This window comes from Pongo abelii, chromosome 16 (assembly GCF_028885655.2).
Source record: "Pongo abelii isolate AG06213 chromosome 16, NHGRI_mPonAbe1-v2.0_pri, whole genome shotgun sequence".
NCBI lineage: Eukaryota > Metazoa > Chordata > Mammalia > Primates > Hominidae > Pongo > Pongo abelii.
Window position 1 is genome coordinate 39,223,433 of NC_072001.2, and position 72,089 is coordinate 39,295,521.

At 35.4% G+C, this 72,089-nt stretch overlaps 1 long non-coding RNA gene across 1 annotated transcript; it reads right to left on the minus strand.

The window, feature by feature from the left end:
- Window positions 1–13,582: 13,582 nt before the first annotated feature.
- On the minus strand, window positions 13,583–54,061 carry LOC129050072 (uncharacterized). Its single transcript, XR_008513504.2, has 3 exons — window positions 53,805–54,061; window positions 14,763–14,814; window positions 13,583–14,580 (listed from the first exon to the last, which is right to left on the minus strand). It is a non-coding gene; the product is annotated as an uncharacterized LOC129050072 (long non-coding RNA).
- Between the last annotated feature and the right edge of the window lie 18,028 nt (window positions 54,062–72,089).

A 72,089-nucleotide genomic window follows, 5' to 3' on the forward strand; every position in this document is an offset into this window, starting at 1 on the left:
TATTGTAAATTCCAGATCTTGTGATTATCTCTGACTCAACTTCTGGGGTTTTATCTGGAATTCCTGTGAAGGGTCAACAAGTGTATTACTGCCTGTCTTCACCTTCTTGTGACCCTGATTTTAAGACGGAACCTTATAGGATTCAGAAAGTAGATTATAGTGCTGCATTTCAGCAGACTAATTTTAGAATGGGGTGTGTCTAAAAATATATCATTAGCTCAAGCAACCACAAATATACAACTTTTGATGTATTTATGTCTATCTACTTTAGTTTACATGTAATTGTGGAACTTAAAGGAAAAAACCTAGTAACTTTTCGACTTCAATAATTCTCCAGAGTCAAATGTTCCATTGCACTATTTCTTTTTGGGTAAAACCTGTTTTTGTAGTATTGCTGTAGTTAAATAAACTCAAGTATGAATAACTAGATGTAGATGTGTCTATAGTTAAATAAATACACCTTAATAGATAAAAGCATAGCGGAGATTCATATTAAAATTTTGGGAAAATAAACAAATGTGTATTCAGCAACACATTCTTACAATATAACTCATCTGTATATGTTAGAAAAATAAAAAGAGCAATTTCTGAATAAATTTTAAGTATAAATTTGATAAGATCAATGGCCCCTAACCTCTAGTTATTGCTCCACAGTCCTTGAACACTGGTTAAGAATAACAGGACAATTACTGTCATAGGATGGTGGAAATTGGTTTGATAAAAAGAACACTTGTTAAGTGGATACACGAAAAGAAATTAAAGAAGAATATTTAGAAAATATTCTGGAAGGAGGGACTATAGTGTAATGTTTACAGAAAGATGTGATTTCGATGTTCTATAACATGTTTCAGACAACTCACTAAATGTGTGGTCTTACATTATTTAACCTCTGTAACACCATTTTTTTCCGTCAGTAGAAAGAGTATATAATTGTGCCTATCTCATAGGTCTGATGTGAGAATTAAAAGTTAAATGCTTGACATAATAGCTGGCATAGCAGAGATTGTTGTGGTGGTTGTTGTTATTGTGTTCTGAAAATATCCATTGTAAATTTAACAAACATAATAATTGAATGATAACAAATGTAAAAATTAGATGATAGGAAAATATAATCATTGGATGATAAAACTTTCCAAATAATATAGATTATTGAAAATGTTACTATAGCCTAAAATATTGAGACCCAATTAATCTCAAATGCAGTGTGGCATAAAATTAAATTCTAATTATGAGAAAAGGAAAAAAATTTCAATAAAGAACCCAGCCATGAATTTGGTTCATTGTCTGAAGCAGAATAATACATGGAAATTCATAAGCTGTGGGTGCAACCGTCTTTTGTGTCATACTTTATTCCTTTGACATTGTTGAAGACGTATGACAAACCGAAAGTGGAGAACATTTGAAAATTAAAAGCACACACACACAAAAAAATGCCTCTAAGAGTAATGACTATGTGAGATAAAGAAATCTAACATATTTATATTTTTGCCAACAATTTCATCAACAATTTTCACTGTTCCTCTTAATTTCAGAAAAATTTCTGCAATGTTAAATATATTTTTGCAAACAAATAGAATCCTCATAGTCATTTAAAGACATAGAAGACCGAGACATAAAAATCTATGAGACAATTTCCAGTCATTATCACATCTGATGGAAGCTTTTCCTTTATATCAAGTGTTGATGGCAAATTTTGTCAAGCTTCAACTAAATATCCCATCATGATTCTAATTGTGCCTTCACACATACCTTTCCAGTCATTTTGTTAAAAATGCTTGTTAATGCCCTTGTAGTTTAAAAAAGATCAGTGTAATCAGTAGCTTTATGATTAAAAAGACTCATAAAGAGCTGACGTTTACATACATTTGACAGAGCAAGTTTGTCACTTGGTCAGTTCTGCTTGGTCTGAAATTAATTTTTTTTACCTATTTTTGTGATCTCGCTTACATTGTTGCCTAAAACTATTTATTATCTTAACATTGATATTTTATATGTTTAATTCATCTTTCAAATATTTATCACCAGATCTTTTGCAGGTATCTTGATGAAGTAACCTAATTATCTACTTATCAGACAAAATTATGAGTAATCAGAAATGTTTACATGAGATCTTTGATTCATTATGTACTACTGATATTAAATATACTGCCCTATCAACATAAAAGAGAATCTTGATTATCACTTAATTAAGGCATTTTTCTATGTCAACTAGGCCTCAACTAAGCTTAATATCTTCATTTTCTTTGCCTGTTCCTGTTTCATTGATTAGTTCATTTAATGCACCTTAATGTTGAACAAGAACATTGTTAAAGGCCAGACGTGGTGGCTCATGCCTGTAATCCCGGCACTTTGGGAAGCTGAGGCAGGAGGATCACTTGATCCCAGGAGTTCAAGACCAGCCTGGGCTACATAGTGAGACCACATCTCTACTAAAACATTTTAAAATGAGCTGGGTGTGGTGGTCCCAACTACTCGGGAGGCTAAACTGAGAAGACCGCTTGAGCCCTGGAGGTCAAGGCTGCAGTGAGCCATGACTGTGCCACTGCACTCCAGCCAGGGGGACAGAGCAAGGCTTTATCTCAAAAAAAAAAAAAGAACATTGTACATAGATCTCAAAACGTTGCATAGATTACAATTTATATATTTCTTTTATTTATGTTAACCAAACTTTGTTATTACATACTCATAAAGAAGGGTATATGCAACATGCATGAATAGTTTATAAAATAATAATAAAATGAATATCAGTGTTCTCCCCACTTGACTTATGTAACTGGAACCTTATGAATATCTCTGAAGCTTCCCATTTGTCATCCTTGCTTGGAAGTCCTATCTTCCTACCAGACATACCAATAAATTTTATATTATTCATTCTTTTCTTTATGGGTTTTGCTGTTCATAACTGTTCTTAACTTTTTCACACCTTTTTTTCTGGCTTGTTGGGTTATTTGTCTATTTAATTTTGATTCACAGGAATATGTATACTATATGTGACATGTTATATGTGATACAAATAATACATATGACTAATAATATTTTATAAGTTGATTCTATTTTAATTGTATTATAGTTACATTATCTTATTATATAATGTATTATATATAGCATAATTATATAATATGTAATATATAATTATATATAAACTATATGACACTAATCCTGTTTTTTGTCTTTTCACTTTTTTAATAAATAGAAGTTAATTTTAATGTAGGTTTTTTGATATTAAATAATCATCTACTCCAATTTCATGAAGATTTTTTTAATTTGTAATTTGTATAGGTACATAGGTGTATCTACATATGGGGTACATGAAATATTTTGACACGAACATACAATACATGATAATCACATCAGGGTAAATGGGGTATCCATCACCTCAAGCATTTATCCTTTCTTTGTGCTACAAACCATCCAGTTCTACTCTTTTAGTTATTTTAAAATATACAATAAATTATTGCCGACTCTAGTCACCCTGTTGTGATATCAAATACTAAGTCTTATTCATTTTTATCTAGCTATATTTTTGAACCTATTAACCATTCCCACTTCACCTGTGCACTCCACTACCATTCCCAGCTTATGGTAACCGTCATTCTACTCTCTATCTCCATGAGCTCAATTGTTTTAATTTTTAGCTCCCACAAATAAGTGAGAATTTGCAAAGTTTGTCTTTCTGTGCCTGACTTATGCCACTTAATGTCCTCCACTTCCGTGTTGTTGTAAATGACAGGATTTCATTCTCTTTTATGGCTGAAGAGTATTCCATTTTGTATACGTGCCACACTTTCTCTATTCGTCTGCTGATGGACACTTAGGTTACTTCCAAATCTTGACTATCGTGAACAGTGCTACAATTATCACAAGAGTGCAGATATCTCTTCAATATACTAATTTCCTTTCTTTAGGGTATAAACCTAGCAGTGGGATTGCTGGGTCACATGGTAGCTGTATTTTTAGTTTCTTGAGAAACCTCTAAACTGTTCTCCATAGTGGTTGTACTAATTTATATTCCCACCAACAGTGTATGAGGGTTCCCTTTTCTCCACATCCTCACCAGCTTTTACCATTGCTTGACTTTTGGATAAAGCCATTTTAACTGGGGTGAGATGATATCTCATTGCAGTTTTGATTTGCATTTATCTGATGATCAATGATGTTGAGTACTTATTCATATACCCATTTACCATTTGTATGCCTTCTTTTGAGAAATGTCTATTCAGATTTTTTTTTACCATTTTTCAATTAGATTAGATTTTTTCCCTATAGAGTTGTTTGAGCCCCTTATATATTCTGATTATTAATCCTTTGTCAGATGAATAGTTTGCAAATATTTTCTCCTATTCTGTGGCTTGTCTCTTCACTTTATTGACTGTTTCCTTTGCTGTGCAGAAGCTTTTTAATGTGATCCCTTTTGTCTGCTTTTGCTTTGATTGCCTGTGCTTGTGGGGTGTTACTCAGTAAATCTTTGCCCAGTCCAATGTCCTGGAAAGTTTCCTGAATGTTTTCTTGTGGTAGTTTTATAGTTTGAGGTCTTAGAGTTAAGTCTTTAATCCATTTTGATTTGATTTCTGTATATGGCAAGAGATAGGGGTCTAGTTTCATTCTTCTACATATGGATATCCAGTTTTCCAAGTACCATTTATTAAAAAGACTGTCCTTTCTCCAGTGTATGTTCTTGGCTCATTTGTCAAAAATGAGTTCACTATATGACATGATTTGGCTGTGTCCTCACCCAAATCTCATCTTGAACTGTAGTTCCCAAAATCCCCATGTGTCATGGGAGGGACCCCATGGGAGGTAATTGAATCATGGGGACAGTTACCCCCATGCTGCTATTCTCTTGATAGTGAGTGAGTTCTTATAAGATCTGATGGTTTTATAAGGGGCTTTGCTCGGCACTTCTCCTTGCTGCCACCGTGTGAAGAAGAATGTGTTTCCTCTTCTGCCATGATTGTAAGCTTCCTGAGGCCTCCCCAGCCATGCTGAACTGTGAGTCAATTAAACCTGTTTCCTTTATAAATTGCTCAGTGTTGAATATGTCTTCATTAGCAGTGTGAGAACAAACTAATACACTATAGATGTATGGATTTGTTTCTGAGTTCTCTATTCTGCTCCATTGGTCCATGTGTCTGTTTTTATACCAGTACCATGCCATTTTGGATACTATAGCTCTGTAGTACAATTTGAAGTCAGGAAATGTGATTCCTCCAATTTTGCTTTTCTTTCTTTTTTTTTTTTTTTCTGGCTGGGCGTAGCTTTGGCTATTCTGGGTCTTTTGTGGTTCCATATACATTTTAGAATTGCTTTTTCTATTTCTGTGAAGAATGTCCTTGATATTTTTGTTGGGATTACATTTGAATCTATTAATTGCTTTGGATAGTATGAACATTTTAATGATATTGATTCTTCCAGTCTATGAACATGGAATATCTTTCCATTCTTTTTGCATCCTCTTTAATTTCTTTCATCAATGTTTTATGGTTTTCACTGTAGAGATCTTTCACTTCTTGGTTAATTCCCAGGTATTTTAAATTTTATGTGTAGCTATTATAAATGGGATTACTTTCTTGATTTCTTTTTCAGATTGTTTGCTGATGGCATATAGAAATGCTACTGATTTTTATACACTGATTTTGTATCCTAAAACTCTTCTGAATTTATTGGTTTTAATAGTTTTTTGGTGGAGTCTTGAGGTTTTTTCAAATATAAGATCAGATCATCTGCAAACAAAGATAATTTTACTTCTTCCTTTTCAATTTGGATGATCTTTGTTTATTTCTCTTGTCTGATTAGCCAGGATTTCCTGCATAAAGATATTTTCTAATAATCTGTGCTAAAATTTTGAAGTGCTGGTTTTCAAAGCTAAGTTTTCATGCACCTAGAATTGATTTTTGTAGATAATGAGATGTGGATTTAATGATCTTTTACTTACTAAGCCATCATTTTGCCATTATCAACTTTAATCTGTATCAGATCTCAATATCTACACAGATCTGTTTCTGGGATTTCTATTCTAATTCACCAGTATGCACCATCTCTGCATGCTACCAAGCTATCTTATTATAGATTTATGTTAAATCTTAATATGTAGTAGAGCTTAGGTTTTAAAAAGCCTGATACGTTGCTCAGATTTGGGAGGCAAAATGCTATCTTTTTTATTTCTGGTGAAGCTTTTACTTTACCTTCTATTTTATTCTCTTTCAATATAGCTATAGACATATTTCATTTAGAATGTGACTTGTAGCTTTCTTTGTAACCTTTTACTTTGAATCTTTCTTTGTCTTTATATTTTAAAATGTACCTGAATTTCTTTTCATTTTCATTTGGAAAATATGTATATTTTATTGAAGAATTTAGTCTATTTACAGTTATTGTGATGTCATTATAATATATTTGAAATTATTTTTATTAAGTTTTTTCTATTTTTTATTACAATTCTCCCTGCCAGTTTTTGAGCTATATTTCATATTTATTCATTTAGTGGTTACTCACCATATTTAATTTATATTTATTAAGAGGTTTAAGGTTAACAATATTATTAACTAGAAAAATAATAGCATATAAGTCAGGAGGGAACTGTTTAGAATACCACAAGTTTATGTCCTTGTATTCTATGAAGAGAAGGTAATGTCTAGCAAACTCTACACAAGAAATACTTTATATTTGTTTTTTTCCTCTTTTGTGGAATCACATAGGTAAGATGACTTGGGGCCTCAAACTGGCAGGAGAAAAGTCTTGTTGCTAGGAATCCTTACAGGAAACTTTTTCCATCCACTCAAAAGTGAATTATCTAAACAACACTCCTCTGCAGAGGATTGTTGATATTGTTTATTTTTCATTGTCTACTGTTTGTTGTTTTTGCTATGGTTCGTCCACTAAATGTTTCACCTTTGCAAGAATATCAGGCATGAGCTTCCAATTTTTGTAAAACCAATATTTTGTCTCCTCCTTGAGCAGTACATCTAGCCTGTTATACCTAAGCTCTTCTCAAATTACCTGAGATGAAGGATCAGGGTTTAGTTGTTATTCATTTCCAAACCTTCGTAGACCAATACTTTGGTAAAATACATTAAAAATAGTAAACCTATGTCAAAGTATATGTTTATAAACATACATTCTCTTTCAAAGGTACTATTCCAAACCAAAAGATATTCTGTACAAATGAAATTTTTTAGATTTTTGTGTCTCATATTGCCAAAAATGGAAGGTTTGCATTTTTTTCTACTGTGGAAAATGTATTTTAGATAACTGTGCTATATTCTAAAGTTAACCTTAGAAATTACTTATTTCCTGAAAATATTGTACTGCTGATACCTGAATTTATTTTCATAACACGTTTATGTTATTTCCTAGTAAAGTAAATAGTAACTCTAAATTATACTCTTTACAAAGATTAAAATGTTTTTTAACCAATGTACATGAGAGTCAGAGGTAAAACTTTTATTTTTAAGGGCAATACTTTTCAGTGTGATAACTATATCAAAATATTGTATATTCACATGCAAACACAGAAATACAGGTTTATAAATTCAATTTTGTTGAAAAGTTACATTAACTACTTAGTGAGTTAATTGTCCCTAAATTTGCTTCAATTTAATGTAAAGTCTTTTCTTATGTGCCATTTACTATAAAATTTGTTTTTCATATATAATTAAATGGAAGGGGGAAAATATAACATAGAACACAAGATTCATGATAAAAGAACACCAGACACAATGAACCCTGCCTTCTAATTTATATGCACTCAATAAGTGTTATATACAAAGTGTGATGCCAGTTAGATTATATCTCAGACTTTACTATATTTGGCATGTCGTTACAAAACACAAATCCAGACAAGAAATAATTTCCTACTGGCAATGTGCTTCACTGAAGAAATTAAAGAGCGATAATGTCATGCCTGCTGACAGAAGTGCAAAAATTCAATAGAAAAATTAACCTGTGAGACATGTTATCTGACAGTTAATACTGAACCTGTACTATGAAAGGTTAAAGATTTTTAAGGTTATTACTGATAATGGAAGAAAACAAAACAGAGTTCATGAGTGTTAATTTTCAAATACATGATGTGAAAATAGATCTCTGATTTGAAAGAATAATTTGCTAACCCATTTCCATCCTGTAAAGAATATTCAAACTTCTCAATCATTTTTCAGTATGTTTTGTTTCTTTTATCTATTTATGTTCTGGCTATCTTGAAATTATATAATCATTATTTCACAGAGCAATGAAAATGAGCAATGTTGAAGGCCTCATGTGATAGAATTCACATTGACTAATGTAGGAGCAGCTGGAGCAAATTTTTTCTGCCAAACATAATATTTAACCAAATGTTTTGGAAATCACTTGTAAGATTGACTAAAAAAAATTTACCTGCTAATGATGCACTTCCTCACCAACCTCTTCATGAATGTTGTCAATTACAAATTTATTATTAGGTTGGAGAAATGAATACATTCCTACCAAAACATTTATATGTGGTCATTTTTGTTACATTCCCAAGATCATTATGATAAAACTTTAATTCACTTTAGTAAGTAAAGGAGAATGAAAATTCATTACCTCCTACAAACTATATTTTATTTAATTACTAAATGAACATAGTTTTAAATACACAATTTGAAATTGCTAATATCTGTTGAAACAGAATTTATAGGTGAGCAACTGTACCCTAAACCACTTATATTTTTGTTCAATAGCAGATGAGAAACAGCATTGTAAGATTTCTATGACTATTGATACCTTACAGTAATCTTGAAATAAGTAATGAAGATATCTCAGCTCCTTTTCCAGAAACATTTTTTTTTTTTTTTTTTTTTTTTTTAGACAAAGTCTTGCTCTTTCACCCAGGCTGGAGGGCAGTGGTGTGATCTTGGCTCACTGCAACCTCCCAGGTTCAAGCCATTCTCCTGCCTCCTGAGTAGCTGGGATTACAGGCACATGCCACCACACCCAGCTAATTTTGGTATTTTTAGTAGAGACAGGGTTTTACCATTTTGGTGAGGCTGGTCTCGAACTCCTGACCTCGTGATCTGTGCGCCTCGGCCTCCCAAAGTGGAATTACAGACGTGAGCCACCGCACCTAGCCTCCTCAAACACCTTTATAATGATACGCTATTCCGTTAAAAAATGTTTGTGTATTCATTCACATAAACTTCTAATAATATATTTGGTAAAATGTGCTTAGTTTACATATCAAATATTCTTCTATAAAATTTCATTCATCATCAAATATACAACTTCTACATTTTCTCTCTACATATGTTATGAAGGTAGTATTTCTTAACAGTACATTCTATTATGAACTACATAAGAACTACACTGGTTAAAATTTGTTAATGTTTCAAAGGCTATTCCTGAAAGTAACAACTAAAACTGTTATATTCAATAATTATTAGAGTTAGAAACTTTACTACTCAATTATATTATGCTAAAGGTTTTGTGTGTATACTAATCCAGTATAGAATATATATAAAATACTAAATATCAATCAAAAGTCATTTGTATTAATTATACGCAAACATTAAATTATGCAAAATGTCATCTGTTTAGATTGAGCTGCACCTAAATTTTAAACAAGAAGCTTTCAGAAAGTTGTTAAAGGCATTTATTAAAAAGAGAGAAATTATTAAAGTTGACTTTAATAGAATGTTTTTATTTTATTTTATTTTATTTTATTTTATTTTATTTATTTATTTATTTAAGACAGAGTCTCACTCATGCCAAGCTGGAGTGCAGCGGCATGATCTCAGCTCACTGCAACCTCTGACTCCCTGGTTCAAGCGATTCTCCTGCCTCAGCCTCTGGAGTAGCTGGGATTACAGGCAGGAACACACCACCACACCCAGCTAATTTTTGTATTTTTAGTAGAGACGGGATTTTACCATGTTGGCCGGGCTGGTCTCGAACTCCTGACCTCAGGTGATACACCTGCCCCAGTCATAAGCTATAAGTTATCATAAGTTAATGTTTCAAGCTTTGTCTGCATCTTAGAATGCACACAGTGGTTCTCACCTCTAATCCCAGCACTTTGGGAGCCAGGCCTAAGAATATGTATTTATATAAAGCAATTATTTATTGAACTCTTTCAATGTGTTCAGTAGCTTAAATTCTATATTCGTTTTAACACACTTTACCTTACCTTCTCTAATTCCCCAGTGACAATTATATCTTCTCACTGGAATAATACCCTAAGTGTCATGCCCCAAAAGATAAGTAGAGAATATGGTAAAATAGTATCTTTCCCAAGTATGAAGTACATCATATAAGTAACATTGCATGAATTTATCTCTGTATAATGCATTTTTGCATTCATAATTGCAGTTCAAGTTCCAAAGGAAAATTTCTCTTTTTAAAAAGAGAAATAATGATAAACACCTGATGAGTAGGAAAAAAGTAACTGCATAAAATTTCTTAGTTTTGTCTTCATAGATATTTTGGCTTTGCAGAAAGTTAGCAAAATCTTTCATGCTGCTGAAGTCTCTCATTATTTTCTTGCTATCTTGGTGTCGCCACATATTATGGAATCCAAGTGGTAATATCAGAAAAACTAAACTAAGTTTATTTGGGCATACTGGATTCAGGCATACACTAGCAATGTAGCAGCCTGACGTTTGAAAGAGGACAATTCATGTGTGCGTATCTCATGCCTGTCTGCTTTCCACATACTTCACAACATGATGATCGCTCCCAGCTATGTTGATACACTTCTATCCACTTGGCTGGCTGTAGATAGGAGACAAATGATCTATCTCTTAACAGGTGATCTTCTTTGTAGATGTCTCATTTAACCAGAGCAGGATATTGGCAAACATAAACAGGTGTGCTACTGTATCTAGTCCCACGATTACCTGCACTGCTTTCACTTGCCTTATATAAAAGATCATTGAAAATACCGCCGTAAAGTGGCCCAGGGAATGAGTCAACAAGTTAGGGTCAACAGCTTGAAGAGTCAACAAGTTACCTGTGGCAATGAAGAATAGGAAAGCCCCTCTGGGAAGTATACTGCATGTCTTCATGGATAATCCAACTATAATGTTGCTTTAATTTCCTTCAGGAAAAGGAATAGTTTTCATTACATACTAGATTAAATTTATATGAAATTCCCAATATGGAAATATTTTTGCTCCCTATTAATGCTGATTTTTTTAATGGTTCAACCTAGTATATCTTAGGATCTAGTATAAAATTTAGAAAGCAATTGACATCTCCATTTTTCTTTCAGATTTATTGTTTATTAAAAAATATGGATTTCGGCCGGGTGCAGTGGCTCACACCTGTAATCCCAACACTTTGGGAGGCCGAGGCAGGCGGATCACCTGAGGTCAGGAGTTCGAGACCAGCCTGGCCAACATGGCGAAACCCCCATCTCTACTAAAAATACAAAAATTAGCCCAGCTTGGTGGCAGTCACCTATAATCCCAGCTACTTGGGAGGCTGAGGCGGGAGAATCGCTGGACCTAGGAGGCGGAGGTTGCACTGAGCCGAGATCAAGCCACTGCACTCCATCCTGGGCAACAGAGTGAGACTCTGTCTTGAAAATATTTGTATATTTCTCTCTCCACCTGAAGTTCCAGAAACATTTTAAAAATGATCGATGTTGCCAGGCATGGTGGCTCATGCCTGTAATCCTAGCACTTTGGGAGGCCAAGGTGGGCAGATTGCCTGAGCTCAGGAGTTCGAGACCAGCCTGGGCAGCACGGTGAAACCCCGTCTCTACTACAATACAAGAAATTAGCTGGGCATGGTGGCTGGTGCCTGTAGTCCCAGCTACTCGAGAGGTTGAGGCAGAATTGCTTGAACCTTGGAGGCAGAGGTTGCAGTGAGCCGAGATCACACCACTGCACTCCAGCCTTGGTGACAGAGCGAGACTCTGTCTCAAAAATATAGATATAGATATAGATATAGATATATATGATCAATGTTTCAGAACTCTTATAGCATTTTCTATTAATTCCAGTGGTTTTTCCAAAGTGTAACATATGTCTTACATGGTAGGTAAGGTGAATTTGTTATTACACTGATGAACATGAGAGCTATTAGAAAATATTTTACTAGCATTTCAAATTAGTATGCATTTTTCTATAATATTCCTTAAAAGAGTTAAATTTCCCAAAGTTTTTAAAAAGTGGCTCGTTGAAAAAATAATTAAGTAGATAAAAGTATTCTGAGCCCTCATACAGATGTTCAGAGTATGAAAGCATTGGGCTACATAACTGCAACTTACCATGCATTAACACGTACTAAGGTGCATACGTTCCCAAGTTACTTCAGGGAAGACAAGAGAACTTACGTTTAGTTGGCCCATATGAAATTGTCATTTTTGTTAATGAAAAACAGACAAATATTGGTAATATCATATGGTTTGACCTTAATGTATCTGTGTGACCACACAGCATATAATGTATAAAAGGGATTAGTGAAAATTAAATTTTGATTGAGTGAAAAGATTCAACACAAAATTTCTAGGTCTCTGTCACCCAGGCTGGATTGCAGTGGTGTGATCTTGGCTCACCACAACCTCCACCTCCTGGGTTCAAGCGATTCTCCCGCCTCAGCCCCCCGAGCACCTAGGACTGCAGGAACATGCCACTTTGCCCAGCTAATTTTTGTATTTTTAGTAAAGACGGGATTTCACTATGTTGGCCAGGCTGGTCTCGAACTCCTCACCTCATAGTCCACCCTCCTTGGCCTCCCAAAGGCTGGGAGCCACCGCACCCAGCCCACATTTTCAAGTTTTTCATAAGCAGGCTTCAATGTGCAGGCTATCAACAAGTTTAAGAGCTATATCAACAAGTTTAAGAAAACTTGCCTATAAACAAATGCCAACTGAAACATAAAGATACAAGTCAACATGCTTAACTCATGAGTAAATATTAAAGAAACATGAATTTTTTACACAACACTCTTCCCTGGATAGTATACAAAAATAAATGATTATCACTCCTAGGAACTTACACCTTCGTTGACTGCAGTTCAAATTGGATCATGATCAAAGATGAATTCGCTTAAGATATGGAGTCTAGTGAATTAAGAAAAAATGCCAAGGTAAGAATTTTTTTAAAAAAGAATGAAAAAGAAAAACTCAGAAAACCTGTGTATCTTTTCCTCTAGAAAAACATGTAGTTAGAAAGAAACTATTGAAATCCAACAATTTAAGAGGACTGAATCAAGCATTTTTTGTTTTTTTAAAATGCCTCACTTTAGACAACTAAGCAAAAATAATGTAATGTCATAAAGTTTAACAAATTAACTTTTAAAAATAGCTTACTAAAACTTCATCAGAGCCTAAATATCCCAGCTTTTCTTAGCAGATCTTTTATTCATTCCTTTTTAAAATATAGAAAGAGTGTGTATTAGTAATATCTTCAATAAGCAGTAAGAAATCCACAACTTTTTGGACATCGTTTGCCATGCTGTGACTAGGAGTGAGGATGAGGAGCAGGAGGATAATACTTACGGGAGACCAAAGTAAGAAACATACATTGTTTTAACACACTTTTCACCATCATCTGATTTCTCCTCTTGTTCACCCCACTCAATCCATACCCTGTTAGCATACAAGTTCTAGCTATGATACCAAGGACACAAAAAGGAACTTAGGGAAAAGGCACGTTTATTTAGAAACTTATGTAGCCCAACAATATAAAAAGCACACTCTCTCCACATAAATAGATGTAAATATTCTTGTACTGAAACAGTACAAGTTTCAGTTTAACTGCAAGGAAAGGATATCTGCTTTTTTATGCCTTTGAAGATATTATATTTCAAACCCAATGTCTGAATTTACTAGCTAGTATTCGTGCAACGAAGTTCAGAAGGTTTTAAATAATTTGGGTTGCCAGATAAAAAGTAGAATCACCAGTTAAATTTTAATTTCTAATAAAAAAAAAATAACCTGGATGGGCCTGGTGGCTCACACCTATAATCCTAGCACTTTGGGAGGCCGAGATGGGCAGACTGCCTGAACTCAGGAGTTCGAGATGAGCCTGGGCAATATGGTGAAACCCTGTCTCTACTAAAATACAAAAAAAAAAAAAAAAAAAAAATCAGCCAGGCCTGGTGGCAGGCACCTGTAATCCCAGCTACTCAGGAGGCTGAGGCAAGAGAATTGCTTGAAGCCAGGAGGCAGAGGTTGCAGTGAGCTGAGATCATGCCACTGCACTCCAGCCTGGGCAACAAAGAGAAATTCTATCTCAAAATAAATAAATAACTTTAAAGTATAAATACACACAAAATATTGCATGGGAACACTGAATGGTAAAACATTATTCATAGTTTATCTGAAATTTACATGTAACTGGGCATCCTATATTTTTATTTCCTAAATATAGTAAGCATAAAAACAATTCATGTGAAAAAAGAAAACTAGTCTTTTCATTAAACAATTCAAAGAACAAAGAGCATTCCTGGGTTGGTAGAGATGGTCAAAGAGTCGAAAGTTTTAATTGTTCCCGAAGCTAAAAAAGATCTCCAAAGCTTCCAACATCTCCACTAACTCCACGACATCTAGAAGTTCTTCGGTATCTCGTCTCTTCTAGTGTGCTTTCTTTGGTAGTGGCTATATAGATTTCACTGGTTCTTTCTCAGAAGTAAAAAAAAAAAAATCATTATGAGTTTGCTTTCCAATATTTAGATATAAAATTATGTATAGATTTTTATATTACATGAAGGCAATGAAGACCAACATTTGAAAATACTACAGCTAAACAAACTAATTAATTATAAGGTTAGAAGATAATATAATTTTGTTAATTACTCACAGCTTGGTGCCCATTTTTTTCACTGCAGCCAACAACTGCATGCTTTTAATCTCTGTAATAATAATGGCATACATCATTAACCTTATTTTATTCTTTTTTAATTTTTTATAATGCCAATAACAAAGATCATTAACCTATGTTCTGTTTAACATCTAATCAGCCATTTTAGTTAAATAAATATCATAGAAAACATTAAACATCACTTTGTTATGCTACAGTAGCTCTCAGGAGGGGAATTCTTCCTAATGCATTATATTAACATTAGTTTACTCCACAAGTGTCAAATCATGAGTGGCAACAAGGAAATAGATAAAGAATAATTGATGGCATTAATCAAATTAGTTCAAAAGTGTCTTTTTCCAGGTAGTTCTAAATCTTACTGGTATTATTGCATTTTGTTTGTGATGTTATTTTCTGAAGCTCTTAAAAGAACACAGATAGTCTGCTACTGAGATATCATCAGATAATTGCACATGAGAATGACAAGTTGGTGAAACCCAGTACGTTTATGAAGGGAATTTCTGTGAATAACTGCTCTCTGAAGCATGGGAACCCTGTGTGGGACTGCTGATGTTGGTAACAGTTACTTTGAATCAAGATTCTCATTAAAGGCATGTGTCTGCTGGCTATAGCATGTCTATAAGTTTAGCAGCTGAACCACCATTTCATGCCATCAATGATGTCAAAAGAACTACAATAGTAAACAAGACTGATATCTAAAATATTTAGTAAAGCCCTGTCCTAGATTCCAAATAAATAGTTATTTCTCTGCACATGAGTTCTTATTGCCACCCTGCCTCTAATGGGAATAAGCATATAGCTCACACAGTCCCATGCTACACAGTCTACCTCCCCTGTGAGGCTTGGTTAAGGAGACTGATGAAAGGAAGGCGGATCAGAACCACAGATAAGGAGAAGGGGGTTGTGATAACATTATTAAAAATGTATATGTATTATTGACAGAGATACCAATTAGAAAATAGGGCAGGGCAAACTCATGCTTACATCCTGATAAATAGTACTATTTATAAAATACTTCTATGCTTCTCCCAAATTTCTGGTCCCAAGATTACAAATTGGTACATTTTTTTGAAAAGCAAGCAAAGACTTTATGTCATACTAATTTGACAGCCAGAAGAAAAAAAAAAATACTATCCTCTCCCAAGATACATTTTTGCACCTTATCTAACTTTCTAATAAGAGCACATCTCAGAAACTGATGTAGATGGTTTTTCTAATCAAACACATTACATTATATATTTCGCAAACGAACATCGGTTCCAACTATGATGCATTTGTCCAACGTATCTCTTAGTCAGGGAGAGGACAATAGCTAAGGAAGAAAAGAAAGGGGCTTCTATGGGTCAGGAAATGAAAAGTGGCCTATTTCCAGCTTCCTATGACATCCTGCTTGCATCACAGTCTGTACATATAACTATCCACAGTAATACAGCTCTACCAACCCTCCATTTATTGACTCAGCATTAGTTAACACACTCTTTTCAAATACTATCTTTGAGTTTTGGGTGCCACAGACACAATACAAAAAACACAGAAGTCAGAAAACAGATTCAGAAATGATTTGACCAGAAACATAGCCTAAGAGGAAAAGCTAAAAGAGCTGGGGTTAGTTCTTACCAAAAAGAGTAAGCTAAAAGAAAACACAGCTATTATTTATGCTCTTTCGTCTGAGCACATTTAGGCTCTTCTACTGTTTTCCAAAGAAAAAGAAACATGGCTTCATAATTAGAGTCTGGCTTGTCTTTGACTTATGATTCTTGACAAATTCTCAGAGCCCATTCCACAGACAGCATCCGATGTTTCGTTCCTTTTTTCCCCAGATGTACCAGAGAGGTGGCCTGCGGCAATAGGATGCACACTGTGTAGGATGGTAAATGGGACACAGGTTTAGGAAACACCAGGCTGTAGAAGACACTGCCACCGTTTTTCTATCACTTTTTTGTATTCCATTTATTGCTGCCTTAATGTCAGTAACAGAATGGCTATTATTCTTCCTGAACCTGACCTCTCTACTGAAAATTATATTCTGTATTATATTACTTCCATTCCTACTGCCCTATATTTATTTAGAAGTTCCTCTACTTTATGGGCATTCTTTAAAGACTGGTGGTAGGATGCTTCCAACAGTCTTTGATAAGGTACTCAATAAATGCAGGTCTTATCTTAACTAGCCATGGACCCAGATACCTACAAAACTGAGTGATGATGGCAAAAGAACTTTGAATTTTCTATACAATGATGTCAGAAAAAAAAAAGACAAAGACAAAAAAAGTCTTTCTGTATTTTCATATACCTTATTTTGGCTAAAAATCCTGGTTTCCTTGCTCCCAGTGCAAAATACTGTTGATTTAAGACACTAAATGAGGTATACTGTCTTATAAGATTTGTTGACACTTCACACTGTCTTTAGAATAATTTATAACTAGCACACAGTTCAAGGAAATAAATAATGATTAAAATTTAGATTCCTATAAATTAAAAAGTGATTGCTTTCTAATGTACAAGTACATTGGAAATATGAGAACACAGTAACTATTTGTTTGTATTTTATAATATGAAGCATCAATGGTGAGCAATATCTTTCTGTAACTCCTGGGTATGGTAGGATGGGCTTTGGTTGAAAAAGAAATACATTGTAGGTAAAAAATGTTAACACATGGATGTATATTTATATCGCTATTATATATATCACAATAAGCATTTTGAATAGACAAACATATAGCTTCTAATTCAAAGAAAAGCATTATTGCTATACTGGTACCATTTTAGTGAGTTCTATTAACACTATTTAGCAATAATAAAAATAAACAATTTTAAGATTTGTATTATCAACCCTGTCCCTAATATCTGGTAAGTATTTTGATTTCAAAAAAATTAAAAGCAGTTATCTCAAGTGAAACGTTATCTACTGTAGCTAAACTTAACAGGTGAGAACTGATAAACTTTATCGTAAACTTCTAGAACATCTTGAATCTTCCACCATTAGTCAGGACTCAATCCACAAACCAAGCTTTTTCAGAAAGCTGTTCCAATATGGCAAAACTATTTTTCTTAAAGTATAACCTAAATTCTTCCTTAAACAAAGTATAATTCTCCTTAATAAGAATTTCTTTAAAGAATACAAATGGTTTTGCTCTGCTATCCCTAATATTAGGAAAAACTGTATAAAATTTTATTTTTAAAGGTCAAAAGAGTAGTGAAATATTAGTAATTTTACGTAGTTCAACCTAATATTATTCTAGACAGGTTTAATGTTCCTTATAAAAGTCATTTGTGAGACAAATATGTTGAAGTCAAATTTCCTGGATTCTTTCATCAAGCTTAAAACAGAAAATACTCCTTCAATAACAAATGAAAGACAAAGATTTGGTGTTAGGCTATTTTCTAAAGGTGGAAGTTATATATTCCATGCTATAAAATGTTCTGAGACTATATTTGATGTCTAAGCATTTTACTAAACATATTCCTCTGGAAGCAGTTATAAAGAATCTTTAAAAGTTTTTGCGAAACTATAAAAACAATGGACTGTTGTAATTTTTTTGTTTTTGGGAAACATTTATTTTGGAATATATAGTTATTTGTTTGGGAAAATATGTTATTTATGTTAACTAAAATCAGTTTGTTAGTATTATTTTAAAATGAATTAATTAATAAATATTTTTAATTTCACAGTTTTAATATTTAGTGCAGTAAATATCAATAGATATAACCCACAAAAGTCAAAGCTCTGTGGGGTTTTCAATAATATTCAAGAGCATAAAATGTCTCTGGGACCAAAAAGTTAGAGAATCATTGGATTAATTAAAGAGATAAATCAGAAAAACAGAAGGGAGGTAACACGAAAGACATTTTGTAAATCATACTATTTATTTTGTCCTAAAGGAAACTAGCCTGGACCTCATCTCATTACTCACTTGGGGTGGGATGAGTACAGAGTTTCTACAGACATATTCCTAAGCCTGCTTCCATGTACTTTTTTACTGCTCACAAGTGCTACAGAAGAATTTCTGGGTGGGAACAACTCTATACATTAATATAGAGCAGCAACAGGTATTGTCTTACATGACTCATTGATTTTAGATATAATTTCAAGGGTCATCAGATTCTTTTTTTATCATAACAATCTTGAGAGATTAAGAAAAACAGAGGTGTTTTGTTCTCAGTTTACAGATAGGAAAACAAAGACAGACGGTTTCAGGGTTTCACCCTAAGGCACACGGATCGTGTTGGGGCAGGTTGTGGAATTTAAGGCACCTGCTTTCATGCACAATACTTTATCCACTAGGTCAGTGTCTTTAAAACTGCTTTTCAGCACTGGGAATTTTTCTCTCATGAAATCTTGCTCAGAAGACCCTTATAATGCACACGAAAGAGAGCTGCTCCAGCTGGAGAGGGGCCAGCAATTGAGATCCACTCCCACCACCCCAGCCACCCACAAGCTTGGGACACCAGTCTGCCCAAGACCCTCACTTGTTTGTTTGCCTCTTTATGTTCAGCTCCTGCTTCTACTACCCTGCCTTCCTATGCACACACTTAAACATGCTTACTATATTTCCTTAAATACGCACCTAGCCTTGTAAAATACATTGTACAGTTTTTTGTGCTTATATGTTTACATGACACAAAAGCTATTATGCTATAAATTGCGTTCCACTTTTTACTTTTGTCCTATTAACACTGTTCTTAAAAATCTACCCAAATTTTTATTTCTACATCCAACTGGTTGCTTTTTGTGCACATATTGTTCTATAACATATATTAATAGACCATATCTTACTTATCCATTTCTCTGTTGATGAACCCAATTCCCCATCAACAAAGACCGAAGAATTGTTTTGACATATCACTCCGCAGTGAAAGGGAAGAATTTCTCCAGGATACTCACTGATTGTTGGGCAGAGGTAGACATAATCTTACCAAATGGTACCAAACTTCCCTATGAAAATTCCTCACTATTCACTAAAACTTGCCACTTTACTTTTCTGATATTCCATTTGTCTTTATGGAATGCATGTTGTTGGGTGTTAAGTCCATCTCATTATTTGTTGTTGTTGTTTTTGAGACAGAGTCTCGCTGTCGCCCAGGCTGGAGTGCAGTGGCACGATCTCCGCTCACTGCAAGCTCTGCCTCCCGGGTTCACACCATTCTCCTGCCTCAGCCTCCCGAGTAGCTGGGACTACAGGCGCCCGCCACCACGCCTGGCTAATTTTTTGTATTTTTAGTAGAGCCGGGGTTTCACCGTGTTAGCCAGGATGGTCTCGATCTCCTGACCTCGTGATCCACCCGCCTCGGCCTCCGAAAGTGCTGGGATTACAGGCGTGAGCCACCGCACCCGGCCAAGTCCACCTCATTATTGTCCTAGTTAACATTTCTCTGATAACTATTGCTATTAAGCATTTCTTAGACATCTATTCGATTTCGAGTTTTTCTGTGAAATTGTGTATAACTTTTGTATACTTTCCTTCTGTATTTTATGCCTTTTTCTTGGGAATTTTCAGTTTTTTTTTTTCTATTCTAGATACTAATTCCTTGTAAGTTTTAGACGTTTCAAATATTTCTTCTCAGTATGTGACTACGGTGCTCTTCATCCGGTAGGAATCCTTTATTTTGATATTGTCATATTTTTCTCTCTCTTTTAACCTTTGGCTTCTTAATTTTGAATCTTGCATGAGAAGTTGTTTTTGTTAACCTCTAGATCACTAAGATAGTCTCCTACATTTTATTCTTTGTGTTATGGTTGTACCATTCACATTTAGGTCTTTAATTCATTTGGTGTCTACCGGCACGCATGGCATAAGATACGAATACAGCTTTAAACTTCTGCACACACCTGGAGAGCCTAGAACAAGGTCTTAGAGCCTAAGCAAGGGGGAGATTCTCAAAGAAGGCAGCCTGGCATGGAGTGTCAGAGTATACCCTGATAAAGGGCAGCTTGTTTGTGGCTATTTCATTATTGCTATAGATTTCAAATCCAACACAAATAGTATTTAAGGGTGTTTAAGTTATATTTTTCTTCATAGAGGGTACGCTTTGTGATGAAATTAGATTTTTGTCCTTGAAAGGATGAATATCGGTATCAGTTATGTATAGCTCTATTAACATCAGCTGTCTCTCTCTTTGTGATGCCTCCTCTACTACATATTCTATCATTTATTTCTATGTTTGATTAGTGAATTGTATCCATTTTCTGTTAAATCTTTCCTCATCTTTTTAATTATTATGTATTTATTTATTTATTTTTCTTCTTTTCCCTTTTCTCTTCATTAGTGTGAATTTTCTTCTAACCTTAAAATCATGCATTCACTTTTTATTCTTCTGATCATTACTCATTCACATTATGTTTATCTTTCTCTAATAATTTCTTAACTGTATCTGTATCCTTACCACTCCTCAGTAAAGCAGGACGTGTACTCGGGCTCTTCCTTCAGCCCCATCCAGGTCAGCATGTCTGAATTTTTAATTTTGTATTGTCCAGTTCTTATTTTTGCTTGTTTTATTTTTCATGCCTTTTTAAAAAATACAACTAACACTTAGTAAGTTACACCCTCACTTTCCATTTACCTTATTACTACCTTCTGTATGTATTTCTCTTATTTTTGGAGTACAACCTCTAATACATTCAGCTCTTTAAAGATTGTCTTAGTGTGATATATTTTCTGATGCTTTGTATGCCTGAAAACATATTTATGACACCCTCACATTTAAATGAGAGCTTAATGAGATTTTTTAAATTCTGGTCTTAAAATCATTTAACTTCAATACTTTGAAAAAAAAAAAAGGGATCCTTGCTTTTATGCCTTCTTTTCTGCTTTTTTCTATTACTTGCCACCAAAGTTCTATCTGACCCATAGACATACAGGAGAAAACATAGGATAGGAAAGATTGAGATTGAAAGGGAAATTACATTTAGTGTAAGGAACACAGACTTCAGAGTTACAGAGATATGAATTTGAACATGACAGAGCATACCCAGAAGAAAGAAAAAAAAACAAACTGCAAACTAGGGCAGTGACCTGCATTTGTTAACTCAGGAAAAAATAAATCCCCCAGTATTTCAATATGTTATGTATTCATGAGTTGTAACCAAGAACCCACTTAAATTTCAGGAGCTGATGGCCAGATTAAGGTATTTCACATGCCTTATTATACCTATGTATTTTTTGGCAAAAATAAGTTGGAAAAATACATACATACATATATAAGATTCTTCTATGGGTTCATTATTTTGTCAACCAATATAAATGTTATTGTTTGATCATATGGTACATAAATATGGATATCAGATTCACACTGAAGATTGCACCATTGTCATTATAAGATGCTTTGCATTTGATTCAATGTTGTCTGATGTTACTAAACCGCCTTCTGGTTTTTGTTTGCATTTGCTTGTTATATCTTTGCTTATCCTTTTCCTTTCGACCTTTCTCAATCACATGGTTACAGATGTGTCTCACATATCTATACGTCAAGAAACAGGTTGGAATCTGTGAATATGATCATGAGCCCATTGACACACTGCCCACCCTCATTGCACCTGTGTTCTTTCAGGACAACAGACATAAAAGCAGGCACTATGTTTGTTTTACTTGCTACTTCATAGAACTAAGCACAGTCCCTGATATATACGAGGATAAGCATAAATATATATTGAGTAAATAAGCTTGTTTTTTAAAAGCAATTACTTAATCAAAATGCTATTGAAGGCTTTAGAGTAAAATTGCGCAGAGCTAGAGGAACATTTGAAAGAGAGAACTGACCTAGGGATGGGAAAGCTCCCCTATGAAGTGACTCTTCAGCTTAGAGAGGCAGGACAATGAAGAATGGGAAAAGTATTCCAGAAAAGGAAACATAATTTTCTTCCAATTTTCATTTAGCTGTATTTTCTAGTTTTGTACAGAAAGTAACATTTATAAAATAAGTAAATATCTTAAACAGAGCAAGCACTAAAGAGAGCAATTTCTGGCCACTCTAAGTGCTTATGATAAACAAGATAAGGCAAGGGTAGGCAATCAGGAAAAGACTCCCCCAGAATTGCCAGTTGATGATTTGTTTATCTAAATATTAAATTGATAAATAAAACTTTATTGGTAAAGATATCTTTTCATCATGTCTAAAATAAGATTTCTCTCTTCAGAGTTGCTATGAAAATTAAAGAACGGTTAAAATAAGCTACCTTAAATCCAGTTTCAAACAAGGCAATACATAATCATGTAAAAATAAGTAAGACTCCTAGTACAATGCCTACTACATACAGTCATGCATCACTTAATAACAGGGATACCTTCTAGGGAATGTGTTGTTAGGCAATTTCATCATTGTGCGAACCTCATGAGTGTATTTACACAATCCTAGATGGTGTAGCCTACTACACACCTAGGCTATCTAGTATAACCTATTGCTCCTAGGCTACAAATGTTTATAGTATGTTACTGTACTGAATACTGTAGGCAACTGTAATACAATGGTAAGTATCTAAACATACCTAAACACAGAAAAGGCACAATAAAAATACAATGTTATAATCTTATGGAACCAGCATAGTGTGTATAGTTCGTTATTGACTGAAATGTAATTATGTGGTTCATGACTTACTAGGCATTCAATAAATGATCGTTATTGTTGTTATTATAAGTAGACAAGTAAAATATAGTTTTTTATTCTGTAAAATATATGTAATACTACTTATTTTATAGAATTATTTTGAAGATTAAATTAAATTTAGAAATGTATGTACAGTATATATTACTATGTTGAGAATTTAGGAGGTATTGGCCAGGCACGGTAGCTCATGCCTGTAATCCCAGCACTTCGGGAGGCAGAGACAGGTGGATCATCTGAGGTCAGGAGTTTGAGACCAGCCTGGCCAACATGGTGCAACCCCATCTCTACTAAAAAAAAAATACAAAAAATTAACCAGCCGTGGTGGCACGTGCCTATAATCCCAGCTACTCTGGAGGCTGAAGCAGGAGAATTGCTTGAACCTGGAAGGTGGAGGTTGCAGTGAGCCGAGATCGTGCCAGTGCCCAGTGAGCCTGGGCAACAAGAGAGAAACTCCGTCTCAAAAAAAAAAAAAAAAGAATTTAAGAGGTATCAAAATTACCAAGTTTAGATAAAGATACATGAATAGACAGGTAGATACCTAGACAGTCAAAGATATTGGTAGCATAACAAAATTTAATGTGATGAAGAAAAGAATTCATAAGCATTTGGAAAAGGAAGGTGCGTATGGCAAAGTTTCTAGAAGAAATGAGGAGCTATGAAATGAGAAGAAATTGAATAAACAAGTAAAGATGACTTGACTTTCCAGGGGAGGTTGCCATTCTGATGGAGCCACAGAGCTTCTTACCACTCAAAAATAAAAAAAAAAAAGAGAGAGAGCTAATTCTATATTGAAGCCAGAGAATTAGCAGAAATAAAGAAAAATTTAATGACCTATAATTTTATCCTTCTCGAGAAGGATCTCAAACTCATGAATAGAGCCAACTGCCCGATTTATGTAGCAACTGAAAACTCTGATTATATCTTGATTTAATCAAGAGATAATCAATTTGATCAAGATTTAATAAATGTAATTAAAGAATATATTTAACCAATATAATCAAGATTTAATCAAGATATAATCAATCAGGTTTGGCTGTGTCCCCACCCAAGTCTCATCTTGAATTGTACTTCTCATAATCCCCACATGTCATGGAGGGACCCAGTGAGAGATAATTCAATCATGGGGGCAGTTTCCCCCTTGTGATTCTAGTGATAGTAAGTTCTCACGGATCTGGTGGTTTTATAAGGGGCTTCTTCCTTTGCTTGGTTCTCATTCTTTTTGCTGTCACCATGTGAAGAAGGACATGCTTGTTTCCTCTTCCACTATGATTTTAAGTTTCCTGAGGCCTCCCCAGTCATGCTGGACTGTGAATCAATTAAACCTCTTTCCTTTATAAATTACCGAGTCTCGGGCATGTCTTTATTAGCAGCATGAGAACAGACTAATACATGTCTCCAGCCACAATTCATGAAAAAAGCTCTAAGTGTCGTTTTTCCAGTTTACCCTGGAAAAATAAAGCAAAATCTCCATACCCTCTAAGGTTAGCCATTATTATCAAGACAAATAAAATGTTTACAGCTCAAAAATGATGCCTTTAAAAGTTTACAGTTAAAGGTAATGTACGGAGTCATCAAAGAAGAGAAAAATGAAATAAGCTCCTGGCCTGAATTTCTTCTTAGTATTTTTATGAGGGTAAAGAGATTAGAAAAAAACTAGGGAAGAATAATCTACAACTGAAAGCCCTTGATAGCTTTACTGGTGGGATAGGGAAAGGGTGAACCTACAAAAAAGGAAAAAAAAAAAAAAAAAAGCATGTCTCAATAGAAGAGGTAGTGATCACCTCAGCTAAATGTTTCTGTAATCATTCCTTATTAAAAAGGTAAATCAGTGACTCCAGATGTGGCTTGAATGATTGCCATGTTAAGTTAATGCAAAAGATCAGAGCAGTGCTACATTTGCACAGGCAGTTTCTCTCCGGGCAGTAGTTCGTACTGATGATCACCTTTCACAGCCTTTTCCCCAAACGGCACTTCACTTAGTCTTCTCTACACCCAGCACCTCCCCCTGGCACCCCCGGCAAGGCCACTATCACTTCTGACTTCCAGCGTGGCATCCATGAGATCTGTCCACATTAGGCAAAGCAGGAGAGCACTGAGAGTAACAGGCTAGGTTTGGAAAGAGCCTGCCTCTGGAAACACAGCTTCCTGGGAATTGACATTAGGCCAGTCCTACAGATACCAAGATGCACCCCAGGATTTCTTCATTTTCTAATAGATGTGGGAGTGCTCCATTTTCTCCGACAGTGAATTTCCCCTGAGAAACAATGCTAGACCCTGGGTTTGCCCACCTTGTAACTCTTCATTATCTCCTCCTTTTCATCCCTAATTCCTCCTCCCTGTGGCGTGGAATTGACGCCCATGCAGTACATTTGCCAAGTGGCACCTTCTTTCAATTTATGTTTTACTTTGCTATGGTGATGATTCTTTATTTGCTGGTTGCCTTTTCTCACACATCTTTCTCTCTCTCTCTCTTTCCTTCTGCTTTTTATTTTTCTGCCCAGAAAAACCTGACTTTGATACCAAAGAAGATGAAACTACAGAAACTCAAATTTAAAAAAACCTTTAAAAAAAAACAAAAAAATACTCAACGTTTCTTTCAGCTTTATTAACATTTTCCATTGTTTCTTGCGACTTGTGTCTCGTTTTCTGTAGTATTGATGATGAACATTTGATAATGAACGTTCTTGTATATTCAGATAAAGAAAAAAAAACAAAAAAGCGGTCTGAATTTAATAGTGTTTATAACAAATATTTTTAAAATGACCCTCATAGCACACCAAACAGGATGGGGAATGTCCTCTCTTCTTTCTGTGACAATGCGCATCATTCCTGCATTAGTTTTTTAACACCAAACTACCTACATTCATCATTTCCCTCATTTTTCTTTTATTTTCTTGCATTTGTGAATTAGCTCAAGAATGCTAGAAAAGTGTTGAGTTGTGCACATCCATTTCTTGTTTCACAATGTTTAAAAGTGACAGTAATTCATTTGGTAAACTAAAAAAAAAAAGGTTGGAATAGAGAGCATAATAGGTCCAACCTAACACATTATTATGTTTATTAACTTTGAGACCCAGAAATAAATTCTTTTCTTTTCTTTATTCTTGCTCTTAAAAATACAAAAAAAAGTTTTGTTTTGTGTTATTTTTGGTTTGTTTATTGGAGACGGCTTTTTTTAATTGTCAGGATTATGATCCTGCTGTGTTTCTTCAATATGTATACAAGGTGATGTGAAAAGATGACATGGGCAGAGTAGTAAGAACAAATAGGCTTGTTTTTCTACTTTGCTTCAGAATTCTGTTAATGCCAAAAGCAAAGATCAAGCCCATGTGGATGTCTCGTTGCTCACCTGCATTTCCAGAGAGTGTGGCACTCATGCAGTCCCTGAGGAAAATAAAATCAGGGACATGCTTCTCCTTTTAGCCTTTTAAAAATTCAAAACATTTAGTCCAAGGGAACTTTTTATGCTATCAGGAAAGGTTTTTGCCATTTTTTATTGATTGTCACAGCCAAGTACTTTGTTTTCTTTCTCCCTAATTAATAATTACATTCCATGAGGCCTCTTCCAACTAGAGAAGCCTTTTCTTCCAGAAGAGTCCCGCAGGAGATGCTGGTATGATGAGCACCATTGGCTGAGTAAACTAGATGCAGGAAGCAGTCCTTGGGGCCAGTCTGCCAGCTGAGTCCTGGTTCTGGATGAAGAGTTGATGAGATATTGGGCCAGGCTCAATGCTGTAGTTTTAATGCTAAGAGGTCAAGTTTACTTCACAGAGTACACCTTAGTAACCTCTGACTTAGGCAGCTGCTTAAAGCAAATTGCAAAACTGGCTTGATTTGGAATGTTTTTATTAGAGGAAAAAAGAAAGCCATATTTCTGGAAAAAAACTTCATTTTAAATATCCATTATTCAACAAATTATGTTCAGAAAGTGGTCAGAACTTAAGCAAGAAAAGTGAAGAAAGAATGCAGAATTGTGGAGCAACAATTCAGGAAATATTTCTACCCGAAGACTTGTACTCTTGAAGTCATAACAAAATAACGATGAGCTTTTCACATCACCTTTATGGTTTCGATCCCTAGCTCAAAGCTTTCTGGAATCTTTTATTTTTTGTAAACTTTTTTTTCTTTTGTTAAAATAAATAAAGCATTCAATGTTTAAAAAAATAAAAAATGAAAATAAAAAGGTAAATCAGATGGGCTTACTGAAGTAAGCAATACATTTTCTCAAATGCACAAATATCATGGAATTATGAATAAAAATCTGAGTAGGAGTGTCTATTTTTGTTACAATATCTCTATGGAAGAACCCAAGAGAGAAAGTGAAACTGGTTGTACCCCATAACCTCTTAAAACGTGGACTTAGGGTTGGCTACATACATCCAGTGTGGAAATAAAATGATTTTTATTTCTCAGATTTTATTGATTCCATCAATCTAGGATCATAAGTATGTAATGAGGTATGTTTCAGGATATTACATTTTAAAATAGCATTCTTATTTTGTTTGTGTAATCTCTTGTTGTCTTCCAAATCTGTTATTTGGGCACTTGACTTGGGCAATAAATAACCTCATGTTTTCTTCTTGAGTTCTGTAAACAGCATAAAAAAGGAAGCAATTTGGCATCATCATCTAAATATTAACTAAGCATTTCGAAAGTAAAGAGTTTTGTTCAATGCTCTCCAGATTATCTGACACAATCCCTCCCTGGATGCAGCATGTATTTTTAAAGCAAAAAAGAACACATAAAATTCAAAATAAGTTATATTAGACTGCTGAAACAATCATCAAGATCATTCAGGGATAAATCCCACTTTCACACAAGCCTCAGCATAATGCTCAGATGTGAGGACTTTCTTAACCTGAATCGAGCACAACATCATCCCGATTCTCCATTTTACCCCAAGCACCAAAAACTTGGTAGGAAATGGATGATAAAAACAAAAGTATATGTTTATATTGCTATCTTATCTTGTGATGTGAAAGAGAGCTTCTTGAACTTGATTATAGGTCTGGATTAAAAGAAAAATTTGTCACAAATCCCCAGCATTTACTTATGTTGCCTTTCATGATAATATTACTTACACTTTCCTTGTATAAAAAATTACATGTATTTAATAAGCATTTTCAGAAGTCCCTCTTACTCCATGCTAGAGACTGTGATCCAAGCATTATAATAATAATACTAAGTAAAAATTTCGTTTCTAGGTTTTACAAATATGTTACTTAGGAATTGCATACAGTTACTCATAACCCGTATACATACACAGGTGAGCAGCCCCAGGCTGGTATGGTGGCTTCTGAAGCCATCAAGGACTCAGACTTCTTTGATCTTTTCCCTTCATGATCTTTAATGCTCAAGGTCACAATCTGGCTGCTGGAGCTCTAGCAAGAAGGGGATTTTGGCAGAAAGAACACCCTTCCCCACCCCACATTCAGGGAACTTTCTTCTCTACCTCCCACTACTACAAAGAACACTGGAGAGAACTTAGAAACAGGGCCACACCTAATCACAAGGAAACCCGAGGATTTTTCATTAAAAAGGGGAAGATGAATAAGAGTTTCTGCCATAACTAGTGTAAAAATAATTAACAATACAATGTGATGAGTATGTTAGTGCTGGATTTTCAGGATAAGTTGTATCAGTGGTTGGCTGAGTACAGGAATCCTAGGCAAAATAATTAACGTATGCCTAAAGTATCAAGGAGCCAATTACATTTAGGGAATGGGAGGAATATTCATGTGGATGAAGGGTAGCATGCTCAGGGAAACTGGTAGGTGAGGGTAAGGTTAGGTATCTTTTTATAGCATAGAGGTTAAAGCTCAGACTCTGGATTCAAACTGACTGGATAGGCTTGAGAAAGTTAGTTAACTACCTTGTGTCTCATATGTAAAATGGGGACAACAATTGCACCTACTCCATTGGGTTGTTATGAGTATTAACTGAGATAAATTCAGAAGCACCTAGAAAACTTACTAAAATATAATTGTCCAATAAACAGTATCTATTGCTGGTTGTCTATGAATGGCCTGCATGTGTTTGCAAAAAGGACACAACAACGTCATTAACGAGGGATTGGGGACCCACCAGGGAGCCTGGCATAATCAGGTTTATTTCTTGGGAAGAATTCTCTCTGGTGTGGTAAGATTTAAGCTGTTGTCAAGGAGATTAATTAGGAGGATGTTCAACTGAGATGATGAGGTTCTGAACTAAATCAAGAAAATTGGCTACATTTTAGACTCTTGAAAATATTGTCAAATTTCTTGTTGGAATTCTAACAATTTCAACTACCACTGACAGTACAATTGATACCTCACAAAAACCTGACACACATGTTCATCTTTTAAAAATATTGCAAATTTGTTAAGCAAAAATTATGTTTTATTATTTCTTTAACTTGTAATTCTTTTTTAAGGTTGAATTTTTTTTAGTTTATTAGCTTTGTATTTCCTACTTATGTTTATATGTTTATATCCTTCCCCAGTTGTATTTTAGAGACAATGCTTTCCCTACTGTTTCTATGAACTGTTGATATATAAGTGATCTTGGCCATTTGCATGCCCTATTAGTTTCCATGATTAAAGGCTGCATGGAAAAAGGGTCAAAGGAGGACCTCCCTGATTTAATTATAGATTACCAAAAAAAGAGGCAGACAAGGGGAGACAATACTGAGGGAATGTTCTTGAGGAAAAAGCCATGTAAACCTTCCAGCCAAAAGTCAATGACATCTTTAGTAAATTCTACAGAGTTTCTGAATACTTTAAGGAGTATATTTCCTATGAAGAGAATATGAATACCCACTGAGTCCTGCTTTGAAGTCAGAATCAGTGGGAAGTAAAAACAGAATTTGCTCAAAGCGTAAACCAACCACGAGTTACTCTTGTAAAGATTATTCTCATGTATTTTATACATGTCATTATACATTGAAAGATTTTTTTTCCATAATGATTTCTAAATGGTGGCATATAAGAAAGCAATTTTATATCATTTGAAGGGATTCTTAGAAATCCTGACCTTTTCAGTTGATTGTCTTGAGTATTGATGATTTTAGTGATTATAATCCTTGATTATGCTAAATTAATAAGAGCGAGGTATTGTTTAACTGTATAAGAATCAAGGACAGAATAGCATTTTATCAGGAAATTAATAAAGTGTTATATCAGACATTAAATATGTTTTTTCTTCTTGAAATATTAATATGTTATGTCAACATCTTCATAGCATTTTACTCACAAATTTTATTAAATTCATTAAGTATACAAAATATGTACAGATTGAAAAATCTTGTGTGATGAGGCTAAGAAAGGAGATCAAAAACAGGAATAAAACTTAAAAATCATAAATTGAACCTTAATCAATATGCCCTGCCCCGTTCTGGTCCAGTTGAATCTCACCTTCAGAAATAAATGGAAATGAAAATGGAAAACAGCAAAACTTAACAGAAATATGATTTAGCCAAAAAGAATAAGAATATGACATGCTATTACTTTTTAAAGTTAAACCATTTGAAAGAACTGTCTACATTTGTTGTTTAAAAGGAGGTTCCTCATTATATATGGTTGTGTGAAAAAAAACAAAAACCAAAAAAAGGTAACTAAACAGCATATGTAATTCTAACCATGTGTTTGTATGTTAACAGGAATTAACCTTTAGAAAAGAGAGTCAGAGGTAATGGCCTTTTTTTCTTTTAGTTTAAACTTTTGACAATAAATATCTATACTTTTGACATCAGAAAAATATTGTTAAAAGAAAATCTACACAATGCCTCTTTCTTGTTTCTTTAATAATTCCACATTTCAGAAAGAATTTTTAGTAGATTTAAGATGAAGATAAGACAAAATATCTACAGGATAATTTCTGATCAGAGAAGCACCACACATTTTGATAAAACATGAATATTATTATTTCACAAATATTAAAAAGTAAACCAAAAATTTTGAGAAAACAGATTTCTCATCAGAGAATCTTCATGTTCTTTATTGTCCTGACTCGTACAAAATGTTCACCAGAGTTGCGTTTTTGAATTTTCTGGACAACTTATTGATAATTCAAGATGGGGCCAAGAAAAATGAAGTCAAGTATAGAGAATAACACAAATTTTGTTTGTTTTCAAAAATTCTGGACAGAGATTATTTGGGTAAAAGGTATGGTTCATCTCTTGCTTCATTTTAAATCTCTTTCTTTTCTGAAATCAGATTTCTTCCTGGGATTTTCAAATATCTTATCTCCATATTTTTGTCTTTATGTCCAGCCTGAAGATTTATTTCAATTTCTCCATTTTCCTAGCAGGAAAATGCTACATGTACTTAAGTAAGTATAAAACTTTACTGATTGATATTCAGCTGTAGAAAAACGTCTCCTGTTTTATCCAGAGTTTTGTGAACCTGAGGTTCAACTTTCGAAACATCCTTATTCCATCTCTCTTTTTCTTCTAAATATAGAGCTTCAAGTAATATGGATAATTGAACTCAACACAGAATAATTAAGTAAAAAAGGAAACCTCATTCATTGCATAACTATTTTGTTTCTCTGACTTTTTCCTTTGAATATATCCTGGATTCAGACACAGAAAGTCAACGATTTCTAGCATTCATTTTAGAATGTTGGTTTGTCCTTGCTGGGAATATCTGTATACCCAACAATTCTGGTGGGAAGTTCATTTCATATTCTGTCACTGCGTTTAACGGAAAGTGACTAAGCATTCAAGTCAAGATTTCTGGAAGATAAGACCATAGCATAACTGAAAAATGAACATTTGCTTTACAGGTAATAATGCACTTGAACCACTCATATTAGCTACAGTATAAGTTAATATGGCACTTTTTTTTCTTTTTTTAATTATTTATTTATTTATTTATTTATTTTATTATTATACTTTAGGTTTTAATATGGCACTTTTATAAAAGTGAACTTTAAAATACCGTAAAACAATGACACAGTTTATTTTGGGTGACTGCAATGGTCAAAACTTCTTGGCTCTACAGGACATTTTAAATATTTTCTTTTATTTCTCTCCACAAACATTCAATTCTCTGGAAAAGTTTGTCTAAATTGCTGGGGAATATGTTTTTGGCCCCTTCACTTCATATGAGCACTGCATATTGAAGCCCTCTAGCTGGCATTACAGAGCCACAGATATAATGTGACTGTATTGACAGTTATTCGATCCTGAGAGAGACAAAGACCCAGTGTTCTATCTTTATTATTCAAACATACTGCCCCCGTTTGGTGAACAGGGATTCATTTGCTCCAAATACAAAAGGTCCCTGAACTCATTTAGAACACAAAAACAAATTATAATCACCTCAAGTCAATGGAATTCTGAGTTATCATAAGCTAATGTTTTGAGCTTTTTCTGCATCTTAGAACGCACACATCCTTGTTTAATATTCAAACCTCTGGACACAATTATGGTTGACCAGTAGGCTTTTTAGCTGACAAATGACTGGCTGACTTGGAAACCAGTTCTTAAAGCCTCCAGAGAGCAACATGCTGATATTCCTGAGCTCTCAGCTCTTAGATTTTTCACATCGTTTTTACAAAAGAAACACCCCAGGTGTACCAAAGCTTTGTGTAATGAAATCTTTCAGAGCAGCCAGAAAAATATAACTCTTCCCCACCTGGATTCAGTTGTGGATTAGAGCACATTTAATTTCAAGTCAATAGGTTCCCTGCACATCAGCAGTTAAGGGATTAAAGACAAGTCTAGTTTTGTTGCCCTAAATGTACTGTTATTGTTATCAATTCGTGCAGCCTTGCAATAAGTTTTCAATAAATCTAAGATTAACTATTATTTTCTTGCCTATAAATAAAATATAATCATCTTAAAAATCAATGAAGGGAAAACCATCCTATCCATTAACCTGGCTCAGAATCCCTCTAGGCTCTTGCTATGAAACACAGTGCTGTGGATCTTTCATTTTATTGAGCTATATCTCTTTGTATGGCAACCAGCAGGCAAAAGAAAAAAAATATCTAATCTAAAAACCAAAGACTAGGGGTTTTTTTGTTGTTGTTGTTCTAAAACCACTGAGGTAAGGGCTGAATATTCTTTTCTGCCTGGGGTTAATTTTTTTCCCTCTTTAATTTGCAATCATGCAATAAAAAAAAAAAAAGAGGGACATTGCCTCAAGTAGCTAGTGGCTTTATTACCATCTCTCCTGCCAGTCTCCACTTTTTATCACTTCCAAATCCTTTGTTTTTAAAGTCACCTGCACAACCCTGCAATGTTAGAAACACCTTCAGTTGTCTTCACCAACTGTCATTTCGTACCATCTGCTGTTAGAATCTCAAAAGCAGTAACGCATGGGGGTCAGGGCCACTTTCTCTCAGGAAACTAAAAAACAACAGAGCCAAGTCATTTAGTCTGGGTTTTTTTTCCCCTGTCAGCTTTACTGCACCCTGGAGTGGACATTTTCCTTGCCTTTCAGTTGCGAATGTTCCTCAAAAGACATGAACTTCACAATAAGGTAACCACACAAAAACAAGGTTTTATAGACAGCCCATTATCTACTAGCAGAAGGGGGTGATTAGTCATCTGCTTCACTTGAAATAGATCCAAAGAATTCAAGCCAGCACTGCAAAGAGGAACATGCATTTATGTCAGGATTCCAGAAAGGGAGCCATCCTGCCTTAATGTCAGGGGCATCAGCACAACCTTTCAAAAGGCTGTAAGGAATCTCAGAAGTCAAGCAGCAAGGAGTTGACCCAAGATTCAGTATTTTTTTTTTCACTCCCATACCACTCCAACCTGGATGATCCACTCTTCTGATCTTTCTTTGGACTAGAGACAAAAAGGGACCACCTTTTGTTTCTGCTTTTGTCAGCTACTAAAAATGGTCGGTTCGGCCAGGCGCAGTGGCTCACACCTGTAATCCTAGCACTTTGGGAGGCTGAGGCGCGCGGATCATCTGAGGTCAGGAGCTTGAGACCAGCATGGCTAACATGGTGAAACCCTGTCTCTATTAAAAATACAAAATTAGCTGGGCGTGGTGGCGGAAACTTGTAATCTCAGCTACTCGGGAGGCTGAGGCAGGAGAATCACTTGAACCTGTGAGATGGAGGTTGCAGTGAGCTGAGATTGCGCCATTGCACTCCAACCTGGGTGACAGAGTGAGACTCCATCTCAAATAAAAAATAATAATAATAATAACAAATAAATAAATTAATTAAATTAAATTAAAATGGTCAGTTCAATTAAACTAATTCAACCCCATATACCAGATAGGCTCTCTAAAGACATAATCATTTCTTAAAATGAAACTGTTACTTATCATCATATTCCCCTTTCTATATTTTCTACAAATCATTACAAATTCACATAAAATTCTTCAACCTGAAAGAGGCCTAGTTTACTCTCAATGCAGTTCACATACAAGTGTAAGTTTTTTGCCCCATAAATAAAATATAATCATCCTAAAAATCAATAGGGGAAAACAATCAGAACCGTTAACCTATCTCAAAATCCCTTCATCCACTTGGATTAACCACACAGTGCTGAGTCTTTCATTTTATTGAGCTGTATAATTCTTTGTATGGCAAATGGCAAGGGGAAAAAAAATCAAAGTCTCAGGTGTTGTGTTCCAAAAATCAGAGTGAAGTGGGAATGAGACAATAGATTTTGACACTTTTTGATTATAGAAATAAATAGGTTTTGCAAACCCCAGAAACAATGATTTTGAGCAACTGGAAAGAGGTTAGCTTGGTTTAGCTTCTCCCTTTGAAAATGCTTCCTCATGAGCAATTTATAAACCTAGGCATCAATTTTGAAAATTGTCAGAAATTTTTCTTTAAGATTTAAGGGGAAAAAAAAGAAGAGGTGGAGGAAAAAAGATTGATTTTAAAAGTGGAAGTATGAGTCAAATGCACTAAAAAGACAAGGCTGATTTGGGATAGGTCCTGCATGGTGGTGCACACCTGTAGCCCCAGCTATTCTGGAGGCTGAGGCAGGAGAATCGCTTGTGCCCAGGAGTTTGAAACCAGCCTAGGCAACATAGCAAGACCCTGTCTCAAAAAAAGAAAAGAAAAGAAAAAAAAAGGCTGATATAGTCTTAAGTCTCAAGCTGTAATATATGAACTGAAATGAAGATACTCACATGAAGCTGGTTGCTATTTACCACTGCTCAATGGTCACTTCTTAATTCTCTTCTTTTCCACAGAAATTTGTTTTGTAAAGTTCAATAATGAGGAAAATTTACAAACTATAACTGGACTTTGTAAATACAATTTCAACTCTTATTTTAGATTCAGGGTTACATGTGCAGGTTTGTTACCTGGGTATTTTGCAGGATACTAAGGTTTGGGGTATGATGATCCCAGTACCTAAGTCCTGAGCATATTACCCATAGTTGGCTTTTTAACCCTTGCTCCCCTTGCTCTCTGTCTACTCTAGTAATCCCCAGAGTCTATTGCTGCCATCGTTATGTCCATGAGTACCCATTGGTTAGCTCCCACTTATAAGTGAGAACATGCAGTATTTGATTTTCTGTTCCTGCATTAATTTGCTTAGGATAATGGCCTCCAATTGCATCCACGTTGCTGCAAAGGACATGATTTCATTCTTTTTTATTGCTGCATAGTGTTCCATGTACCAAATTTTCTTTACCCATTCACCATTGACGGGCACCTAGGTTGATTCCATGTCTTTGCTATTGTGAATAACACTGCAATGAATGTAAGAGAACATGTGTCTTTTTGGCAGAATGATTATGACTGGACTTTGAACATCTAACTTCATTAATGTAAATAAAGTCTTATAATACATTATATCTCAGATACATTCTTTAAAAGAATAGTCTTCCTCTTCTTCCTTACACTCCCCTGCCCCTTTTAAAAAAATGGAATACCTCTTCACTCAATACAACGATAAAGTAAATAATTTTCCAGTGGTTTATCTAATGAGCCATGAACATGTTAAAAATATAAACAAGGACATCATTATAAGAGCCATACAAAAACAGTCAACTCTGCATGGGATGAGAAAAGGAGCAGCTTGGTAATTAGTCACTATAAAATTGAGAGAGAGTTTTTGGTAGGATTTTGAGAAAAAAAAAATCTCACATTTTTAATATCAGGGTAACACTAAGTTTAAATGGTCATTTTGCTGTATATCTCTAACACCCAGTTTAATAACTAAACATTTGGAGAAAGAAAACTATATATGGCTTCCTCAGTAAGAAGATATTAAAGAAATAACAGAATCTAAAGTAATAACAGAATCTAAAATCCAAATGCTATTTTCCATAACTAAATACAAAAAATAACATTTTTTGATCACTTCTAATTTTAAAGTTTTAAATTACATCCTATGCCAAACAATTAAAAGTACTAAGCAAAAGAGAAGGAGAGATATTCTTTACTAGCACTTAGCATATGGCCAGATATTTAGCCCATTTGGATTTATTGGAATGGTGGATTTTTTTCTTTTAATCTCATTTTATGTTTAATATTTATTATAAGTTATTGTTGTTTCTTCTATTCAATTTTCATAAATTTTGCTGGCTTCAGTTTCTGTTTATCTTTCCCCTTTCCCTCCCTCTCCAGGTAATCTGGAAATTAAATTGTGCTTATTTATTTCACTAGTGATTCCTAATAATGATAATTTTAAAATGTATTTGATTAATATATCAACATTAGTTAATAACTGTCATGCTTGCTTGTTCACTGCTTCCTTACCTTTTATCTCAGCCACTGAAAGAGACTATTAGAGTCTCTTATTCCCCAACTCTACATTTCCCCCCACTGAGAAGGGGCTTTTACAATGCTTCTTCTTGCCACAGAATTTTACTTAGGTAGGCTATAAGTTTTAATTTTAAGTTAATATTATGTTATCCCTTCTGGAGTTTCTCTATTGTTGAATTAATTCTTACTTTATGTAATAAATTTCCAGTTAATTTTTAACCACCTACTAAGTCTTGATTATTGCAAGATTTGTTACCACTTTTCCTCTTTTCTTTATTTCCCATTATCATGAAATAATCTGATTCCATTAACAAAAATTTGGAAGCCTTCCTCAAAATCTTTACTTAAATAGGTGACTGAGTGTTATATTCTCCAATGCCTTGACTTTCTCTTACCCTGACAGATAAGTATCTTAGATAGGTAAAGAATCTCTATTTAGAAGTTCTTTTTTTTCTGTTTTCTTTAAGATTTATGATCTTCTCTTTATAAAAAAAAAATTAAGAATGTTTATAACAGACTGATTCTCTTTTCTTCACAATTTATTCTTAAAGTTTCACAAGGATATATTTAGTTGTAAGTTTGTTTTCATTAATAGTCTTTGGAACTGAATGAATCCTTTCAATTTAAATATTAAAGTTTTTCTTCAGCTTAGGAAATTTTCCTCAATTATTTGTGGAATTATTTTGCATTAGTCATATTTTTGCTGTAGAGATGCTGCCTAACCTACAAAATCTTACTGACTTACAACAAGCCTGTTCAAGCACGTAAGTTGGCTACAGATCAGCTGGTCTTGACCTGTAGTAGGCAGCGCCTTTGGGAAGTAATTAGGTTTAGATGAGGTCATGAGGTTAGAGTCCCCATGATGAGATGGATGACTGCCCTTGTAAGAGAAGACTCCTTGTAAGAGAGTCACCAGAGCTGCTTCTCTCCACCACGCGAGGATACAGAAAGAAGGTAACTCTCTGTAAACACGAAGACTGCCTTTGCCAAGAACCAAATCTGGTACCTTGATCTTGGACTTCTGAGCCTCCAGATCTGTGAGACATAAGTGTCTGTTGTTTAAGCCACCTCCTAGTCATGTACCATGACAATTCCAAAAAATCCTTTTTCTATTCTAAATGTATCTCCTTGAGAGTCATTACTTTTTTCTTTAATTTCTCTCCATCTTTTTCATTAGTTCTAATTTGGTAGTACTCTTTCTATTCTAGTTTTCAATTTGGTCTTCTCCATTATGTGACTTAGTCTTGAAAAATTAGTTATGCTCTGTGTCTATACAGGGCTGTGTCTTCTTTCATTGTTACTATAGGTCAGGCTGTTTGTCTCTCTCACGGAGAGTTAATCTGACTAGTTCTAGTAGGAGAGAAGTTTCTGTTTTTGTGGACTAGCAGCATAAACCGATAAAATATCATCTTTCTGCTGACACTTGAAAGGGTCCCCTCTACTCTCAGGAGCATCTTCATCGTCTTTTTTTGTTTGTTTGTTTTTGTTTTTTGAGATGGAGTCTCGCTCTGTCGCCCAGGCTGGAGTGCAGTGGCACAATCGTGGATCACTGCAAGCTGCGCCTCCTGGGTTCAGGCCATTCTCCTGCCTCAGCTTCCTGAGTAGTTGGGACTACAGGTGCCCGCCACCACTCCCGGCTCAGTTTTTTTTTGTTGTTTTTTTTTTTTTTTTTTAGTAGAGACAGGGTTTCACCATGTTAGCCAGGATGGTCTCAATCTCCTGACCTCGTGATCCGCACGCCTCGGCCTCCCAAAGTGCTGGGATTACAGGCGTGAGCCACTGCGCGCGTCATCATCTTCTAGCTGCAAGACCTAGAAATGCTTCAGCACACTGCTGTGATCCTCTCTCAGAGGTCCGAAGTTAACAGATCTAGGAGCTCTTCCAGGCTGAACACAGCAAGCCAACAGATGTGCCCTTTGCCGAGACACCTTGAAATCTAGGTTCTTTCCCTAAATCCTGAACAAAGGCAAGCCTTCAACTTTTACACTGGTCCTTAAATTTTTTCTCAATGATACCATGAAGCCTCACCGATATGGTAGCCATTCGCTATGTATGATCATCAAGCACGTGAAATACAGCTAGACTGGCATGAGATGTCTTATAAGCATAAAATACACACCAAATTTTAAAGGCATAGTACAAAAAAAGTAAACTATCTTCTTCATGTTTTCATATTGAGTATGTGCTAAAATATTTTTGACATATTAAGCTAAGTAAATTATTTTTAAAATTATTTAAAAATTGAATAAATTACTAAAATTCATATTCATTCTTTATTTTTACTTTTTTTTTTTTTTTTTTGAGATGGAGTCTCGCTCTGTCTCCTAGGCTGGAGTGAAGTGGCATGATCTTGGCTCACTGCAACCTCTGCCTCCCAGGTTCAAGCAATTCTCCTGCCTCAGCCTCCCTAGTAGCTGGAACTATAAACGCACACCACCATGCCCTGCTAATTTTTTGTATTTTAGTAGAGATGGAGTTTCACTGTGTTGCCTAGGCTGGTCTTGAACTCCTGGGCTCAGGGAATCCACCCACCTCAGCCTCCCAAAGTGCTAGGATTACAGGCATGAGCCACTGCGCCTGGCCTATTTTTACCTGTTTTAATGTGGATGCTGGAAAATTAAAAATTACATATGTAGACTGCAGCACAACTCACATTATCCTTGTATTGAACAACATTGCCACAGAGATTGAGGCCCTGTCTTGCTCAGCTTCCCCTAAGAGGAGAATAGTTCAGTCTATCCTTCAGGTTTCACCCACATAAGGGGAAAAGGATGGAAAAGAGGTTGGGAAGTGTACTTAGACCACCTTCATCCAAATGGCCTTGTCTTAAATGAGAATAAATTTTGTTTTTATTCATGAGCTTTATTCTTACAACCATTTATGATTTTTATTTTCTCAAGTTGGCATTTTGATTTCAAAAACAGGAATAATTCCTAGGAAAATAATACAAATTGAGAAATTCAGCTTTCAAAAATATTTCTAATTTAAGGATAATGAGTAAAATATATTCAATATTCAAATACACTTGAAATGTTAATAACAAATGGCTTAAAACTTTCAGAACATCCAACTTCTGCTTACACAGACTCATAAAGGCATTTAACATTTCTGCAACTTTTATGGTGAAATCTCTGTGTCCAGTTGTGGTTACAGGTATACTCTTAATAACTAGAGTGTTTGAGTAGTTCACACTAGACCAGAGAATTGTCAAATTTTAGAAGACTGAATAAGGCATCATAGTTTTGAGGGACTGAAATCATCAATAAAGGAATGTAAAATAACTGAGGGACTTGGTTTTCATTTAGTTTCTCATCACTTCACTCTTCCAAATTTGCAGTACTTCTCAAATAAGAAAATTAGAGTTTCACACAAATTATTCAATCAGCTTTGAGCAGTCAGTGTTTACAAAGCTCAATCATATCTAAGGTTCTAGTGATTACACATCACGGAAAACCCACAACAACACTTACTGGTTAAGCACACAAACTGCTGAAGCAGAGGAAATGTATTACCGTATTTCCCTGCCACACCCTTTTTTACTAGCACTCGCAGTCTTGGTGGTATCTTCCAGCTTTAGGGGTTTCTTCCCCTCTCATTCTTCAAGGTTCCGCCTTAGCTTTACCTGTCCTGAAAGGACACCATCTCCTAAAACTTACCCTTTCTATCTTCTCCTCTAAAGTTTAGTATGCTTTCCCCCCACAAACTCATTTATGTTGCCTAAGTTAATAGGTTGGGAAATGTCAGAATTCAGTGGTGACTCTTCTGTCACTATTGTGAAAATTTAAATATCTATGACTTATGTGACATACTCTATAGGAAACACCTGTAATTTGAGGCAACTATATTATTTTGTAGCATTGTCAAGAGTTAGCCTAGACATGAACTAAAAGTTTAAAGACTTCCTATCTAAACTAATATTTTCATTAAAAAAGTAAAGCAGTCACTATAAACAATAGTCAACTCAAGGAAAGTTGACTTGGGAAAATTTAAAATAATAAGCACTTTAGACAAACCCATATGTCTAACACTTTGGTAAGCACACTCTCTCTTTTACTCACTTAGGTACTTAGCAGACTGCAAAATCTGAAACTGCAGCTATGTCAGAGAGTCACCAGAGCTCTCTTTAACTCACAACCGAGTTAGAGTGAAGGCTGAAGTTTTGCCTCTTAAGCTAACAAGGTCTTGATATGTGGCAGCATCTGTTTCTCTCTAGCCTTCAGTCTCCTTACTGACCATTAACTGGTCGTTCAACCTAGTGACTCCAAGTTCTTCCTATAGTTGAAAATGTGAGGAAGCTTTCCGCATTCTTCTCTTGTTGCTGGATATTCTATTTTACTGAATGCTCCAATTTGGGCTTCAAATCCTAAGTCAGCAATTTGCTAGCTATGTGGCATTGAGCAAGCTACTTACTGGCTCTGTGCTTCAGTTTCCTCATCATCATAGTAAGGATAATAAACCCTATCACAGATTGCCGAGAACTAAAGGAGTGTGTGAATCATGAAGAACACTGCCTGGCAACCAAATAAGTATGCAGTGAAAGCTAGCTCATGGGATGTCCTGTTTCAGAGATCGCTGCTTCTCACTGTTGGAGGCATATTAGAAGGAAACACTGATGCCCGGGCCCCTACCCAAATTAATAAAATTAGAATATTTGGGTGTGGGTCCCAGGTTTATGTATGGTAAGATTCTAAGGCCAGAACATCCTCAAAAATAATAATAATAATAATAATATGTATGTATTTATTTATTTATTGAGTGTTTACTATGAGCCAAGCTGTGTCTCTGATGGCTTTCTTTACGTGTTCTCCTCTGAGCCAGGCTCTAGAGAGGATAACAACACCCACAAGCCATATTTGAGATGTGAGCCTGAGAGTCCAGTCCGCCTTTGTGGCGCTTTCCCAGCCACCACAAGCCCTGACTGGAAGGTTGAAACTGAGAGTTTAGGAGGAAAGAGGAAGACACGGGTCACTGAATGAGGAAGGACCAGACTCTTCCTTGATTTCTTTTCCTACACTGCCCACACTTGCCCCTTTTCCATCCTGGATAAACTTATAACATAAATTATATACTTCAGCTTTATAAAATATATTTAAAAGCCCAAAAGAATTACTCCCACTGTTAGTCTTTGCATAGTTATTAGTGTGGATGCTTTAGGAAAGAATATTAATTTTAATATTAACCTTAAAACACAACTAAAAAATTAATTTTCTGCAAAAAGTTAACATGTTCTATAATATAGTAGAAAATGTAATCGAATAGTCATGATGTATTGTCAGTGAAAAAGCAAGATGTAGAACAATGTGAACATTATGGTCCTATTTCTGCAAAAAAAAATTTCCTGCTAATATTATATACAGATGTATCATGTGTATTCACTCCAAAATATTATCAGCCATTCAGAAATATTCCAACTATGCCATTAACATTATTTTTAGTTTCTGTATATAAAATAACTCAAGAACAATTTTTAAGTCTCTAAATAAAATATGATGCTGAAATGACCTCTTCATGACATAAAAAGTACAAAAACAAGGCTATCATAATTTTTTCAAGAGATTCCCAGACAAAAATGTTCATGTTACTTTGCAAGCTTCTTTATTTGCATAAAAGCATGCTTGTCACATTTCTATATTTTATTGAACTTCTATTAAGAATATATAATCCAGATGTTCCTTGATTTCAGAAAGCAATTTTTCTTGAATCTGAGCTTGTTTACATTACAAGAGATTCTTTTTTTTAATAAAAGAATCAAAGTAATGTTACTTTAAGGCACAAATTCCTCTGTGATTTTATGGTTTTATTAAAAATAAAAGTTGCAACTTCTCAGATGTACCCATCATGAAAATATATTAGGTGTCCACATTATTTGCTTGTAAAATATAGTGACTAGATTTACATTCAAAAATCTGGGAGGCAGTCACACCTTCAGTGTCCCAAGAGTGAGTAGCCCACCTGTACATTTTCTGTTGACCAAGGAAAAGAAATGCTATTCCAAGCAATGCTTCTTCCATCATCCCTCAGACTCTCAAAAGTTGCAGCTTCTTATTCATAGTTTTTAGATGACATCTTTAACTGTGGATTCAATTTCTGAATATCTCTTTCCTAATGAATTAATGTGGGTTTAACTTATGTAAAAATTCTTTATCAAATATGAAAATGGTTGAAATAGAAAATTAAAAGGAATAACATTTTTGTTAATATTTCTGATGTGTTTTGGAAAGCTCGCTCCAGTAGACTTTGTTGGTGGCAGGGGCAGCAGAGAGATAATTCAAGAATTTATTAGTCTAGCCAGACATAAAAATCTTCAGTCCTGCAACAGCGAAGCAACCTGGAGGGAAAGTGGGGAAATGACAGACAGACATTTTCCCATTCTGCTTCCTTCCTGGTGGAGCCCGCCTCCACTGTGGAAGCCTAGAAAGCCAGACAGAAGGAGTCTGAGTGACTCTGAGACCCAGTCCTTACCAAGGAACCTGCGGGGAGGCTGCTGATGGTAGTGGGAAGAAGGGTATCCCTAGGAAAGATTTTCCACCCTGATAGGAATACTGAGGAATTCGAGAAAGAACCCTATCCTTTTGGCTTCTGGATTTTGTTAAGGGAGAAAGTGATGTTTATTGCTACATTGCTATATTGCTGAAGCAGAAGATCAAAGAAGCTGTAGAAAAGCCATCCCAGAGTTCTGATAGTTTCAACTGCTGAACTAACCCTGGAAACAGCCTAAGTCCAGAATCTTTTTTATGCATAATGGCAAGAGTCCTTGATATTTAAACAACTTTTAGTCAGGTTTGCTATTACTTGCCGCAGAAAGTATTGTAACCAAAACACAGTGGATGGATTAAAACACGATACTATTCAGTAGGTAGAATCTATAGTTCTTGATCATTGACAAATTATAGATGATGAAGAAAGAAGGAAGTCTAAGGTGACTCCCAAGAAACTTAGGTCAAAGGGCTTAGGGTGATATGATTTACTAAAGAGAGGAATACAAATACAGAAAAATTAGAGAAGGCATGAGAGAGGAGAATGAACAATAAAGTTTGGGATATTATTGGGATATGTCTGTATTTGTGTTTTTCTGGGACTTTCAGATGACTGTGTAGTAGGTGCTGGGTTATAGTCCTAGAGCTCCGACATTAAATGAATGAAGAGGCCAGCACAGTGGCTCACGCCTGTAATCCCAATACTTTGGGAGGCCCAGGCGGGCGGATCACGAGGTCAGGAGATCGAGACCATCCTGGCTAACATGGTGAAACCTCGTCTCTACTAAAAATACAAAAATTAGCTGGGCGTGGTGGCAGGCACCTGTAGTTCCAGCTATTCAGGAGGCTGAGGCAGTAGAATCACTTGAACCAGGGAGGCAGAGGTTGCAGTGAGCCAAGATCTCACCACTGCACTCCAGCCTGGGCGACAGAGCGAGACTCCATCTCAAAAAAAAACAAAACAAAACAAAAAAACAAACAAAAAAAACGGAATGAAGATACACAGTATATAAGAAGACAAGCTTTGATATTCAGTTAGCTCCTGGAGTATTTCTGTATCTAAATTTCTAGCATAGACTTCTTGTTTAATCTGAATCATATCTCTAAAGGCCTATAGTACAGTCTCTCCTTGAAAATGTCGTAGGTACCTTAAATTCAACATGACCACACCTAAGCATCTAACTTCCCCCTCACCTACTGATCTCTTTTTATTCCCGTATGTAATATATAAGATTATGCCAGTAGTACATATTTTCTGAAAAGGACAGTGTGCCAGGACAAACCCCTGGGAAACATGGAGTTTAAAGGATAGACAGAGGAAGAGGTTCTCATGAAGAAACCCAGAAGGAACAAGAAAGATCAAAACTGATTCAGAAATGTTTAGTAGAAGCCAACAAATAGAGTTTCCCAGGAGAACTGGTTAATAGTGTGAAGTGTCATTTAAGAAGTTCAGTGAAATACAAGCTTACAAATCAGATTACAAAAAGGGTCAGCCACTGCCTCAGACAGAGGCACTCAGTCATTAAAGTCATTTTGGAAGAGATAATAGTCACAGAAAACCACTTTCTCATATGAAAACTATAAATGCGTTATACAAGCATGTATTTTGTGTTTTGATAATTAACTGAAATTAAAAAGATTTGAGAGAATTTTTGAGGAAAATGAGCAAAGTGAAATCAGAGTGCAGAATGTCTTTTCTCCAATATCCAACAAAGCGACCAATTATACTTTTTAAAGTGAATGGGGCAACCACCAAGAGCAACTAAATGTAAAAGTGTTCAACCCTTTACTAGAAAGATTTAACAGAAAAGGCAGAGCAAAATACCAAAAATTTCCTAGAGGGTTGTTGCCATTCTCAACCCCACTTGTACATCCTGGAGGTAATACCAGAAAAAGAAGGTGAGTCAAGGAAAACCTCACTAATAACTTCAAATTTTAAAAGGAAAAAAATTAGCAAAGGAATAAGTAGGCAACTCTGGGAAACATCTGAGAATTCTCAAGATTAGAAGCTTCCTCCAAAGATTCCAATATCTCAGCAGACACAGTGACCAGGGTCTTAGTATTTGGGGTGTCTTTATTTTGGTCTCTTCAGTCAGAAATCAAAGCAGATGAGCAGGGAAAGTGATTGTAAGCAAACAAAGCTGTTTACCCCCAGCAGCTAAACAGGGACTTAATAAAACCAATGCCAAAAGAGAAGATACATAAGACAAGATCCTGTGAGGATGAAGGGAGACGGAGGACCAGGGACAGTGGTCGGTGGAGACTCTCCTCAACTATGGAGTATTAACCACAGACCCAAGTCTATGACTGTTCATATATTTTCCTTCTTCTGTCTTGACTGAATGCTAGAACTAGAGTCTCACAAGAGACAGCTGTAATTCAGGATTAAATTCAGGCTTCAGAGCTCAATGCCCAGCACCCTTGAACCTGAAGCTCCAGATGGTCCTATATCCCCTTAGTCACCTCCAACCAATACAGATATACGACCTGTATGTGGAGAGAATTCTGGTGCAGGTCATTCAACAAGAGAGGCCCAAACTAATTTTAGCCTTAATACACTCTAACCTTCACCCTGATCACCCTCACCCTCATCCTAATTTTAGCACAACATTAATTATCTCATTTGTAAAATAAAAATTATTTTTGGGAAACATTAATTATACCAACTTCCTCCAGAGTCTTGCCTAAGAATTAGATAAGATAACTTATTAAAAAAACTATGAACTATGCAAACGCCACAGCACTGATACAAAAATTTGTTACTGTTGTTGTTGTTATTTTGTATTTGGAAAATATGTTTATATCTTTTTCTAGGCTAACAGACCTATAAAATTACAATATGCAGCTGAACTGCCCTCCCACACTGATTTCTGTTCACCTCATGAAGGTGTGTCAAAAAATATCTAAAGCGACAGTACACTGGATACTCAAGATGCATCTGTGTTTTCACTGAGATTCTTTGGCTTTAAGAACACATTTGTCTTATACAATATTGTATTTGCAAATTGGTTTGTTAATAAAGTTTAATTTGACATTATGAGCTTCATCATATTTTAACAAAACTTCAGTGCTGACTTTGCAATTGCTTCATTTTCTGTTAAATATAGCAAACATATAATTTGTCCAGCTTACCTGGAAACAATATTGCCCTCAGCTGTTTGGTAATTGGGTAGATATTTATTGGAACATCTCATACTCTCTATGTAAACACTTGATATTACTAGCTATTCATAACTGCAGCTTGGCATGTTCATGAAATTAAACAAAGTAATTAATTTGGTTTCAGGCATAAAACAAGAAAATACGCAGGGCTGTTGGAGCAACATGCACATGTGAAAACTCACAGAATTATTATAATAACAGAGTGTGTGGCCTGCAGTAATAAAGCAATTTTAAAATTATTCTGTCAAAGAAAGACATTTAATTTATCATAAGTAGCCTTAAAGATACAAATTTTAATATTTCTTCCTTTCATTATCAGGCTACTTTCCATATTTATTGACTATAATCATTCTGTTAGTAGGATCCCAAACTTAGGTACTAAATGTAAGAAGCATCATTTTTTATGTGTGAAAATCTCCTTATTCCACCAGGATAAAACCTCTAATAAGATAGTACCATTCAAAACAACCTGTTATCTAGAGTGAACATCATGGGAGAAGAACAATGATGAATATAATCAAAGCTGAAGTGACAGAGAGGAGAAATGAGGGGAAAAAATTCCCAGCTTCTCTATTCTCTAAACATAACCTGGCATAGGCACCTGGCTTGGTACCTTGGTCAATCCATCAGTAACAAAAGGATGCCGTCATTTGCAATGTGCTTTAAAATATTTATATGAAAAATGCTGTCTAGCATGAAGGGACAATGGAGGATTCTAATCAACTTTTATGTAGTCATTATGAGACGGGACTTCAAAAAGTTCATGGAAAATGGAATTAAAAGATAAAAGTAAAATACATAAACTTTTTTTTTTTTCAACAGAAGCTCAAGTTTAAAACACTTTTGTAAGTGATGATACCAGCCATTTAGTTCATCCCTAAAGAACTGAGGGTACTGGGGAATGGCGATCATTAAAAAGTCAGGAAACAACAGATGCTGAAGAAGATGTGGAGAAATAGGAACGCTTTTACACTGTTGGTGGGGGTGTAAATTAGTTCAACCATTGTGGAAGACAGTGTGGCCATTCCTCAAGGATCTAGAACTGGAAATACCATTCAACCCAGCAATCCCATTACTGGGTATATACCCAAAGGATTATAAATCATTCTACTATAAAGACACATACACACAAATGTTTATTGCAGCACTATTCACAATAGCAAAGACTTGGAACCAACCCAAATGCCTATCTATGATAGACTGGATAAAGAAAATGTGACACATATATACCATGGAGAACTATGTAGCCATAAAAAAGGATGAGTTCACGTCCTTTGCAGGGACATGGATGAAGCTGGAAACCATCATTCTCAGCAAACTAACACAGGAACAGAAAACCAAACACCACATGTTCTCACTCATAAGTGGGAGTTGAACAATGACAACATAAGGGCACAGGGAGGGAAACATCAGACACCGGGGTCTGTCAGGGGGTGGGGGGCAAAGGGAGGGATAGCATTAGGAGAAATACCTAATGTAGATGGCGGGTTGATGGGTGCAGCAAACCACCATGGCATGTGTATACCTATGTAACAAACCTGCACGTTCTGCACATGTATCCCAGAACTTAAAGTATAATAATAAAAGAAATTTTTAAAAATTGAAAAAGAACTGAGGGAAATGGGAATTTAACCATGTCGATGCAGTCTTTTTCACATGATTAACTGAAGAAAAATGAGTGCCCTTTACACAGTTTTTAGCATTAGGAAACAAAAAGAAGTCAGGAGGCACCAAGCCAGGACTGTAAGATGAATGCCTAATGATTTCCCATCAAAACTATTGCAAAACTGCGCTTGTTTGATGAGAAGAGTGAGCAGAAGCATTGTCATGGTGGAAGACTCTATAGTGAAGCATTCCTGCATATTTTTCTGCTAAAGCTTTGCCTAACTTTCTCAAAACAGTGTCATAATAAGCAGATGTTATCATTCTTTGGCCCTCCAGAAAGCCAACAAACAAAATGTTTTCAGCATCTCAAAAACTATTCCCATGATCTTTGCTCTTGACCAGGCCATGTTTGCTCTAACAGGGCCACTTCCAGCTCTTGGTAGCCATTGCTTTGATTGTACTTTGTCTTCAGGATTGTACTGATAAAGCTGTGTTCCATCTCCTGTTCCAAGTTTTCAAAGAAAGCCTTCAGGATCTTAATTCCACTTGTTTAAACTTTCCATCAAAAATTTTGTTCTTGTCTGCAACAGCTCTGGGCACAACAATTTGGGTACCTATCAAGTGGAAAGTTTGCTTAACTTCGACTTTTCAGTCAGAATTGTATACACTGAATCAAGTGGCTATTGTTCCTACCAGTAATCATCAATCCTCTTCAATCAGGGCATGGAGAAGATTAATTTTTTTCCTCACAAATTGATGTTGATAGGCTGCTGTTGTGGACTTCATTTTCAACATCACCTCATCCCTTCTTAAAATGGGTTATATATTTGTAAACTGCTGATTTCTTTGGGGCATTATTCCCAGAAACTTTCTGTAAAGCATCAATGATTTAATCACTCCTCTACCCAACCTTCACCATAAATTTGATGTTTGTTCTTGCTTCAATTTTAGCAGAATTTATGTTGCTCTAATAGGTGCTCTTTCAATCAATGTCTTAACCTTCTTTGTACCTTAAACTAGATCCTGTTTGGACGTGTTACAAGTTAGTACAAGTTTATTTTGGTGCAAAAAAAAATTTGAAATCCATGCATTGTTTTTCATAACACACATTTTCCATGAATGCTTTGAAGACCCCCTCTTATATGCCACTCTTTGATTTACAATTTTCAGATGATTACAATATAATAAATAATTGTAATACCATAACCACAGTGAATGTAAATTAATCTCTCACAATTCCACACATTCCTCAGAATCTTGAAATATAATCCTGCTATACTTTCTACACAAGAATCCCAGCTAAAGTGTACATATTGGTAAAAGGCTGGATAGCAGAAAATTGGATACATGTTAAAACTAAAAAAGCCATTAGAACTCTACATTAAGAAACAATTCCACACTGAGAAAATGAACAATCAAAAAGTAAATGACTAACTTAAAATTTACACATCTACTGCTAAAATTGCATTTATTAATAAAGAAACAATTTATGCCTTCTATACTTTGTACGTTTAAGAAATATTTTTGATAACAGGAAAGACAGAAAAAAGAAGGAAATAGAGAGAGAGAAAAGAGGCAATTCAGAGGTGAAATGGGTTGTAGGAACCATTTTGATCATATTTTTTTTCTATCATGCATCTTCAAAAAAAACAATTTTTGTCATCTTCAATAAGAACTAGAGAGAGACCCTGTCTCAAAAAGAAAGAGAGAGAGAGAGAGACCAAAATATCTCCTAACACCCTACAAGTTTTAATTCATAGAACACCAAAAAAGCCAGTCATCCTAAATGCTTTACTTAGTAAAGCTAAGAAAACAGAAAGGGGCCCTTGCTAGATATAACAATTGAAAGGAAGAAAGAAAATGCTGTGGAGGAATTAACGTGGCTTTCACTTTGTAAACCTCCCTCTGGGAAGTACCTTTCCCCTGTCTCCACCTCAAAAAAGGTTAATATGTTTCTCCTTATTTTGGCATCTCACCTCACCAATTGTTTGTTCATTTAAAACTCAGACATTCTTGAGAGGGAGGAAGTGGGGCTGGTGATACAGTTTCCATGCGAAAGGCCATAAGAATGTTTTTGCCCCACTATACGGAGTCCATCATTGTGAGCCCTGGCTGAGTTGCCCCACATTATTAACTGGATGCTGCTCCTCAGCCTCTGCTTTCACAGCTCTGTTCTCTCATTTCTGCTGGACTGAAGCCGCCAGATGAGGCAGACAAATCCATGTTATAATTTCCTTTGACCCCGTCAATAGTGAACACGAAGTTTAGGGAAATCTACAGCTCAAAGATTGTTTACTGCCACTACCACCATTTCTAAACACACACACACACACACACACACACACGCTCACCAAGCAGAATGAATGAGTTTTTTAAATACGACAATCATAAATCCTTAGTAGCATTTCCACCTTCGTAAAATTATCCTAGAGTTCTAAAGTTTTAAATGTCAGTTTGGTTTCCAATGACAGTCAAAATCCTATTGGTTTTTTGGAGTACGTTATGGCTGTTATTTTTATTTGTTTGTTACTGTTAAAACCTCTATTGAGAATAAAAAGCTAAATTCAACACCATTTCTTTTCCAACAATGTATTTTGTTATATTAATCTGACTGGGCTATTTGATTATGCCATTAGAATATTACCTATCTGTATAATTCAAGAGCCAAAATACATGGAAAATGTGGTGAGGGAAAGTTTCACTTATGTGTTTTTTTACCCCTATACCACAGTAAAGTTTGGGTAATGTTTATATCACATCTTCCCACAGACACTTTACCAAAGCCAAGGCACATTGTAAACTTCCGGTAGGACCCAAGCCTGCTCAACTGATATCACATTTGCAAAGCACTACTAAGTCCACTGAAGTTTGCCAAATTTCCACAAATAAAAGAATCAGAACTGCTACTGTAATTAGAACTGCTACTGTAATTAGAATTCATCCAAATGTCTTCCTCACTTCATCCTCCATTAACATCAGCTCCAGATTTGGGTACTTAACAGCACTACATCCAGCCACATCAAGAACAATCTAAAGAAGACTGCTGAAACATTAAAACTAGCTTCATCCTACAGAATGGATTCTAACTTATTACCAAGAAAATAATTCTTATTCAGTTTTCAATAAACTTTATCAGAGATGGGGTACTTGATATGAGAGAGTGGCCAATGGAAATCACCAAATGGTGAGTTACTCAAAAGAATTTTCTTATTTGCCTCATAATTTAAGCATATAATTTAACCTCTTCCTGCTTCTGTTCCCCAGATTATAAACTGCTTAGAACAGCTAGTTCCTCCCTAGCTATGATATGGTACATAACTATGATACCTTGTTATGGTACAGGAAGCTATAAGAACAATTCAGAGAACAAAGAATAATATTTTTATAAAATAGAGCAGTAAATAAGTCAATTAATCTAAATAATTTCCTATTTGAATTAATTTTTAAAGATAGGTTTTGAGAGATTCTAATTAAAGATTTCTATTCCACTAGTCTTTTCCTACACTCAGTGTTTATTTTGTTATTCAAATCTTGCTAAGAAAGTGATGAGTATATACATTTCTCAATTACAAACCAGAATTACTGCATATTTCCATTTATTTATATTCCATATCTTGGCCACAGTTGGGTAGTGGGGTGGGAAAAATAAATTGAGAGACGAAAAGGAATGGGGAGACATTTTGCAAGACGTTAAAGGGATATCCAGGATAAAATTATTTCCTGATAAAGGAATATGTATAAATAAGTTGAAAAGACATTGTTTCACAGAAGTAAAATTAAAACTTGATTTTCCTGAAAACAAATAAGGATATAAACGATACAGAGTATTACATAACGTGTCTGTAACATGAGTATCTTATTACTCTATGTATTGTGTTAGTAAAATTGCATCAGAAACATAGAACAATCAGAAGCAGCTCTTGAATGGAGAAATGTCCTCTTTATCCCAGTTAAAATGAGAGCAGTCTTCAGGCATCATGTGACATTGTCCGAATATTTTGCGTGACCATTTCTTAGGCTCTCCTTCTCTAATTGATTAGATCAAATGTTTATAGGTAGCAGAGCTGTCTAAACCAGGTTCTTAATAGGAAAACACACAAAATGCCTTTCTGATTGGAGACTCTGATTCCAGTGTATACATAGCCTGTCTTATGTAGCTTGTCTATTTGAATGGTAGTGTCTTTCCTTAACTGCAACGAAACAAATAAAGTTCATGCACAGGTTTAATTTGGCATCAAGCTCCAACTTAGTCCCTTGTGCTTGTTTATTGCATGTCTGCAGCTGTTATTTTCCTGCTTCTTCCACAGTTAGGCAATAGAGCCAGGCTGTCGTCAGCCTTGCTTTGCCTTTATTTTGTGCTTCCCATTTTTATTGATGAGCTTATACTTGTCCTGCTGATTAAGTAAAAATATGTTTTCTTTATAATTTATTTTAAAGACTATGTTCCCAAAAAAGTCTCTGAGTTTTCCTTTTAACCATTATTTTTCCCTTTAAAAATGCGTGAATAAATTTAAACCCATTCAAATGTCAATATGCCTAATGTACATATTAAGTCAATAAGATTTTACTTAACTTTTTCTACTTATATTTTTTTTTACTATAGCTCAAGACTTACAATAAAATACTAAATGATGACTGATTCTCATAGTGTCTTGCTAGAAAAGTAGCAACTATTTCCTAAATGCTGGCATGTCTAATTGCTCAAATTTTACAAGCTAAGAAGACTAGGAACAAAAATCTTTCAAACATTTAGGTTAGCTCTCAGTGGAGTCTCTGGAGGTAAGAGGTGAATTCAAGTAGTACCATTCTTTCTTAATACTATCATTCTCAAATGATCAAATGTGATTTTTCACTCAACCAAAAATTTCTTTCTTCAAACTCCACTTCAACTGCTCACGTTTTTTAAATCTCATTTTCTTATGTATTTATTCTATTTATTCATTCATTTATTCCATAGTTATTCAATAGATATTTATTGAGCATTTATTGGGTACCAGATACATAGAACTTCAAAAGAAAAGATTCTGATCTTCTGAGATCATTAAGAGCTAAGCACCAGGCTAACTGCCCTCCTCACGCCACTCTGTGTCAGCCTTACATATCTCCTGGAATGCATAAAAGGAACAAGTAGATTTTTAGCACCTTGGGTTACCTGAGGGTGCAAAGAAATGAATCTCATAAAGCATTTGCCAGAGCGCCTGGGTTCAAATAATCATTTTTCCACTTTTAGTGGTATGACCTCAGAAAACATGTTAACTCTGTGACTGTCTTTGTCCGTAAAATGAGAAAAACAGTAGTAGTTACCTTGCAAGTTTTTATCAACGGAGTCAACATCTGTAAGGTACTAAGAACAGTGCCTGCTACAGAGCAACGCTGTATATATTTGTCAAATAAATGAAAACAATTAAATTATGCATGTTATGAAAATTAAATGAATTTGTACATATGTAAAATATTTAGATATGTGCTCAAGTGCTAAATAGAGGTTGCTGATAATTACCGTTACTGAATAGCCCCCTTCTGGGAAGCCCTGGCCTCTTCTGTAGAAGTTCTTACTCATATTCCACCCTTCAAGATGCTGCTTCCCAATCGTTATTGGCCCGACTGAAGAGAAAGCACTTCATCAAAAGCAGATGCTCCTCCATGAGTCACTGGACTAATCCAATTGTCCCTCTCTGGAATTTCCACTGAGGATATAATGAGTAAGTCTGCCAGGCAATAGGAGCGAGAGTGAATGTTCACACAGAGAAACCAGCAGGGACTGGGAAAGCAGCTGGGTCATATTCCCTGCAGAAAATGGGAAGGGACCCCTAGACCTCTGTTGATGACACCCACATTACTGAATCCTGAGTCATCTTCCTATCTCTGAACTGTGATCCAGTTATCTGGACACTCACGCGTACTGTGGTTTCTGCTTGTCCCATAGACATAGTGCCCTGCCTGCTCTTTTCAGTTTCCCTGAGTCATGGCCAAGTGGTTGAGCTATCTCTCTTTCTTAATCCCTTATATGTTCATCATACACCACTTATATCCCTTATATGTTCATCATACACAATAATGTATGGATATTTCTTGCAATTTAAAGAGCCTCCTCTGTATATCACAGGGAGATAATAGGTACAGAACAAGTTCAAAAGATGGCTCTCAATTTCGTCTTGACATCAGAATCCCCCGTACTGACTTTTCAAATGCAGAGCCTGGGCCCTACCACCCACATGTGAATTCAATAGGCTGGAGCAAAGCCCAGGAATTACTAATGTACATCAAAGGCTGAAAACTATTGAAGGTAGTCAAAGAATGATGTAGACCAGGCAAGGAGAAAAAGGAGAACAAAAGAGAAATGTTGTTCAGTGCTTAAGGATAAAACTATTCTGTGGTCTCCTCATTGATAATGTATGGATGGACACTTTTCTAGCATGTAAGATAATTTTTCTAGAAGATGTAATACTCATTCAAAATCCTCAAGGACTCCCTATTGGACCTAGAATAAAGCCCAAACTCCGCAACCCAGCATTCAGGCTCTCCATAAAGCACTTTGCTGCTCCATTGAAGAACTTTCTTCTATACCCTTACATCCCAGTCATACCTGCCTTTTGGTCATTCTCGAACGTTCTGTATGTCATTATACTTCCATGCCTTTAATTCATGCTAGTCTCCCAAGCTAAATTGTCTTTCTCATTCTTTCTGTCCACCTGACACTAATAATTACAAGAGTAATAACAATTTACAGATCACAATATGCTTTTCTCAAACATTGTTACATCTCTTCCTCATAGCAGCAACTTTGAGAAACAGATATGCTCTTTATTTCAAGTTTCTGATCCAGAAACTGAAGCTCACACAAATTAGGTTGACATACCCAGTGCCTGATATATAGTAGAATGTTGATTTAAAAATTGGCCAGAAGTAGGAAACTGAATCAAGTCTTTGAATATCAAAGTCCAAGATTTCCTTTGCTTATTTTGCTTTGTTTTAATTAATATATATCCGAATTCCAAAGGCTGGAACTTTAATCTTTCAAAACTCAGATCCAAAGACATGCCAACATACAGACACATAAACATCCAGGGTGCTTTAACTATGTAATAAATATCCAGCAAAGTTACGAATTTGAGTCTGACAAGAATGAGACAGGAATCGTTGAGAACCAGATGCTCAGAAGAAGTAGATTCAATTTAACTGAATTTATCTCTACTTATCTTTATTGTCATTATGTCTCATCAAATTCATCTAGAACAAAATATTTCACGAAGGCTGTTGGACAGTCAGACATTCCTCTGCCCTGCCTGCCTCATGAGGTTCAAATGAGATAAGGTATGGGAATTCACTTAGGAAAGTAGAAAATGTTGATAAATTTTTCTCTTCCCCTCAGTTTATCCTGCTCCACAAGAGAGTCATGGACACTCACAAGCATACTCCTAAGAAGATGCTCACCTCAAAATTTGGTTACTCTATTTCTCAATACCGTATATGTTTTCCAAAGCTGTGTAGTCTCCTGATCCACTTTATGCCTACCATAATTAGAGCAAATCATATGAAAAGTGAATGGATGCAGGAATTGCAATTTTCCAGACTACCAATGAATAAATTCTATTCTCATCCTTCTGAAACACACTTCTGCCATGCTTCTGAGAGAAGTCACACTTGTTTCTGTGTTTTTTGTTCTTGAGGTTTTTTTTTTTTTTGCCATTTGACTCATTGATACTGTTCAACCTTTCTTTACTCATCTTATTTATATTATTTTGACCTGTATCCCTTGATGATTTTCACTACTTCCAAACCTGTCTGGCTTACAGGTGGTTCTCATTGCAACCCATTTAAGAATATCAACAGTGGTTTAGCAACAGTGACTCTGTTCACCCAAACAGCTTGTGACAGTCCATGCACAGATTTTTATCTCTTTACATAAAATTCCATCAATGTTGCAGGCTGAGACACAGAACTTTAAAACCATATGTTTCTGATATTTGAGGATTTTTTCCCCTTAGGCTTTGTGAATAGAAGAGAGATATCACATCCTTCTCGTTCTTTCACTGGCAAAAGTTTCATTCACACAACCTGAAGTCATTTGTGCGTGAGTTTCCATGATGTCTTATTTTCAAGTATTGTTATCAATTCTGTCTAAATTTATAAAGATTGTAATACATGCTCACATACAAGGAACACTCAGTGAATCACTCTTGTCCAAGAACATTTAGTATTTTACATTTGTCCATTTTAATAACATTTCAGCTGCCACTGTTATAAAACATTTAGAATATGGCCTCTCTGCAGTGTTTTCACTGGTGATAAACACCCAAGTCATTTTTTTCACCCAATGTGCTACAAATAGGGCATTTCAGTTGTACGAATCCCACTCAGATTTTCAGGGCTGCTTTACTCTAAATACTTTGTATTATGACTAACATGATCATATCAGCTGCCCTTTATTAGTTTCTGCATGTAACTTATTAGCTAAACTGTATTATGTGCACACTGAGCACCAGGACCTCTGCTATGCATGTTCCACATATAATCTCATTTCGTAGTAGATGGATACTATTATTAATCTTCAACAGATGGAGAAATTGAGGCCTAGAGAGATTTTGTAAATCTTCCAAGGAACTCATCTAGTAACCGTGGGGCTGAGATTTGAACTCAGGTGTGTCTTGACTCCAAAACCCAAGGTTTTAACACATGAGCCACTTCCAAAGATGATGACTAATTTGCAATACACAGGATGAGCATTCAGTCCTAATCAGGGTTCAGAGGACATTACTAACTGGGTTTTCTTTATCCACAACCCATGTAATAATCAAACTAACCCATATTTGTGCACAACCTATGTTTGGTTTATGCACAACCCATGTAATAGTCAAACGCCATTTAGCAACTACTGTATCTGACCTCCTTGCTCCTTGGGCCTCCCATTGAAACTGGAAAGAATCTGAGATCAGTGATATCCTGCTCCAATTAAATTATATTGAAAGGGTTTTCCAGAACCCACTCTCTGTAACCTTCAGTCTCTCCACTGCCTTCTTTTAAATTATTTTAGCCAAAGTATCCTGTAGCTATGCAGTAAAAAACTGCCCAGGCTTTAGGGTCCTTAAAAATATATTTCCATGTCAATTCTTTACCCTCTCTTTCCCCTACCCCACATAAAAAATACCTCCCAAATTCCTAATTCTCCTGGCCAGAGGAACAGGGAATTGCATAACAATTTGCAATATATCTTTCCAAGTACCCTTTTTGGGGTCTTTGACATTTTGTGGAGTGACTATGTAAGAGCAAAGTCGAGTCTCTGAAACTGTTTTCTGCTATAGAGTGACAGGTAATTTAAGATTTTAAAAAGCTTTTGCCCTAGATAATACTTCAAAATCCAGCCTCATATAAAGACAGGCTTTCTCCCCTTTAAATCTGTTCTGGGGCCTCAATTCCTTGTTTTCCAGCCTACATATGCTATCATATATAATGTCTGCAGAAACATATTGATTTAAAGATCAAGTCAGCAATGGCATTGGGTTTTGCAAGTTACCTTGGTTTAACTACTGAAAACCTGTGTAATTGCCTCTGAGACTTGAGTCACTGGAACTTTAATTCATTTGTGCTCTCACAGGGTGGAACTTAACTGCTCACTCTAGGCTTCCACTCCTCCTAAGTACCTTTGGAAGGGAATGACAAACCAAGCAAACAGCCTATTTGTGGGTGTAAGGGGCAACTCCAGTAAAATCTTAGCCACAGAATAACATTCTGGATATTATCCATCTGTGAGACTGGTTGTTTGCCACAGCTGTCTTGGGAATCAGACCTCCTATGACAGTCATGAATTTTTAAAAGTACCCATTGACTTCTGACCTGTTGGTTTTGAGAAGGTGAGTAAGCAAACAGTAGGACGGTGACTCGAAGTTAAATACATTTCAAGGAAACCCTCAAGGAGAGGTCAGAGCAGCGAAACTCGAAGGCAAAGCAATGGCTTCTCCAGGAAGAACTATCACTTTCCCAGCGGGGCATATAGATTCTCCATACCTTTCTAAGAAAACCATGTAGATTACATACGTAATATTTGTCTGTACACTGCCTTGAATTTAAAGCGCACTTTTCCACAAAAGTCTAAACCATTTTCTTGTTCAGAGAAGTAGTTTTTCTTTGCTCATCTTCCAGATGGATATAATACCAAGGCACTGAAAAATTGTGTGTAGAATAATGCTACAACTAATTTTCTGGGCTTTCCATTGAACCCTTTCTTGATCAACTGTACTTTGTATGTATACACATGCATAATTATGTGCATAAGATGTCAACATTATTCAAGGCAGTGTGGTAATGAGCTCCTTAAAGTTTTCTGTTTTTTTGAGACGAAGTCTCACTCTGTTGCCCAGGCTGGAGTGCAGTGGCGCGATCTCGGCTCACTGCAAGCTCCGCCTCCCGGATTCACGCCATTCTCCTGCTTCAGCCTCCTGAGTAGCTGGGACTACAGGCGCCCGCCACCACGCCTGGCTAATTTTTTGTATTTTTAGTAGAGACAGGGTTTCACCGCTTTAGCCAGGATGGTCTCGATCTCCTGACCTTGTGATCTGCCCACCTCGGCCTCCCAAAGTGCTGGGATTATAGGCGTGAGCCACCGCGCCCGGCCCACCGTGCCCAGCCTAAAGTTTTGGTAAGTATGTATACATTTCCTGTCTAGACAGTTAAGTGAGTTATCTGTCAGTTCATCAGCAAGAAACAATATAGAAAATAATTTCCCTTTCCTACTATTTGCATTGAAAACTAAAAGTGTAAAAAGAAAAAAGAAATACTAGTCACCCAAGGTTTTCACACTTCTATATTTTTTTCGTAACTGAAACCCAATCCATAACTTTATAGTTCACTATTTGGTTTAGACCTATTTCAATCTATTAGAATTCTTCTATGGTGTACTAAGATAGTCAAAGATATTCACTACTCTTAATAGCAATATTTATAAAAGACTAAAGAGATAAAAGTGTTATGAGTGGTCATATGCTACAAAGTAGTCAAAGCATATCACTTATCAAGCCATTTCTTTGTCTCCACAGTAGGTGTCTGTAAAACAAACTAGGAACAATCCTCTTGTTGGCTAGTTAACTAATTAATATTAATTAATATTAACAAGGAAAGTTTCAATAAAATATATGCCATCTTATGTGATTTAGTCAGGTTAACAGATCTGAAGGATATACAGAGATTTTCTGCATCAGGAAGGAGGATATGTTCAACCTACAAACATTTGGCCTCAGATCTTTTATGGGAGAAAAACAAAGCCAAAAAGCCCCCAAAATGATCATGAATATTCTTAAATAAAATTCCAAAATGGCAGAGCCAATTTTCACAAGTTCCTTTGCTTGCTAAAAAAGCACAAAGTACAAGCAGACAAGCAAATGTTTCAGAATTTGTGTTTTCCATAAATACAGAAATCTTGTAATTATCTCAAGAACCATACATTATTTATTTAGTTCCGTGCCTTAATGAAGGAAGACTCAATGTTTATCATATTAAAATGGAAAGTTGAGGGGTAAGGTGGGGAGGAGAAAAAGCATGGTTCTTTTCCTAATGAATCTGGCCTTATGTTTCTTCAATTTTTTATCAGCAATTTTATGCTCTGCAGGTAGTAAACATAAATGGTGACAGCCAAACATGCATTTTGCATCATAACAAACCCGTTGGATCTGCAAACAGTTGTTTAAGGTGCTTCTTTCCATCGGGAAAAACAATAGCATTTATTAGCAGTGTTTCACTCCACTCACATGATTTGTGTGTTCTTCACTCTCAAAGTGTCAGCTGTCAAATGAAATGATGGGGACTGACAGTTCAGAATTTTAAAAGTTCAGCTCCTTTCAAATGCACTAAATGAACAAGAGCTGCCTAATTTGGGCTGAAGAAAAAGCAACAAAAATCCCCTGTAAGTATGCAAGGTTTTATTCTACTTTTGCATGCTTAGTATGCATAGAGAATGTTAAATACTTTTCAGCTGGATACACTGTTAATTCTATGAGTGAGAAAGATTTCATTAGGTGAGCTTCAGGCAAGAGTAGGCTACAAATGGAATTCCCTTTTATTTTCTGAAATTCACAGTATATGACCCATATCCAATGATAAACGGTCTATAAACTCTCTTGCTATATTTAATTGCATAAACTTCCATTATATTCTACTATTAACACGGGAACACTTTGACATAAGATGTCAGAAAAGGGAAAATGAATAAAAAAAAACCTTTACTCTTAAAATCAAAATAATCTTCATGTCCCACAGAATCATGTTCAACATACAAGATCCAAGCACACAATTTTAAATATTTTTTCAACCAATTAGTTACTTTTAATTTTGGTAGTACAAAAATCTATTAATCACTATTTAATTATCTGGAGCTCTTGCCTGCCTAATTAGTGCTTTCCATATTGCATCTTCAACTAAACTGGGGACCCTATCAACTCATTTATCTGATACGTATTTGGTGCACTGGTGAGTTAATTAATGAAAAAAGAAAAAAAAAACCTCATTTAAGTGGTTCATTCAAAAAAAAAAAGCCTATTAAACACTTTGAACATTAAATAAGCCGACTGATTATATTGGGTTTTCATTGCCCTAAAAAGCATTATATAAATGCAAAATCTCATGTGACATTTCTTGGTAAATATACATTGTAGAAGGAATCAGAAGAGGCAGTGATCACTTGAGTAACAATCCCTCTTAAGTACACCGCCCGAGGCAGTGGGCTTTTGAAATCTTTTGTACAAAAATGAGGACAATAACTAGATACAAGATTTTATTTGGAATTTTTTGGTGTTAGGAATGCTAAACATAATTATAAATGAAATTACATTGTTATATTCTAGGTAATGTAGTGTAAAATGGTCTATACTATAACTATGCTTATAATACTGAGGAAAACAAAGAGAAATTTCCTGAATCCAACCCATCCCTTTATGACATCTCCATGTTGCTCTGCCTTGCCAACGGGCTATGCACTTGTCCTCAGGCATCTAGCTAAGATAATGACACCCCCAGTAAGGCTTTCATAAGCATCCTCAGTCTAGGTTAGGGACCCCTCCTAGATGTTCTCACGTACCTAGACATAAACCTTTTTCTTTATATTTACTATGAAGCAGTGAGTGGTGGAGCACCATGGTAAAGAACATGGCTTTGGCCTCAGAAAAAGCTAGGTGCAAATCTAGGGTCAGCCACCAACCAGATTTTTAGAATAAAGGAAATGATCTAAGTAAAGCATCTAGTGTGGTCTCCGACACATAGTAAATGTATCATAGTAACTAGTCTTTAAAAAAATTTTTTAAAGATCTCTACTGTACTGTTTGCTCAGGACAGTAGAGAGTCATGTGTCTTCTACTAGATCCTGAGCTTTCTGTGAGAAGAGATGCATGATCTAGCTCTATATCTCCAGGGCCTAGCACAGTGTCTGATGGACAGTGAGCACCCATATATGCATGTGTAATAGATGGATAGAACAACGAATCTGCAGCAAAGGAGTCTAAGCAATTTAAGAATAAAATAAGCAATCTGAAGCCAGAATGCCCCTCCTTCTTACATAGCACAGTGACAATTCCGAGGCACAAATGTTTAAATGCTTAGAACATAGTTCACTTTCAAAAACATATTCACTATTTAGCTATTATTAATCCCTGCATTGTTTTCTCTGGATCTTCAGTAGATTGTCAGATAGACACAGGCATCTGATTCCTCATCAAGAAATCCCCCATAGGAAATCAAAAGTTGTCATAGCATGAAAATATTCACTAGTGAACTGACCAATTGTAAAATTAGGACCAACTCAAACTCCCCTCTGCAATTAATATAGCGAATCCACAAAATCAACATCTCGATCAGTTATAATCCTGCTAACAATCTGATAGTTACAACTTCCCATGTAAATAGAAAAAAAAACCTAAAAAGTTAAACTGAAAATCTTTTCAAAATGCAGGACTTCATAAAATTTATTCAAGTGATATTGGAGACTTGCTCAAGTCACAGGCAAAGATTTTGTGGCTCTATCAAGGTCAGACAATACTGCACATTGGGCACATGTACCATAAAACCTAAAGTATAATAATAATAATAATAATAATTACAATAAAAGAAAAAAAAAAAAAAAAAAAAAAAATAGGGAAAATAAAAAGATAATGAGATTCAAAAGAGAACAAGCTAAAAACCAAATAATTAGGAAAACTCATTTGAAAATTTAAAAAGCCATGGAATATTTTTGCACAATTTATTCTTTTTATGAGCATGCTCTTCAAGTCAAGTACCCAGTGGAGAATTTAATACCCTAAAATTATGCTGGGAAGATAATTGAAAAAATTAAGATTTGCCTAATTCTTCATTTGTTCTAAGGACTAGAGAATCGTTTTCATTGTAAGCTTTTTTTTAAAATTTTTTTCATTACTTTTATTTTATTTTTAGATAAAGCTCAACCAAAGCTTTCCATTTTCCACTATTGTCCACAAAAGGTTGGCTTCAATTTTGAATAGATTCACGCTAAGTGGCCTTTTCTGGTACCAGTCACACACTGATCTGAGAGAGAGGATTGTTCTTTGAAGTGGACACCACCAGCACTCCTCCTGTCACATTCCACTGTCCTCTTATGGCTTCCAGAGGACCCTGAGAAGCTAATGAGCCATCTTCTACTCCAGTTCATGGGCAATGCATGTTTTAAGGAGAAAAGCAGGGGGAGTTGTGCACAGAGATGTTAGCGAGGCAACTGTCATCTCAAGAAGAGTTCCTTGGCATATTACAGTCCCCCTTTCTGGGAGCTCTTTCTTTCCAGAGAAACAAGGTGATGGAAAGATATTAACCCTTCTGCACTGAGTATTTAATACATAGTGACTCCATAACTAAATCACATTCAGGGCCAGATACTGCAATGCTCCAAAGAGTCAACAAGAACCATGTCTTTCTGGACATAATATGTAGACTATTCCAGAATGCTTTAAATCCTCTCCCCTCTTTTTTTCTCTCCTTACATAACCATTGGTTGGATAAGAAAAGAGAAAATTTATAAAACATTTTTAATTCATATTTCTCTCTTATGTTGAAATTACAAAATCACAAAAAGGAGAAATGCATAATACCAAACAGTTTATATTTTATTATAACATATTCAAGTTCAATATTCTTTGAAATGATTCTATGGTCTGTATTTTTTATCCAAGGATATTTACCTTATATCATTGGTAATTATGTACTACACATCCTGTGTTTTTCAACTGTGACAAGGTAAGTACTTTTGTTTCTATTTTAGTAATGCCTTTAAAAAAAAAATTCAAATACATTCATCAGAATACCAAAGGTAATTTTTTTTCTCAATCTCCCTGTCAAGATAGTTCAGCTCTAATTCAGGCAAATTCCTGACAGATATCAGAGTTCTATTTACTGATTATCTATTCTTCCCATTGGGATCATAAGATTTTCAGTGAAAAAATCTAAAAGATTTATTGCTAATGGCATTCTACAAATGTTATCTTTGTTCAGAGTAAAAGTAATATATGATCCTGGCTTTGTAGAGCATCTTTAATGTTCCTTTTTTGAATATGTATAACTCATTTAGAGACCAAGAATAGACAGTAACTCATCATTTTTCCTACCTGCCTTAAAATATCTGCATTTTGTCTGTTTGAAAATGATACAAACTTGTGATTTAATTGATGTCATAACTTCGATTCATCACCACATTCATTATAAACAAAGAGGCTCTGAATAACGAACAAAATGCTTATTGTTCACCAGAAGAAAGGTCATAACATGTTATATTTACATTTATGTCGTGTCTTATTACTAAATCTGTATAAACCATCTCCCTTCATTATTTCTGAATGGGAGACTGATGATAAGTGCTATTTTCAAGATTTTTTAAATCCTTTTTATTTGTCTAGCTAATTTGTGTGCTGAAGCATTGCAAAGCTAACTCTATGTTTTGCTCGTTAAGTTATTAGGGATTTGTAACTCCTGAAAATCAAGAATGAGTTCCTAAATGTAACATTTGCATGGGTCGACAGCTTCAGGGGAGAGAGGTCAGCTGCCCCAGTGAAGAAAGAAGAAATCTGTCTGTATGATCCTAATTTGCTTTGAATAATAGACATTGGTCTTGGAATTGGAATGATTTGTTGTTAGGTTAAGCAACAGGGAAGGTTATGGCTTATTATTTTTACTCCTGATACAACTGAAGCAATGGTTGAGTAATGAGACAGCCATAGATAATCATAATGATACTAGGCAATGAATTGTGCGTGCCTGGGCGATAGTGCAGGTTTATCAGACTATGATGGCCAATAAGCTATTACAAACTATAAATATTCAGATTAGTCAAATCTTTGTTACATCTTTCAATAGCTACTGGCATGTTTTTCCTCTCCCACTTTATAATTTTGGTGATTCTGACTCCAAGCCTTACCTTACAATTGAAGGAAGTTTAAATTCAAAGAAATGTATTGCATTGTAACAGAAAAATAAAAACATGCCCAGTGACACCTAACAGTCATGTAATTAAAGCACAGACATTAACACTGGGTTTTTTGTTTCTGAGACACCTAGAAATGGATTCCTTACCTAGTACAAGTCTCTCCAATTTCCCCCCTTCCTCTTCCCCATCCCTCCCCACCCATTCCAGTGAACTTAGCTCACCCAAGATTTCTCATTTGCTGTGCTCTGTTCCTTGTTTAAACTAAAGAGAATACAGGATCAGTCTCCTTTTTTCCTCTACTATAAAGTCTCTTCAGAATCTAATTCAATGAGATTGTATTTGTTACAATGAATGCAGATTGTTCAGTGGAACAGATTTAAGAAATGCTGAAAAGAGTTCAGGGGTTTGTAGGGTGGGGGCTAGCCTTATAGTGGGGGGAGTGCAGTTTTATACATCACCCCATGTTTGTTAAGGTCTAAAAGCACTGAAAAGGATTTGTTCTGTTTATGTAAAGGGCCTCCGTGCTCTGGGTCTCTAAGATGTCATGCCAAGCTTTTTAGCACATGAGCTTTCTCTTGATCTTGGGCTTGACATGACCAAAATGCAAGAGCTCAGGCTCTCAGGGACTGACCCACATTGTTGCTACACTTCAGCATCTAGGAGTGTGCTACCCAAACAATCAGCTTTCTGTAATTAACACATTATTATATTAATATGTGAACTTGGAAAATTGTTTCTACATATGCTATTATTTCAAATAACCATTTTGTTGACTGAATATTTTCACTTATTAAACCAATAATTATTAAAAGATGTGAAATTGCCCAGGAGAATGAAGATCCTTCATCACATAATGTAAGCTAAGCAGTCAATTATTAGAGTCATTTACAATATTAATAGCCCTGAACAGAAGTACAAACCATAGGTCTGTATATTCTGCTGCTGAATTTGCCAGTTACAAACTGGGGTTCTATTGCTTGACTCCATCTTTGCCATATGTTCTGTTATTGGAAATTCCATATAATTTCATTTTGCTATCTTTTATGAAGCATAGACCAAAGAGCTTAAAGATATTTCATCAACCTAGAAAAAAATGCAATACTGTGAGAATATGTAGACACAAGTATGTGTGTGCAGGTGAACAGGCTAATTTCAATGGGATACAACCAAGAATTTGTTTCCTTTTTCTCTACCACTATTTTAAGAAATTCTCTGTTAGACTTCCTTTCTGCTCCCTTGGAAAATACCTCAGGAAGTTTCCCTATAGCTTTTATATTGTCACTTTGGGGTATTAGAACAGTATTATTTGCAGATGTGAAAATACCCAATCCAATTTAAATCAAAACAAACCATTCCAAAGCACCTTTCCCTACCCCAGCACAAGAAACTGGCTTGCAACTAGAGAACCACAAATGGGTAAATGATTGCAGGGAGTGCTGTTTGTATCTGCTCTCTGCTTGCTACTTCTCCTCTTCTGTTTCTGGATCCTCCCAGGTTGGGGACTGGTGGAGTACCCTGAGGAGGGTAGACAGAAAGGACAAAGTTTTTCTTGATTGGTGCTCATATAAAAGTAAACTCTTTATCTCATGGACTGCTTTGAGGGATCTTTGGAGAGCTCCAGACTGGGACCTGTGTGCTGTCCCCCACACGGCCTAAGTGACACATGCTCTGGCTAACTACTTTTGATTCTGGTTTAGCTTTTAAATTGGGGCTACATCCCTAGGGACTCCTGCCCCCGTCAGGCATCATTCATGGGCAGGGCCTCTTCTAAAAGACTCTAGCCATCAAAACTCAGATATCCACGTGGCCCCTAGGAAAGCTCATCACCAATGCCCCTCAAACTCTAAGAGTATACAAGCCGCTTTCACTGTGGCTGTCTCCTCAGGCTCTGCTTCCAATTCAGTGGCAGTCCTGGACCTGGGAGGTTCAGAAGGTCATAATATCCTAAGTAGGGAATGATATGTCAGTCTTCTCTTCTCATGTCCATGCATTACAGCTATTTTACACGGCTGTGGGAAGCCAGGAACACCACCAGCTTTCTTTTATGACAAAGTGGCAAATAACCCAATTTAAAAACTGGGCAAGAGATCTGAACAGACAGTTCTGCAAAGAAGACATACAAATGAATAATAAGTACATGAAAAGATTTACGACGTCAGCAGCCATCTTGAAAATGCAAATCAAAACCACAATGAGATACCACTTTGCATTCAACAGAAGGGGTATCATCAATAGGACAAATAATAGCAAATGTTGACCAGGGTGTAGAACATGGGAATCTTCATACATTGATGGTGGGAGTGTAAAGTAATGCAGCCACTTTGGAAAACAGACTGGGAGTTTCTCAAAAGGTTAAACATAGAGTTACCATGTGATCAAAAACTTCCATACCTAGACAGGAACCCCAGAGAAATGAAAACATACGTACACACAAACACATGTACACAAATGTTCATAGCAGCAAGGTGATGGCTAAGGGGTGAGGAGCTTCTTTTCGGGGGTAATGAAATTGTTCTGAAATTGATTGTTGTGATGGTTGCACAACTGTGAATATATTAAAAGCCATTGAACCATGTACTATACATGGGTGAATTGTATAGTGTATAAATTGTATCTCAATCATGCTGTTAAAAATCATATTCTCACTCTCTTCCTTTGAAAATGTGTAGAATTATTTTCTACAGACTAGAAGAGAAAAGCTAGTTTTACGCAGCTGTCTTGCACCTTTCCTTAGAATGTGCAGCACTTATCTCTGATTTCCTCAGCTTTTGGGTCCCCACCAAGACTGCAAGACAGAAAGAAAACCCCATTTAACAATCTGTTAAATTAACAAGAGTCTAAAACATTACTCAGAACATTTCATTTGTCTTTTCTTCATGCTCCAATTTCAGGGTAATGATTAAACATCCAAACTTTGCAGAATCGTACATATATTTTATAGGCTGCATTATCCTCCCAAGTGATTCAGTTTTCCATAACTCTCCTGGTTATGTATTTCAATTAAAGGAATAAGTATACTCTAAGAATAAACTCAATAAAAATTTGGTAACCACCCAACTGACTATTCTATTGAGAATATCATTTGTTATTTCAGGAATGCCTGCATACTTATTCTTAAACAGTCCTGGGAGGTAAGTATTGTTAAATAATCATTTTACAGATAAGAAAACTGAAGGTCAGAATGATTAAGAAATTTATGCAAAATAAATCAGTTAACTTGTGTCTGAAACAGCTTAAACAGCCTATGTTCCACACACAAAACTTCAGTGCATTTTGCCACCTTGGGATTACTTTCTATGAAGATTAATCCACATGCAAGTCAAAGTCAATTTGCTTCAAAGAAAATTAAAGTGTGTTTTCTTTATAAATATGATTATTGAAACAAAAGTCATAATTGCTATTTTTAAAAAAATAATTTAACCTTCTACCTATTTCGTCATTTGTAAAATACAGTATTCTGCCTATAGTTTCAAGTCCACTTCAGTTCCAAGTAACCTGTGCCTACTGAGTTATTTGTTCTTTTAGAAGTCCTGCCTTCTTTTATCTTCCATCCTCTCATTCTGTTTCCTCCTGGACTTTACTAAGGAAAATATGACCAAATCATGGTATTAAAGTGTGTCATGGACTATGCAACTGCAGAGTGAATTAAATTAAATTAATTTATATCAATTAAATTAGCCCATCATTCACAAATATGAACTGATGATCAGGGAGCAACAAACATTTGGGGAAAGTCAAAGGAGAAGGACAAAATTAACAAACAAAATTCTGACGTTTGAAGAAATGGAAAACTCACTTTTTTTTTTTCTTTTTGAGACAGGGTCTTGCTCTGTTCACCCAGGCTAGAGTACAGCGGTGTGATCAGGGCTCACTGCAATCTTAACCTCTTGGGCTCAAACGATCCTCCCACCTCAGCTTCCTTAGTAGCTGGGACTACAGGTGGTCACCACCATGCCTGGCTGTTTTTTTTTCAATTTTTGTACAAACAGAGTCTTACTGTGTTGCCTAGCCTGGTCTCGATCCCCTGGGCTCAGGTGATCCTCCTACCTAGGCCTCCCAAAGTACTGGGATTACAGGCATGAGCCACCATGCCCAGCCCAAAAAATACTTTTTAAAATTTCTGATTAATTTTCTCAGAGAGACTAAAGAAGCTAGGATATGCATAAAATTCAAACAGGCCACAATAAGAAAAGAGCAATAGAAGATATTGCATTACTGTAGACATTAAAAAGATTAAAAATATGAATGACAGACTAGAAACTTCAGTATACACACTAAATAATATAAGAATGCCAATAAAACAAATTGGTAATCAAGAGTACAGAGTTGAGGGAATTTCCTAGACAAACAGTGAAAAAAAAAAAAGATAGAAAATATGAGTAAAATGTTAAGAGATGTGGACATCCAACATCTATCTAACAAGATCTAACAAGCAATTGAAAGGCAAAGAAGCGCAAAGGGGTGACTAAAATAACTTTTAAAAAGATAAGAATTAAAAAAAAAAAGACTTTTAAAAAGAAAGAATTTTCTAAAAAAAGATTAAAAGGCCGGGCTCAGTGGAGTGGCTCACGCCTGTAATCCCAGCACTTTGAGAAGCTGAGGGGGGCAGATCACTTGAGGTCAGGACTTCAAGACCAGCTTGGCCAATATGGTGAAACCCCATCTCTACTAAAAACACAAAAATTAGCTGGGCGTGGTGGCGGGTGCCTGTAGTCCCAGCTACTCAGGAGGCTGAGGCAGGAGAAGCACTTGAACCCAGGAGGTAGAGGTTTCAGTGAGTCAAGATCGCACCACTGCACTCCAGCCTGGGCAACAAAGAGAGACATCATCTAAAAAAAAAAAAAAGCAAGATTAGCACAAAAGATGATAATTGAAATTACCTTTGAATGCTACAGAACAATGGAGCAATTCTTCCTCTAACAAACTGAGAAGAAAGCATTTGAACCTATACTTCTCAAGTGTAAAAGAAAAAACGTTATCAATCAGACAAGACTCAGAAAACTTATCACTCAAGCCACTCCCATAAAAACCATTCATTAAGAAGGATGTCCAAGAAAAATTAAAAGGAATACAAGCTAGATGATGACTTAAGATAAAAGGAAACATTATCAACTGAATATGAATGAGAGGAAGTGAAGAAAGTTCAAAAAATTTAAGTAGATACCTGACATACCTTCATATATTATGCTAGGAAAATTTTCCTTAAAAGGGGTTTAGCAATTTCAGGTTCATTATACTTCTTCTTCTGTGGATCTATTTACACTATTTGATTCCGTCATAAATAACATTCACATAATCATAATATTATAAAACCTATTTTATTAATTATAAAATTTTAGACTCAGAAACAAAATATGAAGTCTTAGTTACAGTTAATTTTAATTATATAATGGAATGTAAATGTCTTAAAACCTGAAAAGGTAAAGATAATAATATAACCAAAACATCAACAAAAATCACATATCATTAGATATTGCCTAAGGTTACTAAATCATAAAACACATTCTTTAATGTCATAAAGATAATATTATAATACAAATTAGCCAGAAATCAAGCCTAGAGATAAAAATGTACTGATGAGAAGTCATAAGGTGTTTCTAAAGTTGATATAGCTAGAAAGAAATCGATAACATTTAGTATTTACATTTACAAGAGTAACTATCAGAATAATTGAAAAATAAAAACTGTTAAAGCTGCTTATCTCGGTACCGAAAAGGGGATTTGTCCTTTCTGTTTTAAACCTTTCTACATGGGCTGAATTTTCATTAAATAGTCCAGATATTACTTTAAAATTTTAATACATTTAACATATTTCCATGCATAAAAATGTATAACAGACATACACCCAAATATTAATACCAATTCTCTCTGGGTAGGAGAAATTCCAGATGATTTTTTTCCTCATGTTTTCACATTTTGTTAGTTTTCAAATGTCCATGCACAGTACTTTCTCATTCAAGCCATAAACTAAATTTTTAAGTATTTGATAGAGCCATCTGAAATAATTTTGAAAATGTAAAATAATTAAAATTTTATAATTTTAACCTGCATTTTAAAGGTCATAATGGGATGAAATCAGGTTAAAATATACAATTCCTCCAAGAATTTCCCTGTTTACCCATTTTCTAACTCTGCAGCAAGAGAAAATGTCTCTTTCCACTATAGAAGTAATAACGCTAATAGCTAGTAACAGCCCTGACTGCTCAGGTTTTTCACTAAATGTCTGTGCTTGGTGACTCTTGTAAGTCCCAGTTCTTGTCCTCCACTTTTTATATTAAAAAATCAGATTTCCAAGCTCATTCAAAAGTGATAGCATTCTGAGTGGCTGATTCTCATGAACCTAGCCCTAGAAATTAAAAGATTATCTAAAAGTTCACTAAAACACCCTCAGAAATAGAACCAGCAAGATTTCCATGAACAGAGCCAAGTACACTCTCCCTGAATAGTCTTGGAGTCATCTTGGTGAGGATAACAAAGGTAAGTCATTATCGAGTATCCCACATGCTTAAATTATGCATCAGATTCTTCTTTGCCTTTTAAAAATTTTATTCTTAATATCCCCTTTTCATTTATTATCTCCTCTCATTTTGTCAGTAATACTTCCTTGACATACTGTTAAAATTCAATTATCTAGTTTGTTTACTTTAGTCATTATTACAACTAGTATATCCCTGCTGGATTTAAGGAAAGTTTCTGGGGGCAGGTGTAGTGAGTGGATGGAGGATACAACCAATTAAGAGAAGAAGAGCACATGTACCCTAGAACTTAAAGTATAATAATTAAAAAAAAAAAGAAGAGCACATTTCAGCGTCACAGTATATATACGATGTGTGCCCTGCTTGCAGATTACTGACCGCAGCCATTTCATCTGAGTTCTTTTTCATTTCCATTACAAACAGATGCAATTTCAAATCTTGCCCTAAGAGTCTAGGTGTTCCTGAAACCTAGAGCTCAGACTGGCCTAACAGTGGCTATGAAAAACAATCAATGGATTTCCTGCCCCGAGACCAGAATGTATGTTTTGAAAAGTATAAGTGCTGTCCATCTGCAAGAATATTTTTGTTATTGTTGTTGTCATGTCCAATTGACTGTGATGGGAGAATCTGGTTCATTATTAAAAGCAGAAAAGAATCGCTTGCATGACTATGGATAGATCTGTCAGCTAAGAACAATGTGTGGTAGCCCTTTCTGCAGGGAGACTGACAGTAACTTCAGAAACATACACTGAATTATCTAATGGGGTTTTTCCATCCTTAAATTCTGTGAAAAGATATTAAATATCATTAATTCATTAAAGAAATGTCTGGTGGTTTTTATGAATGCTCATGAATATTTCATAAAGTGATTAAAATTGTTAATCTTGCTCCCAATTAATTT